General features: G+C 40.9%; 1 protein-coding gene across 1 annotated transcript; it reads right to left on the bottom strand.

The window, feature by feature from the left end:
- Positions 1–8,005: 8,005 nt before the first annotated feature.
- On the bottom strand, positions 8,006–44,395 carry htr1e (5-hydroxytryptamine receptor 1E). The gene is made up of 2 exons (XM_078274688.1): positions 44,097–44,395; positions 8,006–9,306 (listed from the first exon to the last, which is right to left on the bottom strand). The coding sequence occupies exon 2, from the start codon at positions 9,235–9,237 to the stop codon at positions 8,101–8,103; it is 1,137 nt and encodes a 378-aa protein (XP_078130814.1). The 5' UTR covers positions 9,238–9,306; positions 44,097–44,395; the 3' UTR covers positions 8,006–8,100.
- Between the last annotated feature and the right edge of the window lie 21,285 nt (positions 44,396–65,680).

Raw genomic sequence — 65,680 nt, 5'->3', positions numbered from 1 at the left:
CCTACATAATTCACCAGTTCTTACAAAATGCGGGGGCTGCACAGAAATTAGGCTAATATAAAATAATATGGTGCATTATGTAATAACCAAACAAAACTTGTTCATTTATTTTTTTATAACATTGTCATGTTTATTTTATAAATTCTGGCATGAATCATGGTGACTCACAATTCATTTTAAAAATATAGGCTACTATAGGCCTATTTGTCTCTTCATTTAGGTTCTCATGTTAACGGGTTGGACCGTAAAGCTCACATTGGCTCAGCTGCGTGTCAGCAGCAGCACAAAAGCCTGTGTTTGAAGATGCTCTAAAGGAGGCTTATGACAATAAAGATAAAAAACTTCATAATATATATAAGAAACACTCATACTCGCGCGATCATTAGAAAGAAAAGAGGGCCAACACAAACGAGTTGGTCCACAAAAAATGCACCTGCTGCTATATTGTGTATAGCATCTTAAATTTAAGAAAGCAGCTTCAAATACTTATAAGAAAATGACATGCAGTGATTTTAAAAGGTAGGCTATGTCAATAAAATGTTATGATTCTTCAAAGCAGGATTTAGATTTAGAGAAGTCTTTTAACACGGATTAAACATGTATCTTCTCCTACATCACATGCATTTCACGTGTCTCCTCCCAACACATTTTTCTCAAGACGCACCATTCAGACCTCCAAATGTTCTTCTTCATTGGGATCGGGGAATTTGCATTGGCCTACTGCTTTTCATCATTGCTCATGAAAAGTTTAAAGATAAAAAATATAAAAAAAACTTGAACCTTTATTATTTGTTAAAAACATGTGCTCATCAATTACAACACAAGCTAAGTTTCTGACGGAAAAATGTCTTCCTTCACTCTGTTTAAAACCATATGAATGTATTCATTTGCATATTTTCCCAGTTCATAGACTGATTTATTGACCTGTTTTGTAAAGTTTAGAGAAAATTAGCAGTACTATAAGGCCTATTAACTTACAGCCATTGTGTGCCTGAAGACCAATCGCTTGGTAGAGAAATGTCTACCATCAGATATCATAGTATATTTTTAAAATTAATTTTGAGTCACTATGATTCATGCTAGAATTCATAAAATTAACATGACATTGTTATAAGTACAGTACAGTACAGTACAGTCCGCCCCATGTGATTGACTGTTTACTCCACACACCCCCTCTACAGAGTCTTCTTCTGTCATTACCACCTCTTTCTCTCAGGACAATGTTAATAGTGTTAAACCCCCCTACAGCCCAGCATTTGTAATTACACATTCTGGTTGGATTGGCAGGTTGAGCACTGCCCCCCCCTGGCAGCTGAAACGGGTAATTGCATTGTTGTCTGGACATCTACATCACGCTGATTGTTCACTGTTACATTTTAGTTGAATTTAAGTGTTGGCGCATTCTGCCACCGTCTGTCTATTGCGTTCCAAGACAGCGAAGCCACGATTGGATTTCATAAGGGTGAATTGTTAAATTGTTGCAATGTAATTTAAAATCGGCTTTAAAAATAAACATATATGTTTATTTAGCATGTTTGTTTTGTCCATATGTGCTCGTGCTTTGTTCCCCAAGTGGTAGGCCAGGTCTCAGCTGCTACAATGAGTTTTATTTTTTTTTGCCCGCCCTGGCTCGAATGTCAAACTCCTGTTGAGGGTTGGGTGCTGAATGACCTTTTGACTGAATACAACAACATGGTTAAGGAGGCGAGGACATCTTACTTTGCTAACCTCATTTCTTCCAGTAAACATAACCCTAAAGTCCTTTTTGAAACCATCAACAATATTGTCAATCCTGCTCCTCCTGAAGTGCCGGTATTTTCAAATAAGAACTACAGTGACTTTTTCTATTTCTTTGCAAATACAATTAGTGATGTCAGAAATGACATTATCCCCTCCTCTACACCCTATTCGGTTTACTCAAGCCAGCCTCCAATCTTGAACTATTTTGCTCCGATTTTGCTACAAGAACTCAGTGATCTGGTTAGCAGTATGAAATCTTCCTCGAGCCCAGTAGATATTATACCAACTTCCTTTTTTAAAAATGTTCTTGGGTCTGTGAGTACTTGGGTTCTCTCTTTACTCAACAGCTCTCTGCAGTCTGGTTGTGTCCCTTCGTATTTTAAACATGCAGTTGTTCAGCCACTACTAACGAAAACCAACCTGGATACATCAATTCCCGAAAATTATAGGCCCACTTCCAAGATGCCTTTTATTTCCAAAATTTTAGTAAAAGTTTTTGCTAAACAGCTCACTGCTGTCTTAAATACACACAACAAATTTCAATCTCGCTTCCGTCAGAAACACTCAACCGAAACCGCTTTTCTTACAGTGTCCAAAGATTTATTAATGTCCTCTGACATGGGTGAATGCTCGGTTTTGGTGCTGCTGGACCTAAGCGCAGCTTTTGATACAGTGGATCATAACATCTTGCTTGATAGACTTAAGCACTGGGTTGGTATCTCAGGGAGTGCCCTGGATTGGTTCACCTCTTATCTTTCAGATAGAAGTTTTTCTGTGTCACTTGGTCCCTATTGTTAAGAAACTGCTGCCCTTTCCTGTGGGGTGCCTCAGGGTTCTGTGTTAGGTCCAATTTTATTTGCTTTGTAAATGCTTCCTCTAGGACATATAATTAGCCAATTTGGAGATATCCGCTACCACTTATATGCAGATGACATCCAGCTATATGTCTCTTTTAACCCGGATGAGACTGACAAAGTGTTGGAACTGCTCAAATGTTTGACTTCCATCAAGGATTGGCTGTCAAACAACTTCCTACAGCTCAATGAAGGTAAGACCGAAGTCCTTATTGTTGCTCCGGACACTACAGCTTCCGAGATTACTCAGCCCTTGGGATCCCTTTCTTCAGCGGTACAGTCCAAACTGAGAAATCTTGGTGTTATATTTGATAATAACATGTATTTTGATCATCATATCAAATCACTGACCCGCACATGTTTCTTTCAATTAAGAAACATTGCCAAACTTAGAGGTGTTGTTTCGCATTCTGAGCTTGAGATGATCATTCATGGATTTATATCATCCCGGCTTGATTACTGCAACTCCATTTTCACTTGTCTTAGTAAGTCGTCCCAGGACCGTCTACAACAAGTCCAGAACTCAGCTGCTAGGCTGTTGACCAGGTCCAGCAGGATGTCGCATATCTCTCCAATTTTATACTCATTACGTTGGCTTCCGATCAAGTTCAGGATCCAATTTAAAGTTCTTGTTCTGGCTTATCAAGCTTTGCATGGTCTGGCACCTGTTTATATCTCGGACCTGCTCCATCTGTACACTACTACGGATGGACCGTACCCTCAAATCTTCTAACCAAGGATTACTGGTGGTCCCACGCACTCGTTTAAAAACTAAAGGTGACCGTTCCTTTGAAGCAGTGGCTCCAAACCTGTGGAACGCCCTTCCTACTGTCTTACATTCTGACAGCTGAAGACACATTTGTTTAAATTTGCTTTTGACTCGTTTGTAAACTTTGGGTTTTCGATTTTCATCGTTGAAATGATTAACATTGGTCATTCAATAATTATTTTCTTTTTTCCCTTGTTTATTTTCTGTTTTCTGTATTGCACTGTATTTTTACAAATGTTTATCATGTGAAGCACTTTGTGACTTTGTCTGTAAAAGGTGCTATATCAAATAAACTTATTATTATTATTATTATTATTATTATTATAATAAATCATTTTGGTTGGTTATTACATGCACCATATTTTTACATTTTCGTAAAAAAAAAAGTGCAACCCCTACATTTTGTAAGAACCGCCGTATTATGTAGTCATTTTCTTACAAAATGCAGCAGATTATTACATAATGCGGGTGTTATTACATAATGAAGTGGACATGTATTATATTTTGACGTTTTATTACATAATGCGTTGTTATTACATAATGCTTTGTTATTACATAATACATTGTTACACCCCTCGCCAAATATTCCAGCCAGTATATGTCTATCAGTGGTGTTGAGTGTGTCCATGGCTCAGCCTCTGGAATAACTACTGTTGGGCTCAGCTAAGTCTATATCTTCGACGTTCCACTTCCGGGATTGCTCCGTTGCAGACAGAAATCATTTAGGCTGGATATCCGTTGCCTTGGGCTTCCTTTGTGTTGGCATTTCCTTTGTGTTTACTATTGTTAACCTTTTCTCAGATCCAGGGGCGTTGTACTGAATTATCACTGTTCCCACTAGGTGGCAGTATTAGTTAGATAAATGGACAGGCAGGCCCCTGTGTCTATCTCTCTAACCGGAGACCCATTGTAGATGAGGAGCTGGCCTACAGCTGTTACAGTACTCAGTAAATATAAATAAACCAGAACATGTTTTTTCCCATCCCGGGAATGCTGTGTGGACTAGCCGGTCCTTCCTCCGCAGCGCCGCGGTGGAGAAAGGTCTGGCAAAGCGAGACTAGGCTCAGGTTGATATTAATAACCCCCATGTCCTCTGCATACCTTTTGCCAGCCCACCAAAAGCGTTCTCTTTGTCCTCTGTCTTTTCTCAGCACTCCAATACCACTTCATACAGTGTTGTTCTTCATGTCCTTTGAGGTCAGCGTTGGTCATTAACTGCTTCCTTTTAATATTTAGTAATATCTCTCCCGCTAGGACTTGCAGGGCTGAAATGGGGGATGATTTTACTGCTCTGCAACACTGTCTTGGAGATTGTGTATTGTGCTTCTGAGGCTGAGCCATAGAATAGACTACCATTATCAAGTACAGAAGGAATCATTGTCACATAGGCTAAATTGTTTTTACTGAAGAGAAGTCTGCCCACCATTCCACCCCACTTAGGTAACTCATTATATGAATAATAATAATATTAAATATTCTGACACTTTTGCACAGTTTTATTGATGCGATCAGCCGATGTCAACTGGAGACAAAATAATTCAAAAGCATTCATCCTCTCCAATGCCCTTCCATACATCTGCAGACTCGTGTCAGGGAGAACTTTTTTCCTGGTCAAAACTACTGTTGGTTTTCTCAACTGAAAATGCAAATCCCTAATTATGTGCCCACTGCTTTCTGAATCCTCCCATTAATGTGCAAGATATTCCTTCTCCTTTTCCATAGTGCTTCGCCACCTGCAAAAAGAGATCTCTCAATATCTGGTTGTATTTGGGAAAAGAACTAATTTAATATTATTATTGAAAAGATTAGTGGATTTATTACATTCCCTTGTGGGATCCCATTTTCCACTACAAATCAACTTGATATTTTATCCAGTTGAATACCCTCCCTCCTACACCCATCTTCTTTAACTTTATCAGAAGTCCCTCTTTCCACAACATGTCATAGGCATTTTCAACGTAGAAAATACTGCTATAAGTGACTCTTTATACTCTGTGCTTTTCTAATCTCATTTTCTAAACAAATCATGGGATCCAGAGTTCATTCCCTTCCTAAACCCACTTTGATAGTTTGCTATTCAGTTATCATTCTCTCCATGACCTTGCATTCCCTCCTCCCACACCCTGTTATAAAGACCCCAAAGTTTCCTCAAAGCTGGAAGATTATCTGTGGTTTTTTTTGCCAGTTGTGTTACACAACAATATTAATAACATGAGAGGAAGCAGGCTTGGTATATATATATATATATATAAGGTTAAAGTTTCTTCAGTGTCAGCAGATGCTGTGACCTCAGACCAGCATTCACACCTGCAGCTAGCTATAATCTGAGCTGCTAGAGCAGTGGAAAGAGAAAAATAAATTAGGCAAGGAAAGTTTAATCTCATCTTAAAATGGGTTGTATTAAAGTGCTCATATTATGCTTTTTGGATTTTTCCCTTTCCTTTATTGTGCTATATGTCTTTTTTGTGCACGTTATAGGTTTACAACGTGAAAAAGCCCAAAGTCCACCCCAAAGGGACTTACCATCTCCAACAGAAACCACTGTTCACAAACTGCTCCAAACAGCTCTATTGTAGTCCAGCCTTAACTTCAGAGACAAACGTGCGTCACTTTGTAACACATGTTATAATGCTCGCCTAGCTGCTAGCGTGGCACGCCCTAACACTCTCCTTCTGACTGGCTAGTAGTCCTTACCTAGCTACTGCGCATGTGCGACACCCAACAAAGATGGAAAAGAAGTGAGAGGTCTCACTCTGTAGCTAAAACGGAGAGTTCAACACACAGGGTGAAAAGAGGAGCTGCAGCAATGTACAGTACAACAAAAATATGATGTTTTTTGAAAATTAAACTATGTAAACCTATTCTGATATAACCTCTAAATACAAGTATGAACCTGAAAATGAGCATAATATGAGCACTTTAAGAGAACTGGCTATGGCATTTGAAGATAAAACCCCATTTATTCCAATGAAAGATGGTTGCAGACACTCTAGGTTTCCAGATGATGTATGAAACCAGACTTTCTTCTTGACAACTTTTGGATGGATTGACATGAAACTTAGTACACACATTCATGTCAACCTAGTCTATATCCATGTTGTTCCATTTCCGGTATTGTTCATGTGCTGCCGGAAATTCCGCCGGATGTCTTTCATTTCGTTACCTTCCACTTTCTTTGCGTTGGCATTCTAACCCCCTGGTGGATTCACGAGGACTATGGTTAACTGCTCCTCAGATCTCTGAAGGGTAAATCCAGACAGCTAGCTAGACTATCTGTCCAATCTTTTCTGTTGCAGGACTAAAACAACCTTTGAATGTTCCACCCAAACAAGTTCCTTCCCGAGGCTATTTTGCAGAGGCACCATTGCTCTGTGCGACGCTTAGCTAATAAAACAGACCACGTTTTTCTCCCATCCCGGAATGCTGTGGACTCGCCAGACCCTCCTCCGCAGTGCTCTGGAGGAAGGTCTGGCAATGCAAGACTAATGTCAACCAAATGTCTTTTAAACCAAAAGGCAAAAAGATAGAAAACACACCAAGCAGCGGCGAAGTGCTGCCAGCACTGGGCTGCCATTTAAAAACTGAAAGCTGCGGCGGCCACACCGAACTCAGCAAGCCTGCAGCCAAGCAGCAACAGTCATGTTCACCTATGTTTACAAAGAATATCTTCCCGTTTGCAACACATGAACATGCCATGGCAGCAGAAAAATTTATTATTCGGCGAGCCGCACTTCGCCACAGCTTGCTGTGTTTTCGGCGTTAGGATGAATTGTATTGTATTCTTCTAGTGCCATCATCAGGCCAACATTTTGATGTGTCCAATATATATAATAGCCAACCTACACTGGTTTATAATGAAATGCATGCAAAACTAATCACATCCACATTAGCCGCAGTGGTACCTTGTTTTAATTAATTGTTTTATTAACCTTTTAATTATAAGGGGTCTAAGCACCAATGATGTTGGAACCCTATAGTTGCTGGGTTTTTTAGGGGTTCTGCTATGGGAACTCTACAATTGTATTATTTTTTTTGTTGACTAGTCCAAACCTTATTTTTTATGGGTTTTGCCAAGTACCCTTATGGGCAGGTCATTGCACGTTGCACCTCAGGGGGCTGGGAATGGGTGCCTTTGGGGGTGGAGCCTACTGCTGCCACAGGGGCAGAGCAGAAATGTCAAAGGTTGTGGTAGAACTCCCCATCCTCGAAGAAAATCTTACTCTTTATCCATGTAATTTGACCACAATGTTGTCTTCCCATCAACCTTGAACCTTTTTGACGTTTGTTTTTGCTTTTTCCAACGTTTTAAATTGTTACATTTTTCTTCTACACATTTTCAGCGCTTATTTCTACGTCTCATATTTTCTGATATAAAACAAAAATTGAAAACGGGTCAGTGTGACCCGAAGTCAACACAAGGTTAATTTAGAATTGCTGAAGAAGTGCTTCAACAAGGATTTGAAGTGTGGTCACAAGGACCCCAAGCAATAAATAGTAAGGGAATTAGAGAAAAAAAAACAGACAGAATTTGCTAATTCATTATTTGGAGCTGAAAAAAACACAAATGATAATAAATAGGAATACAATCTATATAATGAACAGTAGATATAAATAATTCTTTTATTGAAACAAACAGGCAATGCATTGTTTGTGAAAAGCATAACATCACACTTCATATTGTCAGTAGACAGATTGCAACTTAGTTAAAGGTGTATATATTCCCTTTTAACCTCAAACCTATGCATGCTCTTTTATCTTGAGGAGCTTTTTAAAAGCCATTTTGAAATCGTCATTGAAGCTGGTGTACAGCAGGGGGTTAATGAGAGAGTTGATATAACCCAGCCATGTCAGGAAGTCTGATATAAGCGGAGAAGGCTGTACCATTTGCAGACCCACTAGGACCTCCTTTGAAAAGAAAGGCAGCCAGCAGATAATGAAGGCCCCAAGGATGAGGCCGAGGATACGAGCTGCTTTCCTCTCACGTGAGGTACATATTTGGTTCTTCTCATCCTGCCCGTCCATGTCTGTCTCAAAGGATGAGATGCGGATGGTTGTGTTGAGTTTGTCGGTAGCCAGCATGGCATCTGAGTTGGACAAGTACGACATACAAAATGTGTGGGAGACACGGCAATGGTCTACAGAGTTCTGACTGCCCATGCTGCGGCTGCTGAGGTGGCGAGAAGAGCCACGCTTCTGGTAAAGAGTTTTTGCGGCATTGTAAATCCTGTAGTATAAGATAAGAATGATGAACATGGGAATGTAAAATGCCCCCAAAGTAGAGTATATAGTGTATCCCAGGTGATCATGCTCTATGATGCACTGTTGGAGCCTGCCGCTGCTTGGTCTCTGCCTCCAGAATAAGGGTGGCATGGATATTAAAACTGAGATGACCCAGACTATTCCCACCATGATGGCTGCGCGGCGGGCCGACCTCTTGCGAGCATACTCGATAGCTTTGGTGATGGCCCAGTACCGGTCCAGGGCAATGACGCACAGGTGCAGGATGGAGCAGGTGCAGCAGGTCATGTCCATGCTCAACCACAACTCGCACACCACCTGACCCAGGGACCATGTCTCCATGGTGATGTAGAGGATGCTTATGGGCATCACGAGGAGCGCCACCAGGAAGTCAGTGACAGCCAGAGAGCAGATGAGGTAGTTGGCGGGCAGGTGGAGCTTCTTGGTGGTGCAGATGGCGATGATGACAGCGGCATTAATGAGCGCAGTGAGAAAGGTAAGGAGGCTTAGAACAACAACCACCACCGCCATCCCGTCTGTGAATCGGATTGCCTGCCGGCTGCTGGCAGGTGGGACGGTGCAGTTTGTGATGTTGGGTCCCCAGGCGCTCCACCCTGGGTAGCTTTCCTTGTCCATCCCTAGACCTGGGCTGGCCACTTCCTCCGTCCCAGGGAGACAACGCTCCCTCACGAGTCAAAGGTCAGTCTGAAACAACAAAACAGGCAAATACTACATTAAAGACAGTCAAAGTACCCTTTCCGTGCTCTACACCCAGTTCAGGGTGCTTCCTGCGGTCCACACAATGCATGCTGGGATACTCTGCAAACCGATATGAATAGAAACCTGCTGGCAAAGAGAATGGAAATATATGGTACTTTGATCAGGTTTTATGCTGTTGTGTATAGTGGTTTGTCTAATGGTTTGACTCTTCTGTGGTCTTCATGGACTTTGGTCCATGACAAAAAAGTATTTTAAAAACAAATGGTCTGATTGCAATTGCTATTTCCAATCAGACCATTGCCAGTTGTTACCCAGAAGGTCTAGAAAACATGTATGTACTAATAGTTGTAGTAAATTCGGTAAAACATGCTAAACCACTTACAGCCTATGGTTATTAACAAATGCAGTGGAAGTGGATTTGTGAATTTGTCTGTTCTGAGCCTTGAGTTACTGCTAAAACACATTGAGGGGAGAAGCTTAGTGGTGACTGTCACTGGCAACAACAGCTCAGTGGCAGCTGTCACTGTGGACATTGGCGGTTGACTGCTGCTCCTGTACAACCTCTCAACACACATCAGCTGAACCAATAATCAGATACAGCCGGGCCAGAGCAGCGGCATGCTGTGAATATGGCCAGGTCCCCCAGGGAAAAACACACTGAACTCTGAGTTATACCTTTTAAATCTTAAATCTCAGGGTATTTTAATGCATTAATAATTATAATTCAGTAATGTAATATATATTATTCTGAAATGGGAATCTGAATGCGAGGTGACTTAGTGGTGTTTTTTAGGGGCTGTTGCCATAATTTTTAGCCGAGAAAGTGTGTCTGTCAGTCGGGGAGGGAGGACGGCGAGGTGGTGATGTTTTTAGCGGCTTTTGCCGTAATTTTAAGCTGATAAAGTGTGTCTGTCAGTTGTGTAGAGAGGACGGCGAGGTCATGATGTTTTAGCGGTTGTTGCAGTAATTTTAAGCAGCGATAGGGTGGTTGTCATTCGGGTACAGAGATCCGTGGGAGCACAGGCTTTTATTACTGTCCACATAGCCAGCATCTGGAAATGTTCTTGACACGCCCATTTTACCAAGGATGCATTGGTTGGCATCTTGTATGAACTTGGCAGCAACCGTATCCCATCATTCATTTCGGCATTCAACGAGGGTCGGGTGTCCGGTAGATAGACAGACCAACAAAGAGACAATTTTTACAATTTCCGTCATCTAATTCATCACTAAATTCACTTCTGAGAACATTTTAGGTGAGAAATTAACTGTGTAAATTTCTAATATAGGCCGTCTTACGAAAATCGATGCCGAATTGACAATTTGCTCAAACGTTTTCGGAGTTGAGAAGCTCCATAAAGTGACGCGACAGCCAGCTAGTGCCTGCCGGGCCCGATAGCTTGTTGCTCGGACAGTCACACTCAGAGACCCCGCTGTAAGCCGGAGGTCTCTCAGACCGGTCTCGTAAATAACAGGCTTTTATTCCACCGTTGACGGATTGTTTGTTTAAATATCACAACACATGTCCATCATAAGATTAATGGGAACCTGTGGATAATTGGCTTTTTGGAGTCAAACTCCTTAAGCGCCTGTGGACTTAACAACCTCGCTGGCCGGCAGTCACACACACACACACACACACACACACACACACACACACACACACACACACACACACACACGGCCACAGCGCAGCAGGCTAAGGCGGGGGAGAGAGAGAACCCGTTTCTCTTCGGGAGACTTGTTTAAATTATGACATAGGCTATATACATTAGATTTAATATTTAGTTCATACTTTTTTGGTGTATTTGTTTTTATTAGAAGTTGAGTTTCAGTCTGTATGATACATTTACAGTTGTATTCTACATAAAGTGTTAACATGCTATGGCATGTTATGTAGACTAAAGGGGAGACACAACATTTCTAATTTGTATTGCTAATTTCCATCTGTTGTCCCTGGGCATATACAGTGCACTACAATAATATAGAAATGATAATTCCACATAACACTAATAGAGACACTTAGGACACGCCAGTGCATAGGCCTACTCATTCAGAGAGGCATGCATCTTTTTTTTAATTAAACTGACTAAAAGTGATACACTAATAACAGTAGGGATCGCGTTCCACTCTTTTGAATAAGGGGTGTTTGAGCTAAACCATAAACAAAAAAATTAAAGCTCAATAAGTTTTATTTTTCAATATTATTGCAATAGTTGTAACGTCATGAGGTTTTCTTGTCCGGAGATTGTTTAAATATAAAGTGGTTATATTGTTGTGGTTTTTATTTCTAGCTGTTATTTTGGAGCCCTGCAGGTAGCCTCTGTGTTGGGGGCGTTGCACAATAACAGGAAGAACGCATCATCTCAAACTGTTAACAGCGTTTTCTGTGCTTGTGAACTTGCAAGTTCATTCTTCCAAGAACAACCAGCAAGAACGTTCTCCCCAAGAACACAAGTCCATTCTTTGCATTCTTGAAATTGAGAAACAGCCCAGTATTTTGAATTTGGACTCCAGTAACTATTTTAAACGCTAGCTGTTGTGAATTCCTCACACTACGCAATTTACAGTGTGTGTAGTTACGGCTACATTAGTTACGTACTAAATGTTAACCGTTTTTACCTGTGATGTGAAGCTGCTAATTCATCTGTATTTTGCTGGTGTAAGGTATTTTATTGTGTAACCTCTCAGTTGAAGGTTAAGCGGAAGTTACAGTAAACATAGAGCTTTTATTGTGACAGGAAAAACAGAAGTGAATAAAGTGTTGTATTTTCTTCTTTCCTCTTACTACCCTCTCTAACTTGAACTAAAACGAGAAAACTCCTGAGGCAAAACGAGCGGAGCTAATACTCGTGCTACTATACACTGCAAAAAGCTAAACTAGCGTGGTGTTAGCAGTGGCTAACGCTAACTGACTTTACTTGACAACTGCCTATCGCTGTAGCTAGTAAACTTACGATAGGCCTCAATGGAGAAAACATCCAACCGCTGCCACCAATGTAACTGAGGGTTTCTCTAGCTTGCTAACTTTCTACTGTACATCACACATGTTATTAGCTAATGTGTGATACATTTTTGGGAGGCTTTTATCATTATTGTGCTGGAGAGTGTGATAATTGAACATTTTATATCAGTATTTGTTAATTAGTGATTAATAACCTTCTGTTTGTTAACAGATAATAGTAGTTATAAGAGCTGTGACATTAATGTACCTTTTTTAGGTTTATTTCAGAAACTTTATCCACCAGTGCACCATCTTACTACCAAGTAAAAAGTGGAACTCCACCTGGTGACCTGTGTTCTCTGATAGGAGCCCTGAAGCGGCCAATACACATTATCTAGCATTCTCAGGGTTAAAATCCCAACACAAGCTGTCAGTATTACATATTGGACCTTTAAACACACACACACACACACACACACACACACACACACACACACACACACACACACACACACACAATTATTAGACACAGTTCATGCACTGCATATACTGTTCATCTCTCCATTATCTGCCTCTCTCTCTCTCTCTCTGACTTTAAGAAAGTGCATTTTTACCAAACTTTACAGTCTATGGTTTTTAGGAAAATGAATGAGTCGTTTAACATTTTAGTTAGTTGTGCAGACACACCATAACCTTTTGCAACGATAGGTTTGTAAAATAAAATGAAACGGCAACTACAATCAGGACAAAGAGAAATGCACTTCATATTATAAATCAACAGGCAAATTCTAATTTATCACCCCTCTTTCTCTTTTGGAAAGGGCACTCACTCACTCACGCATGCACACACACACACACACACACACACACACACACACACACACACACACACACACACACACACACACACACACACACACACACAGACCTGCATTGACTCATCAGTCACAGCCCAACGACTGTTCCAATTCAAAGTCTACATCCAGCCAAGTATGGTTTAAATGATCAGAAGTGTTCTTTCTCGGCTATTTTTATTGAGATACTTGACCTGCGTGGACTTGTGGTAGACAAGTTTCCTAGGATGCATTTCACATCAATCATGGCTGGGAATTTGAGCCATGCTCAAAGTTGTTATTATTTTCATCCTAGTCAGTTTCTGTGTCACTAAATTCAGTTTTAATATTTTTTTTTAGGAAGTTAGTTTCAAGTTAATACAACATGATGTTCATTTTTGAAATTTTTAAATAGATGATAAAGAAGGGGATGCTTTGGGGTGCGGCTAACGCCAAACTGTTAATCATGCCAGAGGCTTTGCAATGCGTGTCCATGACACTGCGTACATTAAAATAGCCGTGAACTTGTTTTGGGTGTTGTCAGTGTTTTCACTTAATCAAACTTGATTGGAACATTTTGGTTGCCTAAAAATGTCTTGTTCAGCGTTCGGTAGAACCTTGTCAACCAAGGCTAGCTAGATAGCGCTCATTAGTTAGTAACTTAAAGGCCGTGTTGCAGGGTTCATTTTCCAACGAATTTGCGCAATTTGCTTGTTGGTAATAAACATTTAAACTATTATCCATTGTATTTGATGTTGTTGGGTATCACAAAATGGAATATAATACAAAAAAGTAGGTACTATTTTACAGCGGTTTGCAATGATTCTCCTTTTCCCCACAATGCATTGCATTACGTCACATTGGGGAGACGACAGACCAAAGCCCGTCTTGGTCTCTGCCACTGGTCTTGCCAAATATGGCTTTTGTTCTCGACCGAGTCCAGGTGTCTTTATTATGTTTATAATAATATTGGAGGGAAAGTGAAACACAGCTTGGACGGGGATGTTGTTCGGCTTTTCACAAGTTTAGACAGCTAGCTAACGGTACGCAGACGTTTGCTAACGTTAGCGCAACAGCGCATTAGTCTATGTGTGGGAAACACTGGAAGTTCACGAGGATCTGAGGAGACAGGTGGACCTTCTTGAGTCTTCTCAGAAAGAAGAGATGCTGGTGAGCCTTCGTGATCATATTTCTAGATTTAGATAAGTTTACCGGTACTTATCTGAACTAACGACATGATCACTGTCATTAGATATAAAGAAAAAGTTGACTTTCACTCGGTGCTATTCACTGACAGTAAAAAAAAAAAAAGTGCTTGTATGCACTGCTGTTCGTAGACTAGCTCCAGCGCTCATTGCTGCGTTGCTAAATGATAGCAACTCACCAGGACACTTCAACTCTCCACTCAGTCTCCTCGAACAATTCCTCATTCGCCCTCTCACATCTGACAAGTCAGAAATTATACGGCTGCGGGCCATCATACATGTTATTAGTGGTTCTTTCCACCATTTCCTCATCCCAGTCAGTCGCCATAGTTCTAGTACTAGGCTGAGGCTAGTCTCCCCAACGTGACGTCATCACCGAAATGCATTAAAAAAAACGCTAATATCAAAAACGACAAAAACTGGCCTTTAACACTATTTGGAGACATTTTTAAAATGATATACATATCTTGAGTGCCTTATGTACACATTAATCGACAGTGGTGGTTAACCTGCAACATGGGCTTTAAGGAATGTCTGCCGATTATCTGCATTGCCATACATGCAAATAAACAGCACCAGTACCCAGAGGTCCACATTTACCTGACGGAAAACTCTGCCAGATGACTTGCTTCAGAAGGGTCTAAAATCATCAACTTTCCCTCTTTATCGTTTAGCATAGCGCCACTGCAACCATAGACAACACTGGGTTGGCTGTGTCCTCCTCCCCAGCTCCACCCTCTCCTCCAAAAATCAAGCTTCAAAACAGCAGTCCACAAACCAGTGGGTGACATCACTGATGCTACGTCAATTATTATTTATAATTTATGGGTGATTGTTTTCCTGAAAATAATTGCAATCCTCAAGTAAAGCATGGTTGATATTAATAATGTGGGTGGGCAACCCCTCCACTAGGCTAGGCCATAACCTCTCTTGTGTCATGACAGCCCAGTCTCATGGCAGTTCGTGAAATGGTGGTTATTTCATCTATTGATTTGTGTACAGGGACACATTTTTCTGGTTTTTATCGTGTTGGTGAGCACAAATTTTAAACTAATGTATTTGAATGGGAAGCATATCACGTGATAACAGCAGGATTATGGTAGCAAGTGGTATTGGAGCCAGGTTGGTTGGGGTGGTGGATGGGTCAAACAACACAGGACTTTCACCCCGGAGACCGGGGATCGCGTCCCGCGTGTGGTAGTTCCTTTCAGCATTCTTGTTCTCCTAACCACAACCTTTCCCCGTCTTTCTTTTGCTAACCACAACCCCGTTGTTGTCGCCGTTGTTGTCGCTGGCGTGCAGTGTTTAATTTCCCCATGTTTGCGTCCCCCAGAGACCGCGGATCGTGTCCCTGCGGCCATGTGTCACCGTCTACTGCGTGTGGCGTCCCCGTTTTTGCATCCCCCAGAGCAGGCCAGTGTCATGGCAGTTGTCGCCGGTGTGCAGCTATTAATTTCCCCGTTGTTGTGTCCCCCAGAGACCGCGGATCATGTTGTCACCATCTCCCCCAGAGCAGGCCCAGCTGCAGCCCAGTCGCATGGCAGTTCGTGAAATGGTAACGTTCCAATTTCGTGGTCACTACCACGAAATAAAGTAGAAAATCATTTCCCTGTACACGAATCAATAGATCAAAATAACGTGACCATTTCACGAACTGCCATGAGACTGGGTTGGTCACGAACACGGCTAATCCCACGTGACAACCAGTGCTCCAGAAACACACATCCTGAGGGAGGAGATATACAGTACGGTAGTGGGCTTATGTCTGTACATTCATCTCCCTCAGGGACTAGACAGAGACAAAACTTTGAGTCTGACAAAAGAATGTTTTAAAGTAATAATCTCAAAGATTTACAATGAAGAAATGTCTGTTAAATCACTATCGCAGAATGAGGTAATGGTGATTGAGCCTATGGCCATATGGCCTATTGACGCATTTACACGTCTGCTCCTCTTTCTCTATCTCTCTTCTGACCAGCTTCCACATAGACACATACACACACAGACACATGAGCTCTCTTAAAGGAGCCGCAGCACCATTTTAATCACCATAATTTCTAAATATCTGTCCGAACCCGGCCCGGCCCGTCGGGTACCGTCAGGACCCGTCGGGCTCGGGTCGGGTATCCATGCCTTATTGCGCGTGTCATGGTTGTGTATGTTCTTATGTTATTTTGAAGTCTCTGTTTTTCTCCCTAGTGATGTCTCATTTTACTTCCTGTCTTGTGTTTTCCTGCCTTGTGTGATTGTCTGTCTCACCCTGATTTGTTTCACCTTTTCCTGATCCCTAGTGTCACCTGTCCCTGATTACCTCTTTACCCTGTGTGTTTAGTCTGTGTGCTGTCTTTGTCTCGTGTCGGTTCATTGATCTGTGTATGCTCTGTTTTTGTGCTTTATTGTCGTGCTTTCAGTCGTGGACGGTTGTGCCGGCTTCTTCCTTGCTTCCTGGCCTGCGTGCTTTTTGGGATTAATTGTGTAAGTTTTTGCTCTGCATTCCTCTGACGTTTTTTGGTTGTTATTTTTGGTGAATAAATATCGAACTCTGCATTTGGGTCCAAGCCTCGTCAATGCCATGACAGATGGTGACAGCATGGCATATTCAGTCAGATAAGACCTGATCTTTCTGATGTTATATAGTGCAATAGTATAGTCTTGTATGAAAATATATAAAGTCTTGTTTTCCCGGCTGCTGAGTGGAGTGACGGGGGTTAGCTCCGGAGACTCCAGCCCCGTCCTCCCTCTGTGCTTTCCGACAACGATCGCAAAGCCAAAGCAGGAAAAGCTAACACTAAGCTACTGTAAGCTATTTATTCATTCTATACAGTCTATGGTTCGGCCTCCGTGTTGTTGTATTATGATCCTCATAAGTAAACGTGATTGGTTGATGTACCTAGTTTCGGAAAACAATTCCACCGCTTTATCGCTGTTTGAAAAAATATATTGACGTGCGAATTAATCGCACGAAAAATAACGCCACCGGTGTGTCAACACCTTAAGGGAGGCAGAGTTGTAAGACTCGGGAAAGCCTTACCCATCTCCCTTGCAGAGGTCACTGAGGTGCTGTAGCATTGAAAGAGTGATGATTGAGACTTGCCTCGGGATGCTGACAGCTCTGGATATGGTTGGGCTGTCTTGATTGACAAATGTAATAAAACAAAGAACACTTGAATGTGAGTCAAATTGGAAGTTCATTCTGTCAGTGTCAGAAGTGCATTTGAAGGCACAATCAATCTTCAAAGTAGTTTGACAAGCCAGACCCACATCAAGATGTTGGGTCTGGGAACTCACCATTGGCAGGGCTCAATCCAAGGGACGGGATAAACGGTCTTTCAAATTCCCTCTGCACGCAATAGGATAGCGCTACAACCAAGCAGAGCAACGCTAGTTGATAGATTAAACGTATCCGGTCGGCAAAACCCTGAACACATCTTCCTTTTTTAAGAATGACTTCAGTGCCATTCTTTGTGCTTTTCTCAAAGAAAAGCTTAACTCCAAGTCTTCCAGAGTCGCGGCGAAAGCCGATTCCAAAGACCGCTGTTCGCCAGCTTTGTTTTTGTTTTTGCTTTTGTTTTCAAGTAGCAGTGAATTCACGCGGAACCGTCGTAACTCTGCCGTCATTATGTTTGAGAGTTTGGCTTTTCCAGCTCGCAAGCCAACGGAGAGTTGCATTTTTCTGCCGATAGGGTGCGTCTAGTTTTCTAGGCTATCTTCGAGGGTTACCGAGCCCAAAACATCCAACTCCCCTTTCATCTTCCATCTTCTATTTCAGTCCACCACCACCACCAACAACAACACAGAAAGTTTACATTTCCAACCAACCTCTGTTGCAACTTTTAGGCTTCCATTAAATCTAAATTTTGCATTTCTGTTAGTGCAATGCTATGTTGTGTCTGAAAAAAAAATAATTTTAGTGTTTTCCTAGTCAACCAGTACTGATGTTGACCGGTTTTACTCTTTAAGTAACCAGAAGCACAAAGTAGAATCAGAAACCTCATTTCAAATTGAGATTCAAGAATGATCTAAACAGGATCAAGATTATCAAAGTCTTTGTCAACTCTGTCTTTCCTCTAGTCTAGTACATTTACAATGTTGTTCTGCCTGTTAGTTACATAAATAGCTGCTTGTCACTGCAATCAATCCACAAATGCATCACAGTAGACAAAGCACTAATTAGCACTGACATTTGATAAACCATAGCCTGAGGTTCCTTTATGTCAACTAAGACATATTTCATCAGTTTAACACAAATCTCCCTATCACAAGACATTACATTATACATGTGCTTTATTTTTTACAAGAAGGGAGAGTATTTAGAACATTTCAATAAGCAAAGTGTCTAGATAACCCCCAACATCTCTCTTCAATCTGACAATATTTCCACAGTTTTGCAAACAAAAAAGATGCTGCTAGAGTAACATGTAATCATCTCTTCAGGGAATGTAGCAGCAGATGTCTGTAATTCAGGCTCTGATAAGAAACTGGTTTTTACAACAATGGTAAATTCAGAGCAATGCTTCAAGGACTTAAGCCCTAAATCATTTGTAGAGCAGCTAGTCACGCCTGGGGAGCCTGCCAGTGAGGGCCATTACTCAGCTGTCATATCACCTGGAAAATGGATGACCTTTTCAAAGTGGAGATTGCAGGGATGATTTTGTGTCATCATACAACTGCCAACATTTTGGCACGTCTGCAATTTAAGCATCGGGGCACCCTGAATGCCCACATGCAGACAGTCGATCCTGACCTTTAAACGGTCAGATTCCATCTTTGAAACTCAGTAAGGACTGAATTCTACAGCACTCTGTGGTGAAGTGACCATGCAAAACATATTAGCCTACTGAAACGGTGCTGTCACCTAATATGGCCAAATATCGAACAAACAGCATGAAGAGTCTTGAAATCACAGGCATTGACAGACTGCATGGTACGCCTCGAATTGACTCGCTCTTTTTTGGTTTTCCATTAGCAAAAGCTGTGGATAGTATCTGGTACCTGGTATTTTTTGGTACCACCTTGGTGGAGGTTACAAGCGAGCTGAGCTAATGCTAGAAGGTAAAATTAAAACACTGCAGACTAGGGATTATAATAATTAACTGTTTAACTGTTAACCGACAATAAGAATTTGGACTGATTAATACTATTAGTGAAACAGTTTAAAGCGCCCATATTATGCTCATTTTCAGGTTCATAATTGTATTTTAATGTTGTACCAGAATAAGTTTACATGGTTTAATTTTCAAAAAACACCATATTTTTGTTGTACTGCACAGCTCTCTCTCACTGCTGCAGATCCTCTTTTCACCTGGTCTCTGTTTTAGCTACAGAGTGAGACCTCTTTTCTTCTTCTTCTTCTGTACTATCTTTGATTGCACTCGCACATGTGCAGTAGCTCAGATGTAGATCATGTCAGCTAGCTAGCTCCATAGACAGTAAAAGAAAGGCCGTTTCTCCAACTTCGGTCAGTTACAAGGCAGGATTAGCTGGGAGACTTCTAAATGAGGGCGCACATGTAAGTAGTTCTTTTGGAGATTATGGTGAACTTGTGTGTGTTGTAGCAGTGCTTTGCTATTGAGAACGAGGTAGCATGCTAGCGTTAGCATTAGCGTTAGCATGCTAACGCTACGAGCTAACGGTTGCAGTTAGCCAGCTCGTTTCGGCTTGTGACGTCACAAGCCGTGCCGATTTTGAACAGCTCACCCGAAGACTGAAGGCAGGACACATTCAGAAACCTTATCTCACTCAAAACAGCATGGATGGATTTTTTTCGAAGTTTGTATGCGTGTGGAAGCACCAGAGACACAAAAGAACACCCCAAATCCCAGAAAAAGTGTTTTTTTCATAATATGGGCACTTTAAAACAATATTTAAAAAAATAAGTTATTTAAAAGTTTTTTGCGTAATAACAGAAAATAGGCTATACAGTCTCTATAGTATACAATTATGACCGTTATGAGTGCACCATCCGGGTGCTCGTAGTGCACTGCATTTGACCACACTTGACAATGTGAACGCACTACTCAAAATAACTAGTTTAAGTACAGAAGTGCGCGATTGGAGACACACCAAGTCAGTACATAGTGTACACAGTGTACTGCATGTTAAAAACAGTGACCAAATGATTGTAGAGGATTTCTTCATTGATCACAACTTGAGTACACATAGGATATATATTATCTAGGTGTTAGATTCTGTAAATGTTGGGTAATGTCTTTTACACTACAGTAGCATATTACTTTCAGCACTTCTAACAGCAATATGAAACATGTATCTTCCATTGTTTGTTTCTGGATTCACTGGTAGTTAAAACAACTAAACTGAAAATATATCATTATGTTGTTTATTGGTGATGAAACCATATGTTCTCATGACATTTCACAAAAATAACTTTTATTATATTATATTATATTATATTTTGAATCAATTGTTGTGTGGTGAGAGATGTTTACCATACAAATTAATGCACAATGGCAAGTTTTGAATGAAAGACTGATTGAATGAATGAAAATTAAAAATATTTCAAAAAATAATACATTTTTGAACGAAAAACCTTTAATGATTTAATATCTTTTGAAATATATAAACAATCCAGACTGAAAATAGTATAATTCTTTACACTATGTACAAATTACCTGCTGTAGTATAAAAGTAACATGATCTGTTTTGTTTGAACAATGTAGAACCCTATATATATATATATATGGTCTATGTTTTCATATGGTAAACTTCTAAATTTGGCTCTCTGGTTATCTTGATGAGGACCCTGGTGAGAGCACCAGGCAGAGGGTAATGTCACACACTCATTGAATTTATCAGTCTGACATTGACTGACAGATGTAATTCATACTTTAATAAATTGTATTTTTTATTTATATAGCGCTTTTCACAAACTCAAAGTCGCTTAAATGATTGACTATGATGGAGGGATCAACACATGGATCCCTCTTAGCACAGACAGCTGCCAATGCCACAAGAAATCCACCTTTTTTATGATGTAGGAACTGCAAGAGACCCTTCATGAACCATTTCAATCAGGAGAGACTTTGTTTGCAGATATGCAAAAAAGATTTATTGTACAACTGCATAATAAAATGTACAGAGTCTTTGGAGATTAGACTCCATCGTATTAATAATATTTTAAAGGGGTAGAGAACAGGACATAACCCCCGATGGAGTCTAGACACCGGTGGCGGCGGAGAAGGAGTCCGGAGACCAGACCGAAGAGGCAACGGAGTGGTCAGCCGGAAGAAAAACGATGACCGGAGGCGGCAGGGGAGGTGGAGGGTTGAGCACTTTGCCTGAAACGCTGCTGACAGCACAGGGAGAGAACAGATTTAAAGCAGAGTTGTAATGCTGTGATTGGTCCTTGAATTTTATGGCCAAGTCTGATTGGTTTAACTAAAAAGTAGTGCCTATAAACAGCTGATTTGATTTAAGAAGAAAGAGTAGTGATTGGGTTATTTGACGTCTTCCTGAAAGAATTTGCGCTGAGCTTCATTTGTTGTATTTGCTAGCCCAACTCGATGGCCCTCTTGTTTTAAAAATCTAAAGGAATGGCAATTCAGTGTGCTTTTCAACCCTTTGTTGAACAGACTGCCATCTATCTGGCTCAGAAAATAAAGAAAATGCTTCAAGAGGCTTCATTTGGACATCACTACTTATTTGAGTCTTTTTTTTCTTTAAACCAAGATGTGGGTCAACAAATACAACTATTGGTTCATGAAGTTTGATTTGGACATCACTAAATTGTTAAGCACTCATCAATGCGTTTTTTTCTTACTGCCGGTAAGGTATTGTGACATGCTTTCATTTGGATTTTGTTGTTGTCTCACCTCATGTGGTGTAACAGGAGTCTGATCTTTACCTCATTCGGTGTAAAAGGGATATGATCTTTACCTCATGTGGTGTAAAAGGGATATGACCTTTTCAAATTTAAGTTGTGTTTAGCTGCATTTCTGTTTTAAACGATGCACCTCACATAAAATGACATGACACCATCATGAACAGCAGTACAAATGAACATATTTACTGAGCAAGAGACAGCATGTGTAACACAGAAGTGAAAGGTTTTACTATCTCTTCTTCCTGCTGTCCTTGACTGTTGCTCTGAAAAATGAGTTGGCATTAGGACAAGCCCCACACAGGCTGCAGCATATATCATGTGGAGAATCAACAGCACTGCTTCACTGATTTTCTACTGCAGTGTGTCCTGAGTGACGCCGAGATGAGATCGAAAAGTGGCTGATGGTATGCCACTAGTGTTACAGCAGCATAAGCCGATTCCTGAGGGGTATGCACTACACATATGCTGCTGTAGTGCACTCACTACAGCAGCATATAGCGGTCATTGGAGTGGTATGCTGCTTCTGTTGCACCGACACATACTGACAAACAGTAAAGTCATTTCATATATCTTTGCTGATGTACCCAAAGTTAACCTCGGGGCGCCTGGGTAGTGCACCTGGTTGAGCGTGCGCCCCATGTACAAAGGCTCAGTCCTTGCTGCTGGGTCGCAGGTTCGATTCCAACCTGCAGCCCTTTGCTGCATGTCATTCCCCCTCTCTCTCCCCATTTCCTATCTACAGCTGTCCTGTCTAATAAAGGCCTAAAATGACCACACACAAAAAACTAAATTACAGCTAACCTGAGCTAACCATAGCCAGTCTGACTAATCAATAACAGAAATATAGAGCCAACTAACGTTAACCAAATATTCATTGCCAATGTACCCTAAATTAATATTAGAGCTGCCTTAACTAACATTCCAAGATTTAGAGATTTAGAGCCAACAACTTCCAACAACTAGAGCAAACTAAAACTATACTTTACACTAAAACATTATTTTGGGAAATCTGGGATTTGGGGTGTTATTTTCTGTCCCTGGTGCTTCCACACGCATACAAACTTGGAAGAAAAAAAACATCCATGCTGTTTTGAGTGAGATATGGGTTTCTGAATGTATCCTGCCTTCAGTTTCTGGGTGAGCTGGTCAGAATCGGCAGGGCCGTCTATGTCATTGGCCGAAACATTTGGTGTGTGCACTTTAGGTAATACCACATCAGCTAGCTGTTTCTCCAACTTCGGTCAGTACATGGCAGGATTAGCTGGGAGACTTCTTCTAAACGAGGGCGCACTTCCAACTTTACGTGGAATACCTGCAGAACAGGGACATGTAAGTAGTTCTATAGTGTTGTAGCAGTGTTTTGCCATTGAGAACGAGGTGGCTAACTGCTAACAGCGCTAGCTTCTAGCTAGTAGTCCTTACCTAGCTACTGCGCATGTGCAACTCCCAACAAAGATGGGATATAAGTGTAGCTAAAACAGAGAGCACAGGGTGAAAAGAGGAGCTGCAGCAATGTGCAGTACAACAAAAATATGGTGTTTTTTGAAAATTAAACCATGTAAACCTGTTCTGGTACAACCTCAAAATACAATTATGAGCCTGAAAATGAGCATAATATGGGCGCTTTAAATAGCTTTGTAGCAACTCATTTGGCAATGGCTTGAATGTAACGGACATTTATTAATATCAAAAAGGATATATGAAAGTACTTTACCGTCACTGACAGATGTCTGCTACTCCACCTGCCCTAAGGAAACGGCATGCCACTAGTGGTACAGCTTATGCCGCTGTACCACTAGTGGCATGCCATCAGCCAGTTTCAAATCTCGGCACTACAATGTTTTTCTGTGCTGCACTGTACTAATGCACATCCTTGTGACTACTTTCACCCAACTCTTGGAAAAAAGTTAACAAGCCTACTTGTGTTTTATCATCACATTTCTCCTACACTAGTGGTAGTGTTTTAAGATATAACTGCTGACTCTCCTCTAAATCACTGCAAGGTATTCTGGGCCCACAGGCATAATGCACATAGTGGACATAGGACCACGTCAAGTCATATTCACCCTCATCATGTGAGGCCCACTAGGAATATTAAATTCTCAACACTGACAGTGAATACAATAGTATAAAATTAGACATGATGTGTTATGTCTGAAGGGGCTCAAAGCAATCAGTATCTGTTATTAATTTTGACTTAACCACATTAACCTAATCAACAGTTCTCAGCAAAATCTCCTCAGAGAATCAAGAATGAAAAGCATTTATTTTTCAACTTACTCTTTCTCCCTCTGTAACATCTAGTAATTTTCAGTGTGTCCCACGTGATGCGGCATGATGCTTTCACATGGTCCACACTGATGGCAGGTCCGAAGAGAGAAATGGAATGATGTCTTCTGATACGGTAACTATAAAACTTTGTAGCGTATTTACTAGGGCTGTCAAAATAACGCGTTAATTTCGATTAATTAATCTGAGAAAAAAATAACGCGTTAAAAAAAATAACGCAGATTAATCCATTCCATATTGACGTTTGAGCCGTTCTAGCCACCATTCGACTGTAAAATGAAGGAGTGAGACGAGAATGTTCTGCCTGGATCAATAATTGGAACATTTACTACTAAAAATCTTCTTCCTGCCAACCCTGGCTACCAAAATCTGGTGCCACTGATATGTCTGCTCTTCTCTCTGATGCTCTGAAACAGACGTTATAGGCAACACAAACACCGCTGCATGTGACGCTAGTTAACACTATACTTGACAGCAGCTAACGTTAGCCTACTGCTAGCTAGTTAACACTATACTCGACAGCAGCTAACGTTAGCCTACCGCTAGCTAGTAGCTGGATTAAACACGGTTAAAATGCTGACAGCTAACGCTAAACGGTGTAAAGTGTGACTGTGTTTTACTGTAGAGGATTCAACACCGGTATGTAACAATCTGCAGCTGCCGTCGGAGAAACAACACAGACGGTGCGTTCAAAGAAACTGGTAAACTACAGTCTCGTGGTGCATTTGAAGTTATTGTAAATGTCCTTTTCCCATCTGGTGGTTGTTTTTGTCATTCAACAGCAATTTAATAATGAAATAAGTTATTGTTATACATTATTATTAAATCATTTAATTTTGACCATATGGCCTTAGCAATAAACAAGCCGTTCTTTAATGTCACCGACTGTTGTTTAGTACCCTTTTTTTTTTTTTTCTTTTCTTTTTTTACTTTCTTAAAAAGTATCGGTTCAGGCACCGTTAATTATGTATGTGATTAATTTCGATTAATTAATCACAGAGTATGTAATTAATTAGATTACATTTTTTAATCGATTGACAGCCCTAGTATTTACTAAATCTAAAAGTGAATGTTAAAAAAAAAGCAACATTTATGTAACGTTTGTTATTCATAAGCGTCATCTAACTTTAAGACTTACTTATTCCCTGGACTCCCTCCAGATTGTTTAGAATTGGTCTGAAAGGCTGAAACTAATTGTTGGAAATTCCAGGAATTTTGGACCGGGATACATGATAGCCTACGTCAGATTGCAGGGACCTTTGCTGGGGAGAGACGTGTATGATGGGCTTATGGCTCCTCATTGATACATATGTTTATGCTTTATTGTCTATTTTGTTACTATTTTGTTGAATGGTCTTGAATATTGCCGCAGCAGTGCCAGTGGGGTTAGCAGCGCCGCTACCCTGCGAGAGCTTCAGGCTCACCCACTCCCACTCCCCAAGTTCGCGGCGGGGCTTCAGGCTGGCTCATGCCGCTACCTTTAGTCGAAGGCAGCACCACCAACAACCCCCTTATTTTATCAATAAAGGGTGTTGAATTTTGGGCGAGAAAGTCCCCACAGACACTCAGACCGTATTACTTGGCAAAGCAGCAAATACAAGCGTTGTATGCTCAATCACCATTGTTTTAACTCGCTCTTTGATAGACAGCAACTTAACAGACAATTAACTAGATGAAAATCTTACGGACTACAACTTTAAGTGTCAATAACTCGAAACACTGACTCAGTAAATCGTGACACAAATAAATTCAACAATGGAGCAAATATATATTTTCATCTGTGAACTGTGCCTTTAATTCCTGGAATTACAGTAATCAGCCTTGTCAATATTGTAATGAGATTTGTTGTGGTACAGGAAACATGACACAAAACAGTGGCCCTGCTGTTCCATTCACATTGTTGATTTGTTAACCGGTGAACATCTCTTTATCATGGTTCAATAACTGCTATTTTTGACTTTCTACACAATTAAATCAGCAAAGTACGTTCAGTAAGCAGAGTGACTGAGCAGAAGTGAGCAGGAATTGCATTGCTGTTGTGGAGGATGACATGCATGGCATTTTATTTAATATTAAATAAATAAATACGCCTATGAAATCATTCTGAAATAAATAAAAAATAAGGAAATAAATATATAAATAAATGTAAATATATAAATTAGTCAATACATAAATAGGTTAGGGACTTTTATTTTCAGTTTTTTTAAGTTCACATTTATTCATTTGCCTCTCTATTTATTTCCACTTTTATTAAAATAAGTTAAAATAAAAGTCCCTTGAAATAAATACACTAAATGTCTCCTGAAATAAAAAAAATGTTAAACATTAATTGTGATTTTTTCAAAAATATTGCGATTGTGATTTAATATGCGATTGTTTTTTAAGCTCTTTGTCTTCTGTATTATTCAACAAAGACAAGCAGCAACTCATTGTATAGTATGAACAACACAAGATAAAATTAAACTGTTCTTTCCTGGAGGCCAGGCCTGTATGTGATGATGAAATTAGGTGATGCATGAATTTATATGAATGACATCTTTTGTTTAACTACTTCAATCACAGTAGTATATTGAGCACTGACCAAGCCTGGTGTAAACAATCATATGAAAGTCAGAAACAAATCACACTTGTTTTAAACACTGCCTTTGAACTAGACAGTTAAATAACTAAAAAATACTGTGTAACGGTGTACTTTTTACAGCGCACACAGAGGAGCTGCCTCCAGCACCTCCCTCCCCTCATGAAGTTGCGTGCCGTGTGCATGACAGCGTCAACGTTGCACTTTCTCAGAGAGGCTATCAGTAGCATGTTGCTGGTGTTCTTGCCATGGGATTAACTGTACTAATAAAACCATTGAAACAACGCGGCCACGCTGCTGCGGAGCTAGCTAACTGGAGCTAACCGCTAATCAGAGCTAATCGTTGCTAACCGAGCCTTCAGTTCTGCGTGCCTGTATCCATTAACTGCATGTATGGACTCGAGCCCAAATAAAACCCTTCATTTCATTAAAATGGCTGTAAAAGTTTTAAACTACAACTCAGAGTTGTTTGAATGACAGAAATCTGCTCAAGATAGCGTGCTAAGTTGATGCTTTCTGCAGACTGATTTGCTCTCGCGAGTCACGTGACCAAATCGCAGCCTTTGCGATTAGGAAATCGCATTTTAACACATCGCGATATGATTGCAAATGCAATTAATCGTTCAGCCCTAGTTGAGAATGACGGCTTTAGAAAGTTGGTGAATACTTTGGACAGGCACCACCATTTTACCAGAGTTGCTCTGCCTGCTTCATATGACAAATGCCATGCAGAAGTGGCGAATGAGATGGCAAAGGCAGAGTCCTTCGCCACCACTTCTGATGTATGGTCTAGCGAAACCATGGAGCCATATATTAGCCTCAGAATACATTCACCAACGCTGATTTCAATTTGAATACAAATACATGCAACATCTTTCTAAAGGTCAATGAGTAAAATGGCATTCCATAATGGCTTGTCTGTCTACAATGCTGTGTCCTATGGCGCCTTGCAAAGAGTACACTATTGATTTGTTGTCTTTGATTGCAAAGACAGGAAGATAGTCCTGGCTCAGGGACCAAGCCCTGCTTGTGGATAGCATACTGTAACATACTCACAAACCACTGCAAAACATATAAACTAATTACCTGACAAGTGTATTCAGTGTAGTCAATGGGACTAATTCAAGAACAACAGCAATTTGAAAGCAGCTGCCTGCCATAGTTAAAGTATAAAATATTTAGCACATATTGAAGCAGCTCCAGGATAATTGTTGCTCAGTTTTTTTCTCTTTATAAGTGTGAATGCTGACTCACCTCTACCTTTAATGCTTTTAAAAGCACATCCACCCTTGACAGTATAACAATTGAGCTTTCAGCTTTCTAGTATTGCATTTCAGTTCTTAGCTGTTGTTTAAGTTATGCAATTCAGCTTCCAATTCTGCTTATTTTACATTACAGTTTTCAGGTTTTTCAGCAGTGCATTGCAATGCATTTGAGCTTTAAAGGCCCAGACACACCAAACTGACATCACAGAACTAGCTGCAATGAAGGCTGGGTGTTGCATCGCATCACTTCGCCTTGGTCTGAGCCAAAACGTTTCACTTGAACACACTGCAAATACTACAGCCAAACGAACGTTCTGCGCCTGTGTCAGAGGAAATAACTTTTAATTCAGCAGATGGTGGTAGCCTGTATTTGTCAGTCAAAAAGGGAAACCGGAACACCGATAGGATGGATTCCAGACCCTACCCAGATAGCAAATAGTCATTGAAACGATGTTAAATCAACATCCTGCTGTCAACGATAAAGTCACTGAATCAACATCGAACTCTGATGTTGATTCTTCATCATGTTACACCCTCCATTATCATTGAAACAACGTTTAAATCATACCTAGAGATCAACAGGATTTCAATGGTATTTCGATTACAGTGGATATTGAAACAATGTTAAAATCTCAGCATATCAACGAAACTTCAATGGTATTTTAGTAGCCTATACCACAGGTTTAATCTAAAAATGTATAAATTAATATATTAAAACAGTATTAGGCTATTATAATCCAGCTTATCGACAGCCAGGATGGGCTATGAGCAAAATATAGAAACTATGGCAGACTAGCCTTCTGCCTAGACTTTCTAGCACAAATGACACCCCACGCATTTAAAAAAACAATCGTTTTTATTGTATTTTTTTCCTTTTTTTTCCCTTTTAACGAGCTATATCTCCAGGGTCGGTTGTCCAGCTCCCCCCGCCCGGTCTGGGGCGTAGCGCAGCCACTTCTGCACAACTTGAGAAAATTCATAGGCATTTGCTGTACTCAGTCGTTGAGTCAGGGCATCTAAAATAGAAAACAAGCAAAAGTACATTTTAGTTTAACATTAGCAGTAGACTAAGTATTCTGCCTGTGAAGGATATAAACTTGATAAGGCCATGTAGAAAAAAGTGTGTGTGTGTGTGTGTGTGTGTGTGTGTGGCATAGCTAGTATACTTCCCTCACAAACGCCTCACACTCAAGTCCTACACTAGCCTAATTTAATTTGAGCGTCACCGTTGCCCATGTTTTCCCCTCATGCCCTTAGGCAAATGTAGCCGTTTTAAACATCAATTTGGAAAAGTCTGTCAAATAGCCTAGCTTAGGATGGAATTATTTGACAAATACGTAGGCTAGGCTACCAGTTTTATGACATAAGGCTCCAATTTGAGTGGAGTGCTTCTCCCTTCTCACCAGAGAGATAAACATATTTTAAATGTTTCTCTGTCTATCTGTGTCTATCCAGTGTTACAATGTGTCTATCCAGTGTTACACAATTTAGAGAAATAGCCTAGCTGAGGTAGACTTCCGCCTGCCAGATGTGATTCGGCCTCAGGTTAGCCCTTTCTTAGCTTCCACAGGCGAACTACGGAAAAGCAAATTGGCCTAGGAGTAGGCTTCACTCTTTCCCTTCCCTCGTTTAAAGGCCAACACACTCAAACTGGGCTACTTGTCGTCGTCGAGTTGTGCTACCATTAGTCGCACCTTGACATGTCAACACCCAGTCGCACATAGACAGTAAAGTGATGTCGTTTCCTGAACTTACCATACTGTTCTGTAACTGTTCTATTATTTGCCTTTAACCACTTAGTCATTATATCCACATTACTGATGATTATTTATCAAAAATCTCATGTAAATATTTTGTGAAAGCACCAATAGCCAACACTATATCGTTGCGGTATCGATTGAGGGCATAATGTTTACTGAAAGCACTGCATTCATACTTAAGCAGAATGACTTCCCAAACATGCATTTGCAGAGGGCCATTTCTTTAAAGGACCGCTTCTGTTTGGTCACATCCTTATTTTTCTTTTTTCACCCACTTGAAAGCATTTATCGCAACCAGAGTAACCATTGTGACCCTTTGTGTTTTTAATAAAGGCTCGTGCAGGGGCATCGCAAATGAATGAGCACACTTTTGTCATTAGCTGCTGCCCTTTATAAATTATACCTCTCTTCAAAATGTCATTAAGGTCCTTAATAAATGGGCCCAAGAATTCAGATGCACTTTTAGGCTTGCTAAGGCCACAGAACAGGATAACAAGGAAGGGAGATCTGGTGTAATCCACATTTACCATAGCAAGAATTGGCCAGAACTGAAGTCTACTGCTTCTGAATCCATCTACAGTGGGGCAAAAAAGTATTTAGTCAGCCACCAATTGTGCAAGTTCTCCCACTTAAAAAGATGAGGCCTGTAATTTTCATCATAGGTACACTTCAACTATGAGAGACAAAATGAGAAAAAAAATCCAGAAAATCACATTGTAGGATTTTTAATGAATTTATTTGCAAATTCCTCTGGAAAATAAGGATTTGGTCACCTACAAACAAGCAAGATTTCTGGCTCTCACAGACCTGTAACTTCTTCTTTAAGAGGCTCCTCTGTCCTCCACTCGTTACCTGTATTAATGGCACCTGTTTGAACTTGTTATCAGTATAAAAGACACCTGTCCACAACCTCAAACAGTCACACTCCAAACTCCACTATGGCCAAGACCAAAGAGCTGTCAAAGGACACCAGAAACAAAACTGTAGACCTGCACCAGGCTGGGAAGACTGAATCTGCAATAAGCAGCTTGGTGTGAAGAAATCAACTGTGGGAGAAATTATAAGAAAATGGAAGACATACAAGACCACTTGCCCGTCTGGAGTTTGCTAGAGAGCATTTGGATGATCCAGAAGAGGATTGGGAGAATGTCATATGGTCAGATGAAACCAAAATAGAACTTTTTGGTAAAAACTCAACTCGTCGTGTTTGGAGGGGAAAGAATGCTGAGTTGCATCCAAAGAACACCATACCTACTGTGAAGCATGGGGGTGGAAACATCATGCTTTGGGGCTGTTTTTCTGCAAAGGGACCAGGACGACTGATCTGTGTAAAGGAAAGAATGAATGGGGCCATGTATCGTGAGATTTTGAGTGAAAACCTCCTTCCATCAGCAAGGGCATTGAAGATGAAACGTGGCTGGGTCTTTCAGCATGACAATGATCCCAAACACACCGCCCGGGCAACGAAGGAGTGGCTTCGTAAGAAGCATTTCAAGGTCCTGGAGTGGCCTAGCCAGTCTCCAGATCTCAACCCCATAGAAAACCTTTGGAGGGAGTTGAAAGTCTGTGTTGCCCAGCGACAGACCCAAAACATCACTGCTCTAGAGGAGATCTGCATGGAGGAATGGGCCAAAATACCAGCAACAGTGTGTGAAAACCTTGTGAAGACTTACAGAAAACGTTTGACCTCTATCATTGCCAACAAAGGGTATATAACAAAGTATTGAGATGAACTTTTGTTATTGATCAAATACTTATTTTCCACCATAATTTGCAAATAAATTCATTAAAAGTCCTACAGTGTGATTTTCTTTCTCATTTTGTCTCTCATAGTTGAAGTGTACCTATGATGAAAATTACAGGCCTCTCTCATCTTTTTAAGTGGGAGAACTTGCACAATTGGTGGCTGACTAAATATTTTTGCCCCACTGTATGTTGAACTGCAACTTAAGTGTGTTCAAATTGGCAGGTAGAGTCAAAGATTTAAGCCTCGACATCAACCCATTGGCTAGGCCAAAGTGATAGTATTCCCCACCCTCCATCTTCCTAGTTATTATTTTACCTTGCGTCCTCAGAACTGGCAATTCTGGATGAAATGCGCAAAATGCTCAAAAGTGCAGTTAGTGCCACTTGAGAGACTAAAAATGTAGAGGCCCAAAATCTCAGAGTCATCAAAAACTCTGTAGTTGGAGTTTCAGTATCATCTGAATCAACATAATCAGCTGTGTCTATTGACTCATGGGTCTCACTGAATTCTGAACTAGGCTCATAGGTCCCTATAACTGGTAGCTACAACTGAGTGGCTAGAGGTTGAAACAGTTGGATCTACTACTTCCCTTGGGCACTCTACGTGTTCCAATGCTGTGTCAGTGTTGCCTTGCATATTTGTATTATTAAAGGTCTCCTCAAACTGCTGTAGTATCTCTGACTCTGTGGCCTCAAGCATTTACCTACATTTGCGCCTCTTTGACCAGCGTGATGCCATTGTGAGTGCAGTGGTGTGCAGATTCAGAAACAGATATTAAAAAGATTCTCAGATTAGGCGTATTATACTAAAGACTTGCTTACTTGATAAATGATGTGGATTAATGATCTGAAAAAAGGACAAAAAGTAAATCACAGTGTCAGTAAACAGCAATTTAATTCAGAATCAACCACTGCCCTGATTATTTCCCCACAAAGCAGATGATAAAATGTTCTTTTGCAAAGGTTTTTCTAAAGACCGAACAATTTTCATCCACGAATAATTGACTCTGTTTACTACATTTAAGTACAAGGTACCCTATAGGTCACATGGCACCTCCGGTTGTCTGTGCTGTCTGAACGGAACCAGTAGTACTTTTTTATACACATTATGTATGTATTAAGATATCTATACAGTTATATTTGTATGTGTTACATGATTTAATTTACAGTACCAGTTAAAGGTTTGGACACTTTGGACTGTTTTTACATTGTGGAAGAAAAACTGATGGTCCTGAAATAACACACATAGGATTGTGTATTTTTTTTCTTGTCTTAGTCTTCATTTTAGATTATGTGTTAGAGTAGGGAAAGGCAGGTATGTTAGTAGTCAAAATAGTCAAAATAATGAAAAACTCATGAGTTATGTCCAAACTTTGGACTGGTATGGCCTACTGTGGCCACTGTGTGTAAACTCTGCTGCTTGTTGTTTGTATACTGTTGGTATATTGTGTATGCCAATTTGTTTGTACAGCTTTAAGATAATAAAAGCATGCCATGTTCCACTATAATCTGTGTGTGGTGGAGTCATGTGGGCGCATTAACCTATAACAATAATATTGTGGAAAATATACATTTAAATCAATCAATCATATATGTCAAGTATCTCTCTTTAGTTTATTAACATTAATCACCAATAACAACGTTGTAAACTCTGAATATTAAATTAGCCGACTTTGTTTTTAGAATGATTAGAATACCAATGCAACTTCCTGACACTCGTAACAGCAACACACCGTTCTCTTAATACATCCATGCAACACACACATGGGCTGCCTGCTAGCCTCATGGCTAGCCTGGGAAACCCATGGGGAAACCCCATACACAGTTAAAGAAAGGAAAACCCTGACGAACTTCCGGCTGCTACGTCACCCGGATCGTTAATCTGATTGGTTGAAGGGCGGCGTCCATTGGTGACGCCCCTTTGGAAATGAGCCTGGAATGAATGAATGAATGTTCCCCAGACACAACCAGGCTAGCTGCCTGCTGCCTTTGGCTGTCTAACTAACCAGTAGGTTAGGCTAAACTACAAACTTGTTTTGGACGGCCTAGCAAGATAGCAACACAGAACGCCGTTGCCATGATACCGACAGTTTGGTATTTTATAGATTAGGAGAGATTATTTATGGAGAAAATGGAGTTTGTGCAGTTAGTCAGCCACTTACTACAGTATGCATTTGCTACAGTCCATCTGGGTTCATTTTGGATCTCATTGAAATTTAATTTAGTTTGGCTGGCACAAACATTGGCATTTGTATCAATATCAGAAATGGTTGCTGTGACGTGGCAGCTATAACGAAAAGTGCCCTGGCAGGCTGCACTATGCTAGCGTTGGTGCCGGTGTTCACTTCTGAGAAAAAATAGCGGTGCTGTGTTAATAGATTTCACCACATTCTCCCCTAATGTATAATGGTACAGACATTTATTTTTGAGCTAGCTATCACAAAAATAGACTGGACTCGGAGGTTTTGCTAACTTATCGTAACCTGTTGGAAGCGAACCACGAAGTTACATTAACGTTGGCAGATTTTGACGTTTAACAAAATCTATGACTGCAGCACTACGTGGGTATTACTACACTAACCATCATGTTAAGGAGTAACAGTTGTAGCCTAACAGTACAATTCATTCATATTGAACATTACATAAGCAACCTTACCTGATCGTATGGGTCCCAAGGGTCCAGAAATGATCTGTGTCCGCACAGTACGTTGGTCTACCACCCGATGATCTCCCGGGCAACCAAAAATCAATGGATTTTCAATCATATTTCCCGGTCAACTATGTATCGACGCATTTTAAATCATATTTCCCGGTCAACTATATGTCGATGGCTTTTCAACAACAGGTCGTTTCCCGGTCAACTCTAAATCAATGACTTTTCAACACATTGGCAATATCACCCGGTAAACCAAACATCAATGCTTTATCAATCATAAAGGTAACAATAGATCAATGTTGTTCCAATGTTGTTGCCATCAACATTAATAACGTCAGGTTTCATCGATATAGTAATGGTGATTCAACATTTATTTTGCATTGAAATTTCAATATCAACCATAAAGATGATTCAGATGGAAAATCAATATTTATTCAATGTTGGCTTGCTGGCTGGGTAGTTAGCCAGCTACCACATTAACAACAGAACCCAATGTTAAAAGAACTGACAAGGGCCGACTGGTGCCGGAAACACCACAAAAACTAGGCCGACAGACACTCACCGAGGGCCCGACATTGGGCTGACCTGGTGTGTCAGGGCAAGGGCAGGAATTCAGAAAGGCCTTGATGCCCTTCTGAAAATCGTATTCACGTCTTTGTAACTTCCCGGTTACATTGCTGTAGGGCTGCACGATTTGAAGAAAAAGTCATATTGCGATTTACAATGCTGTGATTGTGATATAATGGTACCATGAGTTTACTAAGTTTACTAGTACTACTAAAATTTTGAGATGTGTATTTTTTAACTTGAACATACAAAGTTAAACGAGCATAAGAAGAAATACATAAACAAAAATGTGCAATACTGTTTTTAAATAATTTATGATTTTACAAAATTAAATAACAAAAATACAAATTCTTTTAAATTAATACATGTTGTATAAACGATGACATTCAAGATGGGTGTAATATAATAATTAGTGATTAAAGGAGAATTCCGGCCAATTTTTACGTTAATCTTGATCGCTATAGCTACGCGAGTACTTTCGATAGAAAAAACCCTGACCCACATCAGTGCAGGTAACACGGAGAAGCTGCAGCTACGTACCACAAGCGTCCCCTGAGCTAAAACGGCAGTGGTCGGGGCAAGTTTTAGAGTGACTTTGTGCCTCTTAACAGACACAAAATGCAATTAATATGTCTGTGCCACATGAACAGGGCCCTTACGTGTCAACAAGATGCGTTTTCAACTCAGACATTGTTTAAATTCACCTACCCTGGTCCTTGTATCGATCCTGCCGGTAGCGAGCTTGCCCTGCTAGCTGATAGCCGTTAGCCGTTAGCTGCTAGCTGCCGTCCGGTGAGTGTATTCAGACAGGCTTCTGTGATAATCATCCCAATAACAATCCATGGAGCGGCGGTGGTGTGGCTATGTCCTCCAGAGGACAGGTCATATCACGTCTTGAAGTGTATTCCCCCTTAAAATAAACAGTAGTGCGGTAGTAGCTGTTAGCTGCTCTCCGGTGCTGTCCGGTGAGTGTATTCAGCCAGGCTTTTGTGATAATCATCCCAATAGCGGCGGTGGTGTGGCTATGTCCTCCAGTTACTGAAGGCTAGCTTTAGCTTGCGTTTGGAGCATCAAGTTCATCTGCCTGTTTCCCCTCTGTCTGTCTTGTTCTTTCCAACTCTTGTGAGGCTAGTTCTTCGTCTGTATACTCGGGTTCAAATAAATAAGGACGACCATCAAACTCAAAAGGCTCTTCCGTGTGTTGTATATCTGCTATATTCTCCATATTTACGTTACTCCAAGCTTCTTCCCTTATAAACAACTCCGCTCTTCACACACTACGCTCCAATCTGCACACTACTGTTTACCTTTTCCTGCTACAACTGAATTCCCAGGAGACAGCGCGATGCTACAGCTAAGCTTCAGTAACGCTATTACTGTGCAAGCCACAGACATCGTTTATCCCGTTTCCATGTAGTTACATAGTCACTGATGTGGTCATAACCACTACAGTGCTCAATTACCTATTTTGAGGGGGAAATAATGTAAACCTTTCGCTGTGAAGGCAAGATCTGTCCTATGCAGGACATCCACCAGACCACCGGGCGCTCTGTGGATTTTTATTGGGATGATTATCACAGAAGCCTGGCTGAATACAATCACTGGACGGCAGCTAGCAGCTAACGGCTAATGGCTATCTGGCTGTACACACTCACCGGAGGGCAGCTAGCAGCGAACAGCTACTACCATACTACTGTTTATTTTAGGGGGGAATACACTTCAAGACGTAACATGACCTGTCCTCTGGAGGACATAGCCACACCACCGCCGCTCCATGGATTGTTATTGGGATGATTATCACAGAAGCCTGTCTGAATACACTCACCGGACAGCAGCTAGCAGCTAACGGCTATCTGGCTGTACACACTCACCGGAGGGCAGCTAGCAGCTAACAACTACTACCGCACTACTGTTTATTTTAGGGGGGAATACACTTCAAGACGTGATATGACCTGTCCTCTGGAGGACATAGCCACACCACCGCCGCTCCATGGATTGTTATTGGGATGATTATCACAGAAGCCTGTCTGAATACACTCACCGGACGGCAGCTAGCAGCTAACGGCTAACGTCTATCAGCTAGCAGGGCAAGCTCGCTACCGGCAGGATCGAGACAGGGACCAGGGTAGGTTAATTTAAACAATGTCTGAGTTGAAAACGCATCTTGTTGACACGTAAGGGCCCTGTTCATGTGGCATAGACATATTAATTGCATTTTGTGTCTGTTAAGAGGCACAAAGGCACTCTAAAACTTGCCCCGACCGCTGCCGTTTTAGCTCAGGGGACGCTTGTAGTACGTAGCTGCAGCTTCTCCATGTTACCTGCACTGATTCGGGTCGGGGTTTTTTCTATCGAAAGTACTCGCGTAGCTATAGCAATCAAGATTAACGTAAAAATTGGCTGGAATTCTCCTTTAAGTTACAAAATATACTTTGTACAACCTTACCTTAAGGTCTGCATGATCTGAACCCCTCTACACTTCTGTGTCATGGTCTGGCTGTTTCTCTCTCTCATTCCTCTAGTTTCCTCTGGTTCCCCTCCCTGCTGTTTCTGTCTGTCATTGTTTGTCATATTCTGTCTAGTCTGTGTGTGTGTCTGTGTTTTGAGGCGTGACTTTCAAGCTTTACTCGCTCCCCTCACATGATCCCCAGCAGCGCCTCACGTCTGAAGCTCATCAACCTGCTCTGTGATTGCGAAGATTATGACAACCAATCTTCGCAACTTCCTCCAGGAAGGAGAAGTATGTGATTAAGAGAAGAGCTGAACCCTTCAGGATAAAGGGTAAGGAAGCATGCCTTATGGACTGCAGAACACAATTATCATCTGTTATGGTACAACTCCCAGTAAATCTAACATTATGACATAAAAACACCAAATGGAGACATGTACTACATCTTCAGGCAAAAGAAAAAATAATTTGAGCACCTGACCAAAGTTGTACTCACTGCAGAAGAGGCCAATTCCATTTTTGAGGAGTTTCACTGCAGCCAGTTTGGTGGGCAATGGTGAAGAAAACCCACAGTGCTATAATCAGCCACTACTATTGGCCTGGAATGGAGGAGGACATTCGCAAGTGTGCGAGTATCCTCGAAATGTTGAGGTGGAATACACATTCAGCGTGGCCTTTCCACATCATTATAAGTGATACGTTATAGTTCATCTACCTCAGGTTTCAGAGCCTCTTGAACTTGTTGGGATGGAGCTGGTGGGTACACTTACATGTGGCGGTAATCAGTACATATGTGTCATAGCTGATTATTTCACCAAATGGGCAGAAGCCTACCCACTAAAGAGCAAAACAGCAGTCAAGGTGACAAAATGTATTCTTAAGTTCTATTACAAATTTGGTGCACCAAGAAGACTGCTAACAGACTAGGGCTCAGAGTTTTGCAACAAGGGACAGTATTGATGTGTCCCCAATGTGTAATTACACCTAGTGCTGTGCTGATTTATGTCATGTTTGTCCAATTATTCAATTTAAAGGTCAACCATGAGTTTTGTCAGATGCTGGGCATCGAAAGAAGCCTCTGCTCTCCTTATCATCAACAGACTAATGGCCTTGTGGAAAAACGGAACGGGACAATACAGAGGTATGTTTTGTTTGGAATACTTTAATGAATTCAATGAAGTTTCAACCCAAATCATTTTCTGTCTTCTCATGCCTGTATTTGACAACATGAACGTTTGCGTTTGCACACACAAGGTACATCAGACGCCGGTCTGGTCACCGTGAGTATTGACTGTCAGAGTGACAGTGGCTCTCCGTGGTGGGATAACTTACTGCTGCAATTTTCTTAACGTTACATAAAGTTGGCAAACACCAGGAAAACACAGAACAGAGCCAGCCCCTGACCCCACAACAGCTACAGCTGCAACAGGGAATTCAACCCAAGTTGGTAAGCTTGCTAGCGACTTTGTTTGTTAACATTGTTGTTAAGTGTTTGTTAGCTTGTTAACGTTACCAGTTAGCTAACGTTAGCCTGTTTAATGTTAATGGTAACGTTACAGTAAACAGCTAACGAGTCAGAAGCCAACGTTTGCATTTACAGTGGAGTACCTTTAAGGAGAATTGGTACTTGTACGTGGACCCATTTGGGGCCACGCAACAACAAATGGATCACTGCAGGGATGTGACAAGGTGGGTAAAGTAGCAACTTTACCCACCTTGTCACACATTCGATCATTTTCCTTGTGTTTATAGGCTAACATTAACTTGTCCCTTTGATGTCATGTTAACATTCAACTGACCTTGAATTCAAAATATCTTCCATGGTTTAAGATATGCCTTCGTCACAGCCGATTTGACTTGTTGAATCAGCCAATGGGCAGTCGGACTCAATGACCAATCTGATTGGTGGAGTGCTAGCCCTTGACTAGCGAATTAGTGCACTTATGTTAAAACACTTACCGGAAATGACGAGCGTGACGAACGCCTCTCAAAATCTGACGAAAATCTTTCAAACTGACAGATTCAGCAACTGCATGGCCTATTTCTCGCTTAAAATGTTTTCAGAAACACATTTCGGTGAACTATTTTCGTAAAATACAAGATCGTATTCCAAATGAGCCGCCATTATGGTCATCTTTGAAATTCAGGAGAAGCCAGACCCACGTGACGCGTTTGTCATTTCCGGTTTTCATTTTTTGGGCAATACAGATTAGCGCCGCCTGCTGTTATGGAGACGTATTACATCTCACGCACGCGCAGAACGTACGCTCAAGTCGCCGTCGCTTCGGTGTGTTCCGAGGCACTTTTTGGACCGACGGGAGCTGAATGATCAGTCCGACTGCCTTTTCTGCCGACGGGCAGCCATTGGGTTGGTGTGTCAGAACCTTTACAGGCACCGCCAGACAGCGGTCCTTTCAGGGGCTGTGGCAGTTGAGTTTAGGCCAGAAAAAGTCAGCGTCATTTGGCCACGACAGTTAAGGTTAGGCACCGAAACAACACGTTAAGTTTAGAAAAAGAGATCATGGTTTGGATTTAAACACTCCCGAGGAACAAACACACATTTCCTGGGTGAAAGTATTTAGTTTTCGCACTTCATCCAAGTGGTGTTGCCGTAGCTAGCTGTCAAAGATGGCGGCCGTTCTGCACATGCACGACTCACATCATGTCTTGACAGACCCATCTACCACTCCAACCAACCTCCCCACACAAAATTTTGGGTTTTAATACTACTCGCTACTGTTGTCACTCTTAATACTATCACATCACATAACATCTACACGCTAGGGATTCAACGATTATAGATTTTGTTGGTAGTATGAAAAATCACAGTTTCACAATTATTATGCATTAATTAATTTCACTGAGGGTGCCTGGGTAGCTCACCTGTTAGAGCGGGCGCCCATATATAGAGGTTTACTCCTCAACGCAGTGGCTGCGGGTTTGACTCCAACCTGTGGCCCTTTGCTGCATGTTATTGGCCCTCTCGCTCCCCTTTCATGTCTTCAGCTGTCCTATAAAAATAAAAGGCCTAAAATGCCCTAAAAAATTATCTTAAAAATAAATAAAATGAATTTCACTGCTAATATATGAAATGACATGAACACTCTAGATGTTAATGTTATTTATTGCTGCCTTTTGAAACAGAAATAACAAAGTAACAGTTTTGAATGTTTTGAAAATGATTATATGATCTTTTCATTTAAATTCATCTGAAAAGATTAGAGACTACAGGTGAATCATTTACACCTCAAACAAAGACCAAGTTGTCAACAAGAAGAAGTTGGCCCTTTTTGGGCTGCTAGACAAGATGCACCTGTCTCAGGGAGATGCGCAGTATGTTGCCAAGGAATAAATGCGATGGAGAGATCTCTTTGCAGCCTTATGTACCATAGGGGATGAAGAGAAGTAAGTCAATAATGTTAAGTGGTAACGTCAGTGACATGTTTGAGCTGTTGCAGAGTTTTGCCTCGTACGTACGCAACGTTATCATCAGTGCACTCACTGTGAATGCAAACGCAGGCTCATGACTGGTTAGCTGCATTAAACAGGCTGATGTTAGCTAACTGGTAACGTTAACAAGCTAACAAATACTTAACAACAGCGTTAATAAACAAAGGCGCTAGCAAGCTTACCAACTTGGGTCCATATTTTTTGTCTCTTGTATCTTTGTACATAAATAACTGAAACTGGGATTAAAAAGGATTACTTTATTTGTTTTTGTTTATTTGCTTATATGATGCACACATTTCCTATAAATGGCTAAAAAGAAAGTGCAACAATTTGCACACTGCTAGGGTGTAAAGACTAATGTTTGTCCAAGCTGCATGTAGGCGAATAGGCACGTTTGTCCTGTTACTGAACACTGCTAATTCATCGTTTGATGTAATTTAATAATTCTTTTATGTGGTTTTTGTGAACGCTGTTTGTCATTTTATTTCAAATGTGTTTGTTCTTTAAACTAGAGGGCTGTGTTCCCGGATAGCTAAGTTGGTAGAGCGGGCGCCCATATATAGAGGTTTACTTCTCGATGCAGTGGGCCTGGGTTCGACTCCGACATGCGGCCCTTTGCTGCATGTCTTTCTCTCCCCCCCCTCCCCCTTCATGTCTTCTGCTGTCCTATCAGAATAAAGGCCTAAAAATCCCCAAAAAATTTTCTTTAAAAAGAAAGTCACTTGAACATAAACAGTTGTAGTTTGAGGGCACTTGCTGAAAAGACTGATGCTGTCAGTGTTTTTTTTCAGTAGGACAGTCTCCCATGCACACTGATAACTGAAAACAGCTCAACTGATAGTTTCATTGACTTGACTGGTTAAATAAGGGTAAATAATTAGTAAGGAATGAAAAAATATACAGCCTTATCTACCTAGTCATTCTCTCTTTTTCTATCACACACACACACACACACACACACACACACACACACACACACGCAAAGTGACTCAGTACACCCACTTTCCACTTCAATCAATTCATGCATCACTACTGAATCTACCACATCATGAGAATGACCATTTAATGTTTTACCTTTCTGACCTCAGTCTGACATGATCCATAAAACACGCACACAGACAGACAGACAGACAGACAGGACCGACTCAGAATACCTAGGAATACTTCCAAACCAACCTGATCTCACAGAATTACGATCAGGTTGTCCAAACTGCCACATTACTGCTGTAACTGGTTATGGTTAATCAGTGCTTGGCTGCACAACATGTTCCCACTAAAATATAATAATACTTGTTAATCCAACAGCTATTCTTTTGATGGAGCATGCATCAGAAATGTCAGCTGTAGAAATATGGGAATTTTGGACCTGACATTCTACAACTGAAAATGACAAATGGTGAGTATTTGATTGGTTTGATTCCAGTCCTTAAACGCAATGTATTTAAATGTGTGTCTGACTACAGCCCTGGCTGCAACTAATGATTCATGAGTCATTATTGGTTCATCCGTCATTTGAATTTTAAAATGAATGGTTTTGTCTCTAAAATTAATAATGTGTAAAGTGACATCTTAAAAATGCTTGTTTTGTTTAAACAAGTTTAGTCTGAGACCCAAATATATTTCATTTACAATGATGTGAAACACAGAAAAGAAGCAAATCCTTACATCACAGAAGCTGCAACAAGACGTTTGGTTAATGAATAACCCACGCAATTAAAATGGTTAGCTGTTAGTTTTCTGTTGATTGTGTCGCTGATTAAATTGACTAATCAACTATTTATTTCAGCACTATATTAGTGTATTGTTTAATTTATTTGCAAAAATGCCCATGCAGTGTTTCCTTTAGGATTTTTTTTAGCAGAGGGGGCAGTTCTGTCCAAACAACAACCCACCACAAAATGGAATGAAACGGAACTGACACTTCGCTGCAACACAAACAAATATATTTATTCACACACAATGAGGCATATTTTCAGTTGTGATTTAAAGCGTAACTCTCGCCAAAATGCAACCTAGAGTCTTTTTGTGAATGTACCCGAGTCAAACTTTCGTTTAAAAGCATATTTAGGATGGAATCGCCACTTTTATGATTTACTGTATTTTCGTTTTTCGGTCAAATGGCCTTTTGAATGGGAGTGCTAGGGGCACTTTGATGCTAGCCTCAAAATAGCTATTTTTAAAACACTAAGAAGGCTCGAAAGAACATAAGACTTTGCTCGGTCTTGCTCGAAAATACGGTAAATCTTAAAAGTGGCGATTCCGTCCTAAATATGCTTTTAAACTAAAGTTTGACTTGGGTTCATTCACAAAAAGACCCTAGGTTGAATTTTGGCGAGACTTACACTTTAACTGTATTTTTTGAGGAACGATAGGGCACTTAACATCTACAACAGGTCTACACTTAGAATGGACCCACTGCGGTGACGTTTTGGTGGAGCTGTTCGTTTAATAGTCAACTCGCAAGAAAGCCAACGTTTTGACAATAAACTACATCAACACAACAGTACGTGGAGTTAAACTGGACGGGCCCAACAACCTCTGAATAGTTCTACTTGTTGTTAAATTGCAATGTGAGCAGCAGCCAACGGGGGATGCATTGTGTCGGCAGGATCATTTAAAAGGCAACCGCAACTACAGTTTTTGTACAGCCCTATTTCTAACACCGTGGTGGCAGAAATTTTGCCATGGTGGGCCACCACTACAAAATCAACATAGAGGAAACACTGCCATGGCAAACGTGTCGCCTTATTGCTCTGTCTCACAAACAGTCCAGAAACCCAAAGCTATTCAAGCAGTACCCAGCATAGTGTGTCACTCTGAATTAAATCAGCCATAAAATGATTATCAACTGACTAATCCAAAAAAATACTTACTGTTACTGTTAGGCTACGTGGATAGGTAAGGCTTTTGGTGAAATTATGATATGTTATATATGGTACTTTATGGTGTTTTTTGTATCTCCTGTTTCATTACAATAAGACACAATGTCAGATAATATCACCTGACTATGGCTGTGGCATCCACAGAACAAAACACCGAGTCAATGAGGGGAAACTGCTGGAGGGGCTGACAGTACCAGGCTTCTTTTTTTTTAAATATTAGTGCAGCAGATAAGCTGGGGCACCTGTAGCAACACAAACGCATCCTCTGTCCATTCACAGAAACCCCCCAGCTCTAAGTGTAGTGAACTTACCATTGATGTTTCGTCACCAAGCCCTCTCTCATCTGCTTCTCTCATCCCGCATGTTTTAAGTAAGAATCCAAAATAGGTGTGATGTGAGTTTTGCGCTCCTGTTGCACAAAGCTACAGCGTTTTCTCAGCTCTCTTCACATAATGGGCAAACATAAAAAAATAAACTTATGATGCCCGCGTGCATTAATCCGCGGAACGAGTACCCCGTCATTCATCTGCCTGTGGAGAGAAAGCAGGAGGACTTCATAAACCAGCTTGCTACAGCGCTCAGTGGCTGCTGTTCGTCTCTTCTCCTGCCGAGGCTGTCGTTAGAACCATAAATCAAGCTGTTGCTGCCTTCAAGTGATGTCGGAAATGTTGTAATTATGACTCGTGAGCACGTCAGTGACTCGACAATATAGTAAATAGCCTACAACTGACATTTTAATTTAAATACACGACCTGCCGTTAGGTAGCCTAATGTTTGTTAATAAATAGGCTTTTTAACGTCATGTCCACAATTTCTTTTCCAAGTAGGCCTAACGTTACTGTAGTGCAAACAGGTCTGTACCAAGGCAGCCAGTAGCCAGACCTATGAGCCAGACTTGTGTGTCAGCTGATTGACTTGATGGGTTTGGAAGGAAACTTCCACTGCATTAACCTGCCAAAGCATACCCACTTTTACTTCAGTACATACGTTTAATACTTTTACTCCGATACATTTTTAATGTGCTGCATCGTTGCTCGTTACAATTATAATAATGTTACGAATCATTCCAAACCCACATTATCACTGCCAGAGCGGTAGATGGCTCTGTCACCAGGTTTGATGAAGCTGGCTCATCATTGAGCGAATCAAGCGATCAAGCTGTCTTATAAGAAGACTGCCTTTCGCTCTGCTGCCTGCCAGCACCAAGAACACCCGAGCCCCCGCCAGTTCGCCTCGAGATGGAAGAACCAGAAACACCACCCCCAACACCCCCAACCCCGAGCGATCGTGGCGGTGAGGGCGAGGAAGGAGAGCAGACCAGAGCCCATGCCCCCATCCACCGGAGCGAAAAACAACTCACACAGAATCCGCCCACCGAAAGACCGCCAAACAATGGCCCCCAAAAATTCACCGTAGAATCCGAAGAAACACACCAAGGCAAGTTACAAATATAATACACAAATGGCACACCAGCTTGAGCTATCAGTAAATGCTAGCTAACTAGCGGAGATCCCGTTTGCAGCGTCCCATCTCTGGACCAGGCCAGCCGTTGCCAACTGGCCAAATGCATAATATTTATTATTATTATTATTATTATTATTATAACCATAGTGAAATCGTGCAAGCAATAAAAACCCGTCCTATGTGCTGTCGGCCTGTAAAGACAATTTATTTGTATATTAAAAAAAAAAATCGGACCGACCCACATTAAAAAAAAATGGTCCGGCCCCTATGGTATTTGCCAGAATTGCCAGATGGCCAATCCGCCCCTGACAAAGTATATTTGTAAACATTGTCGCAATGCCTCTTCTTATCTGTCTCGTTTCCAATAGGGAAGCTATCTGCTCTATCAAATTCAATTCAATTCAGTTTTATTTATAGTATCAAATCATAACAAGAGTTATCTCGAGACACTTTACAGATAGAGTAGGACTAGACCACACTCTATAATTTACAAAGCCCCAACAATTACAATAATTCCCTCAAGAGCAAGCATTAGCGGTAGCTATTGTGACAGTGGCGAGGAAAAACTCCCTTTCGGGAAGAAACCTCGGCAGACCCAGACTCTTGGTAGGCGGTGTCTGACGGTGCCGGTTGGCGGTGTGATGAACAGTGGCAGTAATAGTCACAATAAAGATAATGGAACAGTGACTACAATGGTAGTCGTAGTAGTTCATGTCATAGTAGGGCACAGCAGGGCATTACGGGGTGTAATGTGGCACAGCACAGCATGGGTGGACGTGACAGGACGCAGCAGGACGCAGCCGGACACTGTAGGGAATCGCAGAGCGTAGCAGGGTGTAGCAGGTCCCTAGCGACAGCTGCACCCAAGGCCCAGGTCTTGGTACCACCCTAATCCAAAGCGATATTCTGGGTGAAGAAGAAACATAAGGACTCCGGGGAGTAAACTCCCCAGAGCTAGGTTAGTAACAAGCATTTCTGGGAGAAGGATGCACATAAAAGGAACAAATGAAAAGAGAGATGAAAGAGCAGCTCATGGTGTCATAGGGGAGTGTCATAATGAGATTATCACCGTATATGAGTGTCATAATGAGATTACATTTGTGTGTGTGTGTTGTTGGTTACAATAACACAGGTAACACTTTACGGTAAGGGTACATGAATTCATGCATGAATTAGTTGATGTAGGCGTATGTATTATTATGCATTATGTAATTAATGATGTATGTGTTATTGCATTCCTTAATATCCCATGAATCATCAGGAATTGACGTGTTAATAGTCATTCATGACCTCAAACATGAACAACACAACTAAAGCATTAGGTAGGTGAACTCATGTCAATTCCTGATGATTCATAAGATATAAAGGAATGAAGTAATGCACAAATCATGAATTAATTCACGCATGAATTCATAATTCATGTACCCTTACCGTAATGTGTTACCATAACTTTAGTTCAAGCCTGTGGCAGCAGTTCCAAATAATTCGTTTAGTGCCATGCAATGAAAATTACCTTGTCACAAAAAAAAAAAAATAGTTCAGTGGGTGCATTTTCAAAAATTCTGAAAAATAAAGTTGGTCCCACACAAAACTCACTCAATGTCTTTTAATATTATTTCTTAGATATGTAGGCTACATGCAAAGAAAATTCATGAATGTTAACTGAGATGCCCTATTATGTTGTGAGCAGTAGGCCTACGTGTGCTATTGGCAAAATTATGTCTAATCTGTCTGTCTATGTCTGACCTGGGCTGGCACATGTACGAAAAATGAAGCGCACAACGAGCACTACAGTCACGCGAAAAGTGTCCCTGTTTTAGTTCCGGGAAATCTGGTCACCCTAACTGTACGTTAGTAGTACAACATTACGGAGCTAACGTTACAAGGGGGGAGTGACAGGCTGTGGCTGGAAATCGTAATGAAGGACGGGAAATAGTTTTAACATGACTTTAAAATCGACATCCACAGAGCCGAAGTGCTCATGTTAAAGGACAATTCTGGCGCAAAACGAACCTAGGGGTTATTAACAGATGTGTACCCACTCTGTCGCTCTCTGGGACATGTTTTCATGCTAATCAAATGTGTTTGTAGCTTGAAAGAAGCTAATGTGGATCGCTGATTAGCTTACAACGCTAGTATTCGGGGCACAGGGAAAGTAAAAACAAATTGCTACCACTAAAAAGGCTCAAAATATCACCAAACTTCTACAACGGTAGCATAATGAGGGTCCCTAAATGTTAACCGAAGCATTGAGAACATTGTAAGTGTACAGACAGTTTATTGAACGAAGAGCTGCGGGAGCTCCGTGAAAGGGCTACGAAAGAGACAGAGCTACCGGTAGTCAATGCTGCAACACAGCCTCGTACTTCAGGAAACTGGTGGTGTAGTTGTGAAGCTATGGCCACCGAACAGGATTGTCTGTGTTGCACGGAGTGGGTTCTGTTGTGTCGCAACACCCAAGAAACGCAGTGTTTTGTACAGTCTGAAAAATTCCCCTCTCTGATAAACAGGACTGTACTTGAAACTTTTTTCCATGTCCCAAAAATAAATTGGATACAGCGACCCAGACCAGAGGGACCAGATGGACAGTTATCCACTGAGTAAGTACACTAGACAAGTTATGCAGAGTGCGATTATTTCAGATATATTGAGCAAATTGCTTTTGATTTTAGTTTGCATCGCCAGCTGTAAGTCATAACTGGTTTTCAAGACAGCGGCGGCATGTAAACATGAACGCGAGTGTCTTTATAATGTATCTTTTCAATAAACTGTCTGTACACTTACAAAGTTCTCAATGCTTCGGTTAACATTTAGGGATCCTCATTATGCTACCGTTGAAGTGTGGTGATATTTTGAGCCTTTTTAGTGGTATAAATAGCAATTTGTTTTTACTTTCTCTGTGCCCCGAATACTAGCGTTGTAAGCTAATCAGCAGTCCGTACTAGCATCTTTCAAGCTACAAACACATTTGAGAAGCATGAAAACATGTCCCAGAGAGCAACAGAGTGGGGACACATCTGTTAATAACCCCTAGGTTCGTTTTGCGCCAGAATTGTCCTTTAACATTAGTTAGCTCGTTCTTGTTTTCTAACTGCGTTAGCATCGTTTGTTACTTTCCTAGTTTATGACTGTTAAATATCATTTTTGTATAACGCTTTTATCAATACATTACGGTAATAGTGTTAGTTGCTATATTTGAGGCATTACGGTTTTACGCTTACGTAAGGTATTACATTCTCTCACATACCTGCGTGTATGTCAGTTGAGTTGAGTTCACTTGTATATAATGATGAGGACGGATGAATAGAGCCATGCACATATATGGAATAAATAAATAACTATATGGAACAAATGCTCCGCTTATACTTTCACGTCAAGTTAAGCCTGCGCAAGTCAGCTAACTTAACAATGACAAATCGTTTTGGCTGTATTTTCTAACATGTCATTGTGCTAACCGAGCACCGTTAGCCTTTACAACAATGCCGCTTCACTACACTTGTTAGATAATGTTTCATTACAGAGTTCTCTGTTAATTTGTGTTTGTCGCTGTGTGCTCATTGTGGAAAATAAATGTAAACAAAGTTGCGTGCAAGTCCCCTCAAGGCCAGGCTGTTGTTAGAAGTCACTCTAGTGAACAGAACGTGTAACAACAACCACATGCTTATAGTATATAGTGGCATTGACAATGCATAAGCCTGAGTAGTGTAGTACATATTATTTAACAGGCTGCAATTGAGCATTAAATATTTGAATATTATTTGAATATTTTTTTTAAAAATTGAATGGAATTTGAATGGTATTATTGAGAGGCAGCTTAAGATTGAGAGCTTTAGTATAGTGTAACATGAATGGTGTAGGTGGAGAGAGCTAGCAGTTAGCCGGTTAGCTCAAAGAGTCGACAGACAACTGAATGAAGATTCCATACTAATACTTTATTCTACAACATTGACCATACAATGCCAGGTGTCCACAGCGCTATATTTACTTATCATACATGAGCAGTAGAACATATAGCATAGCCATCACCAACTCGTTAGTAAGTCTCTCTTGATGTGTGTTGGTCTATTATTATAATATTTACAGTCTATGGTCCGATGAGAGAAGACTGCAGTGGCACGTCTTCACTCTAGTACATCACCTTGGTAACGAAGCAAGGCACCACCTGGTGGCGCTACTAAGCATTGCAGTTATAATTCTGTCTGTTACAATAGTTAATTTTAATGAGCTTGATGAGGGTTAATAAGCTCAGAAACTCAACAACACCCTCTGTAGAAGCCCAGCGGGGATGCTCTGTAGCACAAAGATGAGTTGATCTCTTTCCAAACACAGAGAGCCAGCATCTAGCAAATGTAACATTCTGATGTCTCGCACAGTAACAAAGCCAACACTAAATTGAATCCCACCATTATTAAAGGCTCCACAAAACCTCTTAGAGGATCTCTAATGCTAGTGGACAAATTGACAAGAAATTTGCTGCAGATATTTATGAGCCTCAAAGGATGAATTCTAATGTTTTAGGGAACTTCCAGACTTTCCTTAGTGCCACCACCAGGCCTAACTTTCCATTTATATAAAAATATATCAAAATCTAATGGACAACGTTCTATGAAAAGTACATACAATTGTGTCAATGACTATGTTTTGGGGAGAGCCATCCTCAGGTCAAAATACCAAACTTTAGCCTCAGCACTGATAAAGCTCTAACAGGGGATTTATTGTTGTGTGTTAGTTTAATATTGTAAATATCAAAAACACTCTTAATAACTTTACTGCAATTCATGCCACATTGATACGGCAATGTTCTGGACATCTTCTCAGTAATCTTCATCAGAAGTGGTTTTCGGATGGTCGAACAGGTAATGAGCTTTAGAGACCAGTAGCCGTAAAGGGATCTGTGACATGGCTGGCAGTATTAGATAGACTGTGTAAGTGTGAAGCGTGGGATAAAAGATGTTCTTAATCTTCTTTCACAAAGAGCAAACCATTATGCTGACCAATCTAAAAAATATATAACAGAGAAAGCTAACAGTTTTTTTTACTGCCAAGGCTACAGAGGGTTGCTTGAAGAAAATGTTTAACACTGCTCGATCAGAGGGTTTGCTTTAATCTTGTCTGATCAGTCTGTAACAAATTCACAAAGATTTTAATTCACAAAGTCAGCACTGAAATCAGCTTACCATTTTCAAAATGTAACCCACTTGAAAATAGCCTACAAACAGGATTAGGTTATTTCTAGTTTAAAGGTGCACTATGAGTTTCTGCATGGTTTCAGCACGATTTCATTTGCATCTCAAATCGTAGGCATCTGTCCTTGATCTGCTAGCTACCTGCCCTCTGAATACACTGTGAAAAAGCCCAGTCCCGGGAGACAACACAGGGGTCGTAAACACTAGGGGCACAGGGGTCCGTTTCAGAAAGCAGGTTTAGTGAAAAATCTGAGTTTGTTAACCCTGAGATGAGGGAAACTCTGGGTTTTCCATTTCAGAAAGGGAGGTTAATCAAACCTGAGAGAGAGGGGTAACTCCAGCCCGTTTCAGAAGTCAGGAGTCAGTTACTGTGGTAACTGAGTCTGTGAACCTAACCTGGTCGAGAGCAGGTTTTCTTCAAGAAACCTTGAGTTTCTCCACGGAGACCAGTGAAGTGTATTAGAAGCACTTTTCCGGTGATGGCTGAGCGTTACAGCGCAGCTGCAAACTGAGCTTGAAGACGTAGATGTGACGTGAGCAACCTGTCTGAAAGTTGGAAGTCTTCTGGTAGCTGTGCCAAGAGAAATCTCAATCATTCCCAATCTTGCAGAGACGGAGAGCGTAGGTATATGTAAGGAGATAACATAGGCACAGGCTAATTATTGATAACTAAAATGCTAGTTAACATTAGTAATTAAACTTATACAGTGAATGTAAGTCGTAACTGCCTGCGAGCTTCTCCTGTACTATACGGTAATTCCTCTACTATGCGACAGTAAGTCGCTTGGTTATGACACAATCGTTAGCCTATTTTTACAAAAACGACTGCTACGGAGCCATAACGTGAGGTACAAGGTAATGGAGCCTTTTATACAAATGTATACATGTTTCTTTAGAAATAAACAATGGACAAATAAAGTCTTTAAACACTTCAGATGTAAAGTTATTCGCTGTCAAAGTGGCGCCAAAATGAATGGCAGTCAATGGGATGCTAACTGCGGGTGAGTGCTTGTTAGCATCAAAATGGCGCCATAGGATCTACGGGTTGTTGACAGACGCTTTTTCTCCGGTGAGTGTTTTACACGTGTTCGTCATTTGTCAATAAGTGTAATAAGATCAGGACAGGAAATGGACTTTCAGTCCTTGGACATGTACAATATTGATGATAAGTTGTATGTTACCCTTAGAAACATTTGAAAGTCTTAAAGTGATTGTGACTTAAAACGGGTAAAAAGCTATTGTTCAGTGGAATGTTATTTTGCATTGATCCATTTTACATTATTAGGAAAAACCCATTGTTATACATTTAATGTGTGACTTAAAAGGGTAGTAAGTAAAAATATATATTGTTAAATGGATTGTGTTGTGTTACATTTATGTATTTTACATTCTAAAAAATGTAATTTTGAAATTCTGACAGAAAATGTGTTTTTGCAGTGATATTTTCATATAAATTTTAATGTGATACTGCCATAATTGTATAATAATTTACAATTGTATGAGTTAATGTTGAAACTGAAACAAAAAAAGTAATTGATGAATGTAAAAAAATAAATAAGGTTAATAACGTTTCTACAACTTGTTGTAGAAACGTGCCATCACAAGGTACAAGACACTTTGCCATCACAAGGTACAAAGTGCTTGACACTGGGGCAGTACCATCTAAAGGCCGACTGGTACCATTTCCAAGGGTACATTTTAGTCCTAGAGCATTTAGGTCCATTATTGTCCCCAGGGGTACACATTTGCAACCCAAAGGGTACAAACTGTAAGAGAACAAGTATGTACTGTACCCTTGTAAAGGGGCACAATTAGTGTTACTACCCCAGTGACGAGCTGTTGGACCCCTTAAGGTACAAATTTTGCACATCATTTCTGACAGTGTAGTGAAACCTTCATTATTGCTTCTTCAGCGGGACACATAACATGTTACCAATAAGCAAAATGACTACTGAAGATAAGATCCCTTGACCAGTTTGCTCAGGCTCTGTGGAGACACCAGCTGCAGAGAGTGAGTCCATTAATTGGAAGCAGGTGCACTGATTGAGCAGAGTGGCTGATGGACTCCTGCTGCTGAAGTTTATACACAAGGATTTCACTCATTTCTACATTTAACGATAAGCATCAGTAACAACACAGCTTAAGCTTTATACATCATTTTTATTTTAATAAAAAACACACATTACAAGGAGTAAATGTTAAGTTACTATCAGGGTAACTTAACGTTGAAGGGAAAAAACAAAGTCAAGGCAGCTTTATCAATGTAGCACATTTCAACAACAAGGCAATTCAAAGTGTTTTACATAAAACACGAAAGAACAATTAAAAACATTCATCAAAAGAGAATGTAAAAGCAGCTAAAATAGAATAAGACAGGAATGAAATACAAGAATAAAAATTCCGGTGCAGTGTAAGAAATGAACAACATTTTAAAAGAAGGCAGCATCAAAAAAAAAAAGTCATCAGCCTTGATTTGAAAGAACAGAGTTACAGCAGACCTGCAGTTTTCTGGGAGTTTTTTCCAGATATGTGGTGCATAAAAACTGATCGCTGCTTCTTTATGTTATATCTGACTCTGGGGACAGAAAGCAGACCTAACCCAGACGACCTGAGAGGTCTGGATGGTTCATAATATAGCAGCAGATCAGAAATGTGTTTTGGGCCTAAACCATTCAGTGCTTTATAAACCAACAGTAGTATTTTAAAATCAATTCTTTGAGAGACAGGAGGCCAGTGTAAACACTTCAGATCTGGAGTGATGTGGTCCACTTTCTTGGTCTTAGTGAGGAGTCGAGCAGCAGCGTTCTGAATTAACTGCAGCTGAGGAGACCGTGGTTTGTGTCTTGTTCTTGTCCTGCATGTCACTTAAACGTACATTTTTTAACCCCACACACAATCTTTCCCTTACCCTACTTAAGTTGTTTTTGCCAAGGGGGTAAGCCAGCATCCACAAAGCGTACCTCCCATGGAGCCATTTTGATGCTAATAAACCATCAGGTGCTGTTAGCATCCCAATGACTGCCATTCATTTTGGCGCCACTTTGACAGCGAATAACTTTACATCTGAAGCGTTTAAAGATTCTATTTGTTCATTGTTTATTTCTAAAGAAACACAACAATGTATAAACGGCTCCATTACCTTGTACCTCACATTATGGCTCCATAGCAGATGTTTTTGTAAAAAATAGGCTAACGATTGTGTCATAACCACGCGACTTACTGTCGCACAATCGATAAATTTCTGTACAGTACAGGAGAAGCTCGCAGGCAGTTTTGACTTACATTAGCTGTTTAAGTTTAATTACTAATGTTAACTAGCATTTTAGTGATCAATAATTAGCCTGTGCCTATGTTATCTCCTTACATATACCTACGCTCTCCGTCTCTGCAAGATTGGGAATGATTGAGATTTCTCTCTACCAGAAGACTTCCAACTTTCAGACAGGTGTCTGAAAACAACGGGGGTCACATACATTTTATTTATGAGAGATCTGGATGGTCCATGATGTAGCAGCAGGTCAGGAATGTATTTAGGGCCCAAACCATTCAGTGCTTTATAAACCAACAGTAGTATTTTAAAATCAATTCTTTGAGAGACAGGAAGCCAGTGTGAAGACCTCAGAACTGGAGTGATATGGTCCAATTTCTTGGTCTTAGTGAGGACTCAAGCAGTGTTCTGAATCAGCTGCAGCTGTCTAATTGATTTTTTTAGGGAGACCTGTAAAGACCATGTTTCAGTAGTTGAGTTGAAAGTTAGATTGAAAGTTCATCCTTGGCTTTATATACAGTAGATTGACAGGACAATTCACGGTCCATTTACTAACTTGTTCTGGAGCTTTTAATCATATGGTTGAAAGTTGTCAGGGTTTTGGTATTTTGTTCTATTGTGGTGGTCTTGTTTTTCTGTTTTTATTCTGTTTCCTGTTTTATTTTGTATTCTGTCTTGTCTCCCTTGTCCTGTCTAGTTTACTTCCTGTCTTTGTTTGTTTCCCGCCTTTTTTGATTGTTCTGCCCCACCCTGATTTGTTCCACCTGTTGTATCACCTGCCCCTTGTTAGTGTTCATTACCTGGTGTATTTAGTCCCTGTTCTGTCTTTGTCTCTTGTCGGATCATTGTATTTTGTTGTGTGCTGTTTCTGTATGTCGGGTTCTGTCGTGTCGTGCATCTTTTGTCTTGTAAGATATGTTGCCAGTGTTCTAGTTAATTTCCATCTTCCTGGTCTTGTTGTACTCGTCTGTATTTTTTGGAAGCATATTTTTGCCTGTGACTTCAGGATACTTTTTGTTATACCTTTTGCTTATTAAATCTTTGAACACTACTCTGCTCTCGTCCGTCTCGACTGCATCTGGGTCCAAGCCTCGCTTTCCCGACAAGAACCGTGACAAAAGTGCAACAACAAAAAAACACTGAACATCTATGATTCCACAACAACTGAACAAACTCCATCTGCTGATGAAAAACTACTGGTTTAAAGCTCATAGACTAATTTAAAGATATCAAGAAATGTTTGTCTGAAATATACTTTAACAAGAACATCTTTTAAAACTTTCTACATATGTACCTGTCTATACTCTGTGCTCTCTCATGTACATGTTTTATGTATGCTTATTGAGAAATCTAAAGCCCAGTAACCTCCTCATCTGTATGAACGAATATAGAAAACAAACTTGGGTTTTAAAGTACATGTGAACAGTACACATTACTGGTTGAATTCCTTCTTGCTAAATGTGTAAGATTAATGATGACCATAAAGGTTTTGCTCTTGACCTTGTACGCTACGTGGACCTTGACTAAGGATTTTTTGTAAAAGATGCATGATGTTTAGATTTTTTTTAGACACTATTTACACTGTTCTAATATGTGGAATCACAAACACTGCCAATATCATATACGGTAATCCAGAAAGACACCAACAGCATCAGAGCCTCTGCAGTGTCATTCCTGGCTGTCTGGCAGAAGGCCAAATGGCCCTGCCTCTATGTTAATGAAGCTATCTGGAATGTTGCTGGAGTGTGAAACCAGTTTACAACAGGGCGAGCAGAGTAGCAAGATAATTGGAGACGTGTAAACCGCCTGCCATCTTCCCATCTGTCCCTGCTCTAAAGGACAGTGCTGCTGTAGACAACATCAGAACTGTTGGATTAAAACCCTTTACCCAATCCCCTAAAGGTCTCTGTGTTTTTAATCGAGCTCCAGGAGGGGTGGTAACAGCCTGAAGGTTATGGAACCTCATCAAACACATAGCCTGTAAAATTCGGAATAAGGAGACCCATGCACAGTTTGGTGGAACTGGGAAGCCCACCTATTTAGAGGTGGTGTGAATGGTTTTAGTGCTGTTTAAGATAAGTGTTAGTTTTTCAACCTTGTCTCCTACACAATATAGCTGTTTTTGAAATCATTCCCTCTTTTACTCTGTAAATTAAAAGAATTGACACATGAATCATCATTAGTGTCACCTCACAGTAACTTTTGCATCTATAAAATGCTATGAATTGCTAGCAGATAGAATTTCCAATTGCGTCTACTCTGCCCTTATAAGGCACCCTTAGCGTCTGTATGGTACACACCGGGCATAGCAGCAGCTCGACCGTGGCGCTGTAAGATGACTTGGTATGAACAGCGACAACAATAGCGAGTAGTATGAAAGACCAGAAATCTGCATAAGGAGGGAGGTTGGGGTGGTGAATAGGTCAAACAACACAGGACTTTCACTCAGGAGGCTGGGGTTTGTGTCTTGTTGTTGTCCTGCGTGTCACTTAAACGTACAGTTTTTAACACTAGCCACAATCTTTCCCTTACCCTAATTAAGTTGTTTTACCCTGCACGTTGAAAATGACGCTGTTTTTTCGACCATGCGTGTCGAAAAATGATGCCAAAGGGGTAACCAAAGCATCAAATATTGCCACAGATGGGATTACATTGGAATGAGTTGAATGCCCCCTGCGTCTGACTGAGAGCTTACAGAGACTTTTTGAGTCAGTAACTAACGCCAAGGGCACCTGTTGTGTTGCTGTTGCTGTACTGGCGGAATAAGTGCTGTGAAAATGTGCATCATTCTGAATTTATTAACACAAGTATACATGGAGAAGTGTTGTTTGCATCAACAGCAAACAATGATTAATTAATGAAAACACTAGCAGATCAGACAACATGGAGGGATCTTTTGAAAATGCGATCAAATGAGTGTCTCGTGACCTAATGGCGAACTTGTTGGGTGAAGAACGAGCTCCGCATAGTGCACTGCTGTATTTATCCTTTTGAAGATACTGACCAGAGATATTTGTGCTCAGCCGGGACGAGAAACATTCTGGATGCCGAAAATGTCAAGTTCCTCCAGTTCTTCAGCCTCGAAGGCACCAGAATGTTAAGATAAGGTGTTGTTGAAATATGGAAAAGGTCATGCGGCTTCTGGGTATTATTCTATGCTTATGCAGTACTTGGGGGATGGAGCCTGGACAGCCCTCAATAAGACAATGGAAAGGGATCTGAGTATTATGGCACTTTTCCATTACATGGTACCTGCTCGACTCGCCTCGACTCTACTCGCCTTTTTTGGTTTTCCATTACGAAAAAAAGTACCTGGTACCTGCTAACAGGTACTTTTTTTTAGTACCACCTCCGTCGAGGTTCCAAGCGAGCTGAGCCGATACCAAAATTGACGTGAAAGCGACAGACGGGGGTGTCCTGAACAAACACGCTATTTTTAAATAGTTTAGCCAGCTGTGTTTTTTTTTTTCTGCCTCCAGCTTCATTTGAAACTAAATGTGTCTTCTGGCTGTGGCGAAAACAACAACACACCTTCCACGTTCTGTGTGTCGCGTTAGGTCATGGCAGTTTACTGCGGCGCCGCTTGTTTTACAGTTCTGCGGAGGCTCCAGGCAGAGCTTTCGCCGTACTTACGCCACTTACATTACGGTGAAAGCTCTGCATGGAGCCTCCACAGAACTGTAAAACAAGCTCAAGAGGCCTGTTTATACTTGTGCGCTGGTGCGTCCGCCAAGCCGGCATTAAGACGACCATCCACGCTGAGGCGGTACTAAAATCTGCAATGGAAAACGGACGCACAGTGTGTCGAGTCGAGGCGAGTAGAGTCGAGGCGAGTCGAGCAGGTACCATGTAATGGAAAAATGCCATAACACTGGATGAAGAGGGTTGGGACAGATTCTGTAAGAACATTAAAACTATATCACGCGATGTGAGGGTGCGCCTCATTCAGTTCAAGAATATGCATCGCTTCTATTGGACTTCCTCCAGATTGTTTAAAATTGGTCTGAAAGACACACCAAATTGTTGGAAATGTAAGACAGAGGACGGCCAATTACTTAATGTCCTTTGGTCCTGTGTATCTCGGATTGCAGGGACCCAGGTTCTATTCAGCCCAAGATGATTTGTTCTGGGAGATGGGTCAATCCTAAGCGGGATGGATTTGTTCATGTTGCGAGGTGTATGTTTTGTATTTTGTTAAAAAAAATAAAAAATGTGTTAATCCCAAAAAGAAAATACGATCAAATGTACTTATAAAACAAGGGAAATTAGGAATAAAGGCTCTGCAGTTGAGGTAAACAAGGCCACTAATTGAGAATGTACAGCACGTGGGTGTCTTTTATCAGATTTGACGAGACCGGCTGTATTAAATAAAAGAACAAGGATTTAGAACAAGGTCTTGTTGACTGATGATGCATTTGTTGATAACTAACAGTGTTTCTGCTGGGAAAAAAAACAAAGACAAAACAAAGAGATGCTCACAGAGACAGTTCAACATGACACAGCAGAATAGAAATTATTTCCATCCACACATGCCTGTATAATCACCATCCAATAAAACAATTACGTATGTGCAGCACGGCATTAGGTGTGCCACCCCCCCCCACACACACACACACACACACTTTCAAAACAAGTCGTCCTCTGTCAGCAATATTTCTCTATTGATTGCACCACTGTGGCTGCAGACAGCTGGTCAAATTGGCCATGAGAAGATAAAAGGGAATACAGGGTCAAGGTGACAGAGATTTAGAGACTGGTGTTGGTTTCAGACACGGAGTACTCTGTGCTAAAAGTCCAGGTGTTTGGACTGATGTCAGCCTTCTCTTGGGCTATTGATATTTTGGTCATCATGATGTACAGTTTCTTTCTCCTCTGTTAGCCTGGCTCAACGAATGTACATTGCTGGGATAACGCCTGACATCCAGCGTGTCTCTCACTTGCCGGATGTCCCTTCAACTAGCTCCACTATCTATATCGCAAGGGCACTGTTGCTGCATACGGGGCTTTTTGGTCAACATGACAGGGCAAATTGCTTGCCAATAGGAATTAACATACACTTAATGCATTTGTGAATTTTGCACAAAGTCACATAGCACAAGGCATTTCTTGCAATCAGCTACACTAAAAACAATTACCTAGTCTGTTGCAGGCCACATTTATGGCCTTTGTCGTCGTTCAAAAACGAACATCCATAGAAAAGTTTGCTCTTATTTCAAACCAAATTCAAAGTATAGGTATACATTAACAGGAAGGGGTCGTAATATCATTGTGCATCAGTTAATTGTAATACAATACAAAATCCTTAAAGCCTAGTTTGGACTTTTAGACTTTAGTATTATGGTAAAAAGTATATAGCACAAAATGATAACAGTGCAGCAGAGACTGTAAGGTTTAATTGCTCAGGGCATCACAAACGTTGTAGCCACATTGCTGAAATAACTCACACCAGCCCGTTTTTCCTATTACACCTGTTGCTGATCCAAAAAACGAAATGCAGCATTACATTGTCTTTGTAATCCATCATCATTTCCATTTGTATGCTGTTATTGGAAATTAGAACGGCTACTTTAAATGCTAATGATATTTTCAGCCCAACAACATGTCAACAATGGCGAACATTTTGGTGTTAACTTTAAAGCAGATAAAATGATCCAGATAGCTTACCAGACAATTGCATTGCCTGCACACTTACTTGTGCCAAAGCATATCTTGGACTGCATCCAATGCACCAAGATTGTATTGTCAAGGCAGCATATATTATCCATCGTGTTGTGAGCAGGAGAAAGCAGATAACGGCTTGAGTTTCTCATTTTAATGTGCAATAAATTACAAATGTATAAAGATTTGTTAGTGAAATGTTTTTTTAACCTTTATTTATTCAGGAAATATGTTTAGTTGAGCATGTAAGATAGTTTTAACAGTATCCCGGTTTGGACCAACATTCATCAAATAGTAAGGAACGACTCCAAATGAATGCTAATGTTCTTCCGTGTCTGCTGGATGTGTACAAAGGCAACTGTTTAATATGTCTCCATGACTTTATAAAGTGTAGCCACAAGGAGCTTAGACTGCAAAAGTGAAATATTTGCATTAAAAATATATTTACCTTTTATCATTGCCATGTGGCTGCTGAAACTAAATGGCCAGCCAATCAGTTCTAACCTAGTTTAGAAAACAGTGATAATGCAGGGTTTACTATACGATTGACACCAAGGCCAAGTCCAAGGCTGGTGGCTATATTTTTTCCCAAGTAATTGGGGAAGCAGGATGGTGTATGTGGGATTAAGTCAAAAGTACAGTGTGTGTGTGCTCATGGTAATGTAGAAACTTGTCACCTAGTGCAACAGTGTGACTCATGTTTTAATATAGTTTTTGGACAACAATGGAGCTCTATTAACCTGACACATCAGATGGTTTGTTACACAGAACCATCTGAGAAGCCATTCATTGGAAACTGTTTGAGAAAAGGCAGGCACCTTCAAAAATCCCCGGTAGGAACCCATCTCTATATAACGTCTGCCATCACTATAATTATACAAATCTTCGATACACAAAAACTTTATTTTATTTACTTTTTATTATTATTTTTGGGCTTTTGATAGGAGAGATGAAGACAGGAAAGGGGGTAGAGAAGGGGGGATAACATGCAGCAAACGGCCACGGGAAGGATTCGAACCCTGGCCATTGCAGTAAGCAATGACATAAAGTAAAAGGAAGAACATGAATGAGAATCTAGTAACATTGTACTGTGATCGACACTCATTGATCAGCCATTTGTCAAACTGCCTGTTGATTACATATTCCCCGATTTCCTGCTCATTATCAAGCACATAAAGCACTGAAATCTACATCACATACCCATTATTTCATCAATTTCTTTAACAACTTGTGAAGTGCAGTCCTGCTCTCCAGGTTACTGTTCTGAACAGAACCCAGCACATATCATTTATTATTTTAAATGAGCTCCTTTTGAACCACTAAACTTCCATGAACATTATTACTATATTCATCAATTCTCTTCTCTTTTCCTTTAGTTGAGGGTTGTGGATAACTAGCCCCTGGTGGCGTCTCAGCAGCAGCAGCAGCAGCAAATGTCCTTGATAAAGCTTTCATTAGGCTTCCCAGCTTCCCCTGGGCTTCATAGCTGCTCCCTAATCAACACTAACTGGCACCCAGACAGGGTAACAGATCAAGGTGTGGTACATAATTATAAGAGCTGCATCACAGAAGCAGAGCTGCTGATAGATAGCAGTTTGGACTATCACAGTTTACCCTAGTTCACACCTCTACACACACACCTCCAAGCACTCCTGTAATTAAACTCTGTGTCTTCTCTCTCTGGCGTTGTCCTTGATAAAAGGGATTTGTGATGTCTATTATGTTCTTTCCACCTCCAACATGAATCTCTCATCGTCCGTGGTGTTGTAGAGGAGACAAACGATATTGGGGGATGTCTTTTGGTAAACTGACTGGATGCTCTCGCTGTCTTACTTCCTTTCTGGCTGTCCGAACGGCTCGTGTTAAGATAGCCCTAGTTTATACAATTTATTTTGTAGATTAGGGTGAATTTGTGTGTAATGTAGCACTATTTTGCCATTGAGAAGTAGCTAGCATGCTAGCGCTAGCATGCTAACGGTTAGGCCCCTCGTCTCGGCTAGTTACGTAGAAAGCCGTGCAGATTTTGCAGCTCACCCGGAAACTGAAGGCAGGATACATTCAGTAACCTGTATCTCACTCAAAACAGCATGGATGGTTATTTTTCAAAGTTTGTATGCGTGTGGAAGCACCAGAAACACAAAATAACACCCCAAATCCCAGAAAAAGTGTTTTTTTTCATAATATGGGCAATAAGGGCACTTTTTTGATCCAGTATTGAATAAAATATCTTGTGATGTTAATAGATACTGCAACTCTAGCCAGGGTTAGAGTATATAAATAAAAAGTATTTAAACAATCAAACATACTTCTTTACATACTCATGCATAAATTTTTTATATAAAAGTATTTCAATTTAAACATTTAAAAAAAGTAATATTCATCTTACCACTTGGCGGCACTCATGCAGCTTTTCTTCCTGAAAGGAGTGCTCCAGCCCAAGACCAAAGGCCATGCCCACTTTAGCCCCTCATTTTATTGGACACAGACATGTCAGGAGATATTTTATATCTTTTTTTTTTTTTATAAAAATAATTTAAAGGGTGTGAGGTCCAAAAAGGTTATTTGTTGCCTGAGGGCTACACCATGCCATAGAAGGTTAATTGATCTATATTTTCCAAGACAGCTGTAGTGTTTTTGAATGTATGCTGGAAGATATGGTAAAATAGGTTTAAGGAAGCAATCAATGTATTTTGAAACAGGTTCTGAGACCAGGCACGGCGCCAGGATTCCAGTTTTGGATGGGCCAGACCAATTGTGGGTGGGCCTTAAATTAAAAACGTTATCAAATCACTGTTTAACCTAATACAAATGCCTGACTAATATACTGTTATATATTATCTGTGCTTACATAATAGAGATTGTAATAGCTTGATGCTCTTTAAATATGTTGTTGCATTGTAAAAAGTTTCGGTGCAAAGGACGGACCTATCGAACGATCGCTCTCCTTGGTTCTGACCAAAAGAAGAGCGCTTTGGAATCTCCATTACGCACCACAGACCTAAGGCCTATAGACTGTAAAAGTGGTCAGGAATCTAATATTTCCCCAAAACATAGTTTAGTTCTGTTCGTATAACATGAGGCTGAATATTTCACAATTCTGTTTAATTGTTTTAAGTTTTCAACAATACAGATCAACAACACTGCCCGACAGTTTCAATCAATACTCAGGCACAGAACTTGTTCATTGACGTCATCTGTCATGTAAAACAAGACTCAAGTTATTTCCTACACCGAGACAAACTGTTACTATAGTGTAATGATTCATGTTATAAACAGGAAATAAATCACATTAACAAGCCCTAAAGCATCATTGGCCGTAACAATAGAAAACCATGAGGGAAAAACAACAGTAACAAGCCGTTATAGAAATAGAAATGCCACTGCAGCTCTGTAGCGAGTTATGAATCGATTATTTTAATCCATATATTTCATATAACGACAAAATACCATACAGACAGAGTAGCCTTCACATACCTTACTCTGGCGGTCTTACACAATTAAACTCACTAAAGCAGAAGAAGTGACCGGATACTTGAGCACTGGTTGAGTTGCAGGCTCATTCATGGAAGACAGATCAACAGGGCTATATCATCCACTCGCGAGTCAGAGACAGAGGCACTAGCACCGGCGCTGATCGCGCTAACCGCGCTAGCACCCTGGGGTGGCAGAGACACAGATGTGCTAGGTGTTGTGGATCTCAGCTCTCCTTCATCTCCTGGTTGCAGCGATGACTCTGAGACCGTTCGTGCACGTTTAAGGTACCTAAACAAACGACTGTTGCAACATTGTCCTTTACTGGAAATGATTTTCACACTTTCAGATCACTTGGAGCTAGCCTAGCATACCGACAAGCTACATCTGATCCCGTACCTCACTGTCTGCTGAATTTGCGCAGAAACATAAAAATAGACATAACCAGCTTTTTAAAATTGTTTTTGAAAACTAAACATTTAGACTATTTTAGCACAAATTATGAGATTTGCCTATTTTTAATAACTCTTGACCAAATTAAAATATATTAAGTTTGTTTTTTCACCCATAACGCCATGCCTGTCTGAGACTATCAATGCCTGAGATTACTTGTCTTCCTGGTGTGGGCTATGGCGGTCCTAGTGGTTAATTACTTTATTTTATAATGTTTTAAAAGCAGCAGTCTTGGAGCCAGGCGTAGCTCATTTAAAATGACTGTGTGCATGTTGCCACCTGTTCCATGACCCAGCAGAGCTCATTAGCCATGGACAGACATGAGAAGCAGGACACAGGAGTTCAGCTTGTGCTGTGAGGTAATGCAACTTGCCATTCACATAGTACTGTAGGTTGATTGGTGCCCTTTAATCTAATGAGCTCATAAAGATGAGGAGATGCTGTCAAGTTGTCACTGTAAACAAACCTAATGATGTCTCCCTACTGAAACTGTTAGCTTTATTGCTTGTAGGAGTTCTTACTGCAGCTTTACGCAGTCTCTGAGGAAACATTGGGGGAATAAAGGAACACTCCTTGATGAAATTTAAATTTTCCTATTAAGAGGAAAAAGTGGTTTTATGTTTGAGCTTATGAGCTTGTTGAACACTGACCAGTCCACAAGCGAGGACACCAGGGGAGCGTCCACCTGCATCACTGTCAGCTTGCGTCCCTGCAGGGCAGGCCGGAGGGTGTTGAATGCACTGTATAAATCAAAGAACATCATGACTCTAACGGTGCTTCCCGACCCATCCGGATGTGCAAAGGTATGGTGAAGCAGGAAGATGAAGCTGTCTTCCACTCCCACTGTTGGTTGGTAGGCAAACTGAAGGGGGCCAAAGGTGTGACAGGACCAGTCTCTCCAGGGTCTTCATCAGATGGGAAGTCAGTGTCTCTGTAGTCGTTGAAGGCCTGTCTTTGGAAAAGGACAGGATCGGAGCAAGGGGCTGTAGCTCAAAATGTTTTCTTAAAAGCCCCAAATCTTTTAGGGTATAAAAATACCTAACTTTGTGTCATTTCCCCTCAGTCTCTCTGACTGGACCGGCAAATCAATGGAACAAAAGTTCTATTACTAAAATTTTGCCTTGTTATAATGACGTTATGGGGCAGCAGTCCTTCCTCGTCCCTAGTGTGTGTTTTCCCCTTCTCCCTTGTGGTTCTGTCTGTCTCTCTTTGTCTGTGAGTAGGTCAAGGGTGTTCGATCAGTTCTGCCAGCACAGCTGCTGCCAATTCACTACTCACCTCAGCAATACTAAAACCCGGGTTGATCTCACCATCTTTGTTTTATCCACCAGTGTGGTAACTTGGCTCTGTGAATCTAAGCTCATTTTGAAGGTTTGATCTCGTCCTGTATTTCTGTGTGATTCTAAAACTATTTTTATTCGCGATCTTATGGAGAAAAACTACACTACCCGCAATCCTAAAGCGTAACGACGACGTCTTTTGATTGATCCAAGTCGCTGTTGCCATGGAAATGTTTACAGTAACATGTACCCGTGAACTGCGAGAGCGAGCAACTACAACAGAAGTCTATGATGGTTTCAAAATGTTTTTTTAACGCCGAATCCATTATCACTGACCACCACCAAAATGTGTCGTGGCACAAAACGACCAAAGGGGGGCGAGAAAAGAGAGAAAACAAAGAAAGCACTGTTTGAGAATAAATTGAAAACCCTCCTCTTTGATAAAGCTTATAGTTAGGGAGTGAGGAGTTGCAGCGTCCGCCTAGCATGGCCCACCTTCTTCTCTTCATAGTCGTCAGATTCATCTACCATATAACCAATAATATAATCAAAGTAGAGGGAGGCAAGCCAGTACAGCCCGATCCGGTTGGGGAATGTTCTAGTCCGACCAGGCTCCTCTCCTTAACCTGTCTCTCTTAGTTATGCTGTTATAGTTCTAGACTGCCGGGGGACTTCCTTCCTTCCTTTGACATACTGAGCTGCTCTTTCCTCTCTCTTTCCATTTGTTTCCATTGTGTGCATCCTTGTCCCAGCAATGCTTGTTACTAACCTAGTCCTTATGTTTTTTTTTCGCCCAGCATATTTCCTTGGATTAGGATGGCACCGAGATCTTGGTTGCAGCTGTCGCCGTGGTCCTGCTGCACTCCCTGCTACATCCTGTAACGCCCTGCAGTGCCCTGCTATGACATGAACTACTACGACTACCATTTGTAGTCACTGTTCCATTATCTTTATTGTGACTATTATTGCCACTGTTCATCACACCCCCAACCGGCACCGGCAGACACCGCCTACCAAGAGCCTGGGCCTGTCCCAGGTTTCTTCCTAAAAGGGAGTTTTTCCTCGCCACTGTCGCACTAAATGCTTTCTCTTGGGGGAATTACTAGAATTGTTGG

The sequence above is a fragment of the Sander vitreus genome, chromosome 18 (assembly GCF_031162955.1).
Source record: "Sander vitreus isolate 19-12246 chromosome 18, sanVit1, whole genome shotgun sequence".
Taxonomy (NCBI): Eukaryota; Metazoa; Chordata; class Actinopteri; order Perciformes; family Percidae; genus Sander; species Sander vitreus.
This window is presented reverse-complemented; position numbering and strand designations above follow the sequence as displayed.

Bases quoted from the DNA above. Each gene is read 5' to 3' on its own strand.
- htr1e (XM_078274688.1), bottom strand. From the start codon at position 9,237: ATGGACAAGGAAAGCTACCCAGGGTGGAGCGCCTGGGGACCCAACATC.